The 72,089-nt window shown below is 34.8% G+C and overlaps 4 protein-coding genes across 7 annotated transcripts; 1 reads left to right on the top strand and 3 right to left on the bottom strand.

Annotated features, from left to right (window-relative positions):
- The first annotated feature begins 22,039 nt into the window (after positions 1-22,039).
- LOC120091825 (phosphoserine aminotransferase 2, chloroplastic) lies at positions 22,040-23,873 on the top strand. Its single transcript, XM_039049967.2, has one exon. The coding sequence runs from the start codon at positions 22,201-22,203 to the stop codon at positions 23,488-23,490; it is 1,290 nt and encodes a 429-aa protein (XP_038905895.1). The 5' UTR covers positions 22,040-22,200; the 3' UTR covers positions 23,491-23,873.
- A 921-nt stretch (positions 23,874-24,794) lies between these two features.
- ATGRIP (Golgi-localized GRIP domain-containing protein) lies at positions 24,795-41,700 on the bottom strand. 4 transcript variants are annotated; one of them, XM_090307108.1, is made up of 22 exons: positions 41,249-41,700; positions 40,618-41,135; positions 40,131-40,246; positions 39,085-39,254; positions 38,472-38,565; positions 31,571-31,657; positions 31,389-31,469; positions 30,925-31,050; positions 30,166-30,274; positions 30,002-30,081; positions 29,208-29,336; positions 29,030-29,130; positions 28,128-28,261; positions 27,921-28,022; positions 27,718-27,833; positions 27,588-27,612; positions 27,402-27,460; positions 26,848-26,919; positions 26,730-26,777; positions 26,424-26,529; positions 26,228-26,286; positions 24,795-25,345 (listed from the first exon to the last, which is right to left on the bottom strand). In XM_090307108.1, exons 2-22 carry the CDS (start codon positions 41,078-41,080, stop codon positions 25,238-25,240), a joined length of 2,385 nt encoding a protein of 794 aa, XP_090163234.1. In that variant the 5' UTR covers positions 41,081-41,135; positions 41,249-41,700; the 3' UTR covers positions 24,795-25,237. The 4 variants fall into 4 exon arrangements, with proteins under 4 accessions (XP_090163234.1, XP_090163236.1, XP_090163233.1 ...); XM_090307110.1 differs by having other exon boundaries at positions 40,131-40,238; positions 41,249-41,543; XM_090307107.1 differs by having other exon boundaries at positions 40,618-41,578.
- Positions 41,701-49,088: 7,388 nt separating this feature from the next.
- Positions 49,089-55,686, bottom strand: LOC120089782 (protein STRICTOSIDINE SYNTHASE-LIKE 6-like). Its single transcript, XM_039047178.2, has 4 exons — positions 55,047-55,686; positions 51,971-52,278; positions 50,837-50,969; positions 49,089-49,524 (listed from the first exon to the last, which is right to left on the bottom strand). The coding sequence occupies exons 1-4, from the start codon at positions 55,449-55,451 to the stop codon at positions 49,210-49,212; spliced, it is 1,161 nt and encodes a 386-aa protein (XP_038903106.1). The 5' UTR covers positions 55,452-55,686; the 3' UTR covers positions 49,089-49,209.
- Positions 55,687-60,995: 5,309 nt separating this feature from the next.
- Positions 60,996-62,144, bottom strand: LOC150032371 (isovalerate--CoA ligase AAE2-like). The gene is made up of 3 exons (XM_090306882.1): positions 62,045-62,144; positions 61,270-61,562; positions 60,996-61,220 (listed from the first exon to the last, which is right to left on the bottom strand). The coding sequence occupies exons 1-3, from the start codon at positions 62,142-62,144 to the stop codon at positions 60,996-60,998; spliced, it is 618 nt and encodes a 205-aa protein (XP_090163008.1).
- Between the last annotated feature and the right edge of the window lie 9,945 nt (positions 62,145-72,089).

Below are 72,089 nucleotides of genomic sequence, written 5' to 3'. Positions count from 1 at the left end.
CTGCATCGGCCAAGAAGTGATCATCTAAGAGAAAGAAGAATGATGATATGCTGATCGAGATGGGCTTCTACCCTGTGCCGACCCCACTACTTGATCTCATCAGAGTGTCATTGTAGAGCATGGGTGGGACATTTTCTATCAGTGCCCATCCATCATTGTGCCTCAAGTAGTGCGGGACTTCTATCGCAGGCGTCTGCACAGGAATAGGGATGCGATGACTTTCAAAGGAGAGACAGTACGCTTCAGCGCAAAGGACATCAATGAACTTTATCAGATGAGGGATAACTCTGATGCACCAGGGAATAATATCATTAATGATCCTTCAGAAGAACTGATGAGAGACGCGTTGCGGGTACTAGCGCAACCAGGAACAAGATGGACAGTCTCCTCTAAATGCATCCGCACTCTAGAATCTAAGTCTTTGCTACCGGGGGGAAGGCTCTGGGTTTATTTGATCAAGAAGCGGCTGATCCCAACAACGCATGATAGAACGGTATCAAGGGATCGGGTGATGGCCGCATATTGTATTACGCGTGGCATTCCTATTGATGTGGGAAGGTTGATTGAAAGGCAGATCAAAGCACTAGTGGGGCATATACGGGGGCAGTACTTCTTTCCATGGATCGTCTCAAGTTTATGCCTAAGTACGGGTGTAGGCATTGATAAGGATCTCATGCCCGAAGTCCACAGCCTCATCAACATCAAAATTCTGAGGATGCTCCTCAAGGATTCTCCTCATTGCCCGAAACTTCCAACAAAAAGACCTACGATTGATTTAAATGCGCTGCAGGAGCCCAGACCAAAAAGAAGAAAAAGAGAAGATAAAGGAAAAGAGAGGGTGCATGAGTCACCAGCGCATGATCCTAAGCCCTTAAACCCTCTTCCCTTAGTCATTAGATCTCCAAACCCTCCAAGCCCGCCAGCGCAAACTTCCTCCCCTCTTCATGAACCTATTATCAATCTTCCTCTTTTCCCCAACTCCCCAATTTAACCAGCAGCCCCATCTTCACCAACAACTTCTTCACCACTTCACCAACAACTTCTTCACCACACCTCACTACCCCACCGCCGCAAGTTGATGACCCACACGCTTTGGGTGAAGGCACATCTTCCCAACCTCAAAACAGTGCTGGCAAGACTTCGCAGGCACAACCATCCTCTACCTTCTTGGCTACTGAGTTGGCTGAAATGAGAAGCCTCTTCGCCCAACAGCAAGAACTTGTCTCTCAGCAACATACCTTCTTCAACCATCGATTTGAGGTAGCAATGGAGTGCATTGATGAGATTCAACGCAGTGCTGCAACCTCAAGGGAAGCACTCATCAATATCCAGCGCAGTATGCACAGGATTTTCCAACACCAGTGGCAAATAGCGGAGCGTAATTAAGAGTACTTCAACTTTCTTACCGCTTATCTGCATAGTCCGATGGTGCCTCCACATCTAAGGCAACACTTAATGTTCGACGATGGCTCTGCTGTACCACCTTAATATCCTCCACCAGATCCCCCTACTCCTCAACCTTAGTTTTTATTCTCTCGTCAATTTTAAGTTTTTTTTTTTATGTGGCCATTCTTTAACTGTATTCAATTCTTTTATAAATTGTAACTTCACCAAATTCTTTGACTCTTGTATAGGCATAAGAAAGTTTTGTATTGCGATCATTTGTAATATATTTGCATACTTTGTTAATATTCAATACAACCAAAGTACATGATTCACTCTACTCTTAGCCTGTGCCTCTTTCTTTATCTTCCTTTGTTAATCTTTGTTATATTTGTACTCTTGTATTTTTACGATCTTCATTGCGTTGCTATGATGTATTATATATTACACTTAGAAACATTTCCCGTACTTAGTAAATTCTGACTACCACTTTGTTAACTCTTAGTTTAGCAGTACTTTACCTTTTATCTTTCAAAGTCTTGCTCAAACCTTCTTTTTGAAATTTTCTGCTAAGTGTTTGTCTAGTCTATCCAAACAACGTAATGAGGACCTTGCTCATCTTTAAATTTGGGGGTGGGAAAGGTCTAAGCAGATGAACTCAGAAGTATGCAGTATTTTTAAAATGCGTCTACTTTCATTTACCAAAAAATAATAATAATAATAATGATAATAATAAAAAAAAAAAATTATGCAAAACTCCAATGTCAGCGCAAGGGAAAATTTCAAAGTTGTTCCCAACATGATAAGATTTTAGTTGTGAAAGGAGTCTGCTCGTAGTTGGATGTTCGTATGACACCCGTAGGAGCAAGCCAAAACGAAAGTGGGTTTCCAAGAACAACGTAGTATAAGCCAAAAAGGGAAAAAGAAGACAAGGGACAACTCCTCTGATTATCATGAGTTAAAGTTAGAACTGGCACAGTACCATACTTGGATGTTCGTATAACACCCGTGGGGATAAGCCAAAACGAAGAGCGTAACCATGACCAACTGTCTCTAAGTGAATAAATGACGCAAAGTTTTGCTCACAGCATATAGTTACATCAAGTTGTTTTGATAAAGAAGGGATAAGCATCCTACTTTGGAAACTAGAAAAGTGTCTTTGAGCAGGATTTTGTTACATAGAAGAATAAAGTAGGGCTTGCTAAGAATTAGCAAGGATAGAAGGAAAGTGCAAAGTCAGGGAATGTGCCTAAGTGTAACATTTGGAGCAACAAATCATTGCAAAAATATAGGATAGGAATGGAGAATGATTACCTTAGTGAAGATATGCTTGAGGACAAGCATATATCTAAATTTGGGGGTGTGATAACTTGTAGAAATACAAGTTATTTATGCCATCTTATCTGGATATTGCGGCCAAAAGTTAATAATTATGCGCCAATTGTATGAAAATTAACTTAGTATGACAATAATTATAAATGTTTGCAATTACACCCACTAACGCCAAAAAGAGATCAAGTCACCACTTGCGCTCAAGGCTCATGAGAAACTAATCAATGCATCTCTATCACATGTCGCCCGTCGATCAACCTTGAAGAGACAAGTACCAAAGTAACGGTGCAATGCGATAGTCAGTCCAGAGCTATGCTACGACCGCATGCAGTATTAAAAACAAACACCGCATGTGAACCTATGATCGAAATATGCAACTGAGCAACACGAGATCGAAGGATTGAGACACGTGTACAACCAACGATTGTGCAAAATTGATGGTCTGATTGCATAACAGAGGGATACTTATCCCTCCGTCTGCAGAATTACCATAACCATCAAGTGAGGACCATATGGCCGAAGTCAAAGTATCTGATCCTATAAATACCCCAACGAATTCAGAGAAAATTATGGTATTTGATACTTGGCTAAGTGCTGTAAGATTTTAGAGAGAAAAAGGCTGAGTTGAGTGCTGAAAAGAAGAAATCCGGGAAGAGAAAGAGATAAGGACGAGAGGTAAATCTCATATCTGACCAACTGTATACCCGATCGAAGCTCTGTGCAGAGACCCCTGCTACCGGTGGAGCAAGCCTGAGAGGGAAGCTCTTCCTGCCATCAAAACCATCCTATCCGACAAGCAGATCTCCATTGAATCTGTGCCAAAACATTGGCAACTGATTGTATCTGTTCTTCTCTCTTTCACTGTATTCCATGTTTTCTTTATTTCTACATTCACACATCATGTATCAAACACTTAGTAGAAATATTAAATGTTTCGATAGATTTCATTTACCATTCTCTATCTATTTTCGTTCACCCATTAGTCACTTTTTCCATGATGTTTTCTTAATCTCTTGATGAGCGATATGAATCACCAAGAACTTAATATGTATTAAAGTTTTCAAATACGTTTAGCTAAAGTATGCTAGACCACATCTTCACCTGTGAGAGCAGAAGTGAAGATGTCATTCTGATCTATCGAGAGAAGGTCAGAAGAGTGCGTTAACTAAAGCAAGTAGTACTTTCAGACATGGAAGCAACCTTGCGTTCATTACGTTAGACTCTGTTTCACCACAGACATGTGGGAACCGCGGTCGATCACTGAAAGGTGTACGCCAAGAGAAGAGCGGAACAGTATTTGTACCTTCAATTTGATTAAAAACTTGCGTTGTTTGTAATACTTATCTTTCTCTTTCTAATCTGTTCACAAGACTTGTCGTCGCATTCCACTTCTTTGCACAACCTTCACAGCCAACCTTAATCCTAGTATCTTGCACATAAACCCTGTATCTTATAACATCTAGTTTAGGTTTATTGTATTTTCATGTTTTATCGTATCCTACTGCTTTCCTTTATTTTACTGTAATTTACATACTATACACACTTTTATAAATAATTGAAAAACCTGGTCGCATATACCATGAACATACCACAAAAACCGGCACCACTTCCCCGTGTTCGACCTTGGATCACATCGAGAAACTTCGGTGGAATTATACTTGGTTCATCGTAAGGAAACATGTGACGATCAGGGCATACTACTTGAGCATCTCTAATTAACGCATAAATAGTAGTGGTATCGCATCATCATGAGCATTGAATATCATACATACAAATCACGCAACAAGTGCCCATGCGTCGGAGCCAAGCGCCTATGCATCGATGCGGCTGAGCGAACCATGGTAAGTCAATATGGCCAAGCGCCTATGCATCGTTGCAGCCGAGCGAGGCCATACATTGGTGTCGTGTGACCTTGCAATGCGTTGGAAGTTGACAATGCCTTGCACGATGGATGCGTTGGACATGGGCTATGCGATGAGCTAGGTTGGATGCATGGTGGTTGGCTCTTGCGATGGTTAAAGCTTGCGATGACTGAGTAAGTTAGGTTGTGATGGTGTTATGTTGCGATGGTGTTGTGTTGAAAACCAAGGGTTGCTATGCGTTGATTGCATACTATGCGTTGATGACCTACTATGCATTAATGGCATACTATGCGTTGAACATCCAAGGGTTTGTGGATGCACATGAAGGATGAACTCATATGGAGGACGTCATCAAACATGTGGCTTCTTGGGAAGAAACCTTAAGCCTTAAGCAAATAAGGTGGTTGCACAAGAGGACATGTAAAATTAAGCCCCATGCATTGGCTATCTAGGAGAAAGACACCTAGAGTTACATTGATCAAAAGTTGCAGTGATAGTGTGAGGAAGAAACACTTGGACATGCAGCCAAGTAGGAGGTGTCGACCTTGAAGAATTTTTTGACGCCTATAAATAAGGCCAAGGACATCAGATGATAACTCAAATTCTCTTCAAAGGACATAAAGAATAGCGTATTGGGAGGAAACTATGCGTTGGTATCAAGACCATGCCTTGGTCAAGAGGTTCCAAGAGGGGAGGATGTTGTCGGACAGAAAGGACAGGAAGTAGCATCAAATTGGGACGAGGAGTTCTCCCAGAATACTCATGTGTTTGGAGTGATTCCAAAGCCACCTGAAAGCTATTAGAGTCTAGATTTCATGGTGGGCCTTCCGAAGAAGAAGCTCCAAGGAATCAGGCTGGAGAATGAGGAAAAGACAGAAGGGTCGAGCTGTCGGATAAGATGGGCCAGTCTTGATTTTTTGATGATTCTCACCAAAACACGAAGATTTCGGAGCTAATATAGGGTAAGCTTCCTGAGACATTTTAGAACATGTTTTCAGAAGGAAGTATCTTAAAATAAGGTCTGGAACTCTGAGTAATCTAAGCTGATAATTGAATCTGGAATTTAGGGTTCAAAAGGGAACCAAGAAAACCTAAGGAACTTCGGAAAGGAAAGTTCCTAACCAACCAAGGTGAGTGGTTATTGTGTGTTGTATTGTTGATATAATTTCTATATATAGGTAAATATATATAGGGAATAATGTTAAATTGGCATGATCAGGGATATATGTTTATCTTGTTACTATATTACTTGTATGCTTGTGATGGAAACTAGAATTGTACCCGAGATATATAGTTAGCATGCTTGAAAAGGTACTTGGCGGGAAAATATAGTCGACTTCGGTCGGCAGGAAATGATAGTCGGCGACAACCGACGGGAAATATAGTCAAGTTACCTAAGCATAGCTAGCGGAAAAATAGTCGATCTGCACATTGGCAGGATAATAGGGTACAGGGAAAGTTTCCACAAGAATTATTGTTGTCTTAGTATACGTGTGAAAGTACTCGAAAAAATGTAGGATCATGCCAGGGATAACCAATGGTAAAGCTGAGGATGTTTTTATTATGCAATAACCAGCGGTCAAGTTGGGGTTGATTGTTTTAACCAGCAGTCGAGCTGGGGATTGTCCAACGGTTTAGCTAGAAAATAATATTGAACTTGTGGTAATATTCTTGTTAACTATGCATTGATTTCCAAAAAGTATATTTCTGTTGACAAAGTTATTTGTTTATCTAAAGGCACCACTCACTGGGCTTTATAACTCATGTTTTCCATGTTTTATGTTTTACCCCCCCCCCCCCCCCAGGTAGCATAAGGTGAGGAGTTCCAGAGTGCTGCTAAGGTTAAGGTCTGCCACAAGCGACAATTACACTTTCGGAGGGTTTTACAGTTATTGTTGTAAACTTTGTTATTAAGTCTTAGAGTTGTATAAACGTTACGTTGTTATAATAAAATGGGCCTACTAATCAGTTGGTTGTTGAATTTGTTCATTGGTATCAGAGTTACTTTCGCAAGAGTTAGGCAGTAAGTGTCAACAAAAGGGTTGATAGCTGCTACAGTCATGCCCTTTCTCAGGCTCAAAGGTTAGTCTGGGGTGGGGTGTGACAGGTTGAGGAGATGAGACGGGTCCCATATGCATCTGTCGGCAGTTTGATATGTGTGATGCTCTGTACTAGACCAGACATCTGCTATGTTGTGGGAATAGTCAGTAGGTATCAGTCTAATCCAAGACAGGGTCACTGAACCGCAGTCAAGAACATCCTCAAGTATCTTCAGAAACGAGGGACCACATGCTCTTGTATGGAACTAGGGATTTGTCCTTACTGGATACATAGATTCTGACTTTCAGACTGATAAGGACTCTAGGAAGTCCACTTTAGAGTCAGTTCTTACACTTAATGGAGGAGCAGTAGTGTGGCGAAGCACTAAGCAAGGGTGTATCGCTGACTTCATGATGGAGGCCGAGTACATAGCAGCTTGTGAAGCTGTTAAGGAGGCCGTTTAGCTCAGAAAGTTCCTGACGAATCTGGAAATTGTTCCAGACACCTCTATTGTGACAATAGTGGAGCTGTGGCAAACTCCAGGGAGCTTATGAGTCACAAGCGCGGCAAACATATAGAGCAGAAGTATCATCTCATCCGCAAGATAGTGCATCGAGGGGACATGATAGTCATGAAGATCGCTTCGTAGCACAACGTTGCTGACCCATTTACGAAAGCTCTCACGGCTATAGTTTTTTAGGATCACCTTCAGAGCATGGGTTTACGGGACTGCCCACGGCTAGACTAGGACAAGTGGGAGATATTTTGTACTGGGCCTTAGTGCCCTAGTTTATTGATTTGTACTAGTTTTTTGTACACCCTACTCGCTTTAGGACAAGTGGGAGATTGTTAGGGCTGATGCCCTAAACTCTCGTTGGGTCCTATAGTTTGTAAACATTGTTTTGAACAAACACTTGTGATGTAATAATATATGATATTTTTTCTTCACTATTGTCTATGGAACATTGGATGTTTTAATTGTTTTACCACAAACCAATAAACTAAGATCCTTGGTTTTCGTTGTAACTTAAGCATGTATGTGGAGACATACAGGTGGATCATGTCTTAAGTGATAACCAAAATGGTCTGTAGTATATGAATATAGGAGGGAAACCTTATCCTGGTACCGCTACGGATGCAGCCCGCTTTGTAGAATAGTTACAAGTGTTGTGACTTGCTATAGATGGTCTGATCTTGATCATTCATGTGGAGACATGCACGCGAGGGCATCTTATACAAAGGAGTTTGTATAAGACCAGACCACGAAGTATTATAGTCTCGTTATATAACACCGTTCATGACAAAGACTTCACTACACTAGGATGACCATAGGTAACATGACCTCAATCCTGAGTGAGTTGGGAACTTTTGTCTTTGAGGGCAATCCTTTGATTTGCATGGGTGTGAGTGGCCAGATCGCCAACTCAAACCTACCACTTTGGGGGTTCGTCTGATTTGGGAGCTGGGAACTCAGTTACACAAGATGGAATTCACTTCTCCTCGAAGCAGGGGTAAGTAGATAGATTGCTCCCTTAAGGGTTGATTCCGAGACTTGAACGATGTGGCACCACACACCTTCTCATGGCCCGAGAGGTGCCCACACATAGTAGAACTATATTGTATTGTTCATTAGAAGGATCAGTGGTACTTAAGGAGTTAGATGTAACTACAGGGACAAAACGGTAAATTGGCCTAGCTGTACTTGCGAGCATCTGTGAAGAGTTATCGTATTATTCATTGGTTATGTCCGATGGACACAAAAATATATATGTTGTGAGAAGAGTGCAGCTGTCGATCTTTAGTGGAATGTCTGGTAGTTAACGGATGATGGATCTCGTGGCCAAAAGAGTTTAGTCAGCTATTCACGTATAGTTGGAGCTTCGAGCCATAGATCTATAAGGTCCCCTTGGTAGCTCAATGGATTCAAGTTGATAATCAGTTTTTGGGTCAGTTTGAAGTGTTCAAATTGACAAAAGGAATTTTGATTATATATGATATAATTAAACAGGTCAATTATATATGATATAGTTGACATGATATATGAGATACATTAATTAGAGGAAAATGATATAAATATGATTTATATCTAGTGGAGGAGAAAAGGACTATGGTTCATATGTTGCATATGATGTGATATTAAACAATAGATTATAAATATAATATGATTATATTTATTTTTAATTTAAACAATTATGGGATAATTATTGCCAGTTTTTTCTCCGTAATCAAATGACATAATGGGAGCTTGCATTCAGTTTTTGTAACTGAAGGATAAAATGAAAATGGTTTTGGTTTTCATTTTGCAAGTGATTAGATACTCACTCCCCGAATTAGTACACTGCCTATCGCCTAGCAAATCAAGAGCATACACGACAGCTCAAAATTTACTAAACGATTGTGTACATGCACACTTTTCCTAAACGGTCGCATAGAATTACCTAAACGATCGTCTAGCTTTTTCTAAGCAATCGCGCACCTGAGCGTTTTACTAAAAGATCGTCTATACAATCAGCCCCAGTTTACTACACAATCGTATACCTTTACCTAAACGATCAAGCACTTGTTTATGCGATAGACTTCCGATATCTCCCACTTGCTTTGTCGTGGTAAACGGTCGTTCCTTCCTCCTTCCCTCTACCAAATCCGATAGAGCCTACACCTCATGGATTCTCACTCCGAGAATACTAAGGTTTCCGAGTGGTTGTGTCCTCCATTGTTGCCTGGTTCATGAGAAGTCCATTCGGGAGTAGACGACAGCGAGATTTTGTGGACGATTGGTTTGGCTTGCACAGCGACAGTGAGAGGTGCAGTCCTTTGACAACAGCGAGATTTAAAGCGAATAAGAGTTCTTCAACTGGTATGTATCTCGTTTCTTTTGTTGTTTAAAGTTCAAAGCATGTTGTAATTTTTTGTTAAATGCATAACTAGTATGTTTGATTGTGAATGTGCTATTTCCGTCACTATGAGTTTCGAACGATCTTGGTTCCGCTCAGAAGTACTCTTTGACAAGAGTTCCTTCAATTTCCTGGGGTCTTAGTGTTGCTAGGAAGTACTCCTTGTGGCCAGTTCTTCAGTTTGCTAGCAATTTGTCCTACTTACATCTCTAAGTTCTGGATTGACGATGTCTGACTCTTTAGTAACGCGTCATTCTAGGTTATATATTCTTTCAAGAGATTTTCAAGTGGAGATGTTGAACTTGACACCTAACCACCTCTATTGAAAGACTGAAGTTGAGATTGTTGTAGCTGCTGAAATCCAGGAGGCGGCCCTTGCCTATGTTGTTGATTCATCCCTGAGTGCTGTTGTTCTTGTTGGTGATCTCCCCAAGAAAAATTTGGATAGTTTTTCTATCTAGTGTTATATATGTTTGAGAATTGGTTTTTTTTTATATAAAACAAACAAACTGTGTGTTTTGCAGGCAGTCATTATAAGAGTGAGGTTCTCCACAGCCTACATAGCTAGCCATGGGTTGCATGAATGCATCCACATGATGCACCTTTTGGGTACGTGATACGTTTCCTAGTAAGAGAGTTTGCAATAGGTTTGTGATTGCAGTCACTTATGCAGAAAGTGTGGCTATTGCGTTTGAATCAATACTATTCACATTTTGAGAACATCTTCTACTATCTATTTTGGTATCATAGGTATCATCCACCCTTTCCATATTGTGCTTGGTGATGTAGTCTAAGATCTCCTTCGCTTCATTATATGACTTATCCATTATGTCGCCAGCTATGGCTACGTCAGCTGCCATCTGAGAAGCTCTATTCAGCCTCACCCCCCCTCCTCCCCCCTCGAATTTACAATAGGTTTGTGATTACAGTCACTTGTGCAGAAAGCGTGGCTATTGCGTTTGAATCAATATTATTCACATTCTGAGAACACCTCCTACTATCTGTTTTGGTATCATAGGTATCATCCACCCTTTCCATATTGTGCTTGGTGATGCGGTCTAAGATCTCCTTAGCTTCATTATATGACTTATCCATCATGCCGCCAGCTACAGCTACGTCGGCTGCCATCTGAGAAGCTCTATTCAGCCCCCCTACCCCCGAGAGTTTGTAATAGGTTTGTGATTGCAGTCACTTATGCAAAAAGCGTGGCTATTGCGTTTGAATCAATACTATTCACGTTCTGAGAACACCTTCTACTATCTGTTTTGGCATCATAGGTATCATCCACCTTTTCCATATTATGCTTGGTAATGCGGTTTAAGATCTCCTTAGCTTAATTATATGACTTATTCATTATGCCGCTAGTTACAGCTACGTCAACTGCTATCTAGGAAGCTCTATTCAGCCCTCTCCCCCCCCCCCCCCGAGAGTTTGCAATATGTTTGTGATTGCAGTCACTTGTGCAAAATGCGTGGCTATTGCATTTGAATCAATACTATTCACGTTCTGAGAATACCTCCTACTATCTGTTTTGGTATCATAGGTATCATCCACCCTTTCCATATTATGCTTGGTGATGCGATCTAAGATCTCCTTAGCTTCATTATATGACTTATCCATTATGCCGCAAGCTACGGCTACGTCAGCTGCCATCTGGGAAGCTTTATTCAGCCCCCCCCCCCCTAAAAAGTTTCCATTTGAACAGTCAAAGATAGTCCGTGATTAGAACAATTCTTGACCAATCCTTTGAATCGTTCCCATGCAGCTTCAAATTCTCCTTGTTCAAAGTTCATAATCTCTCTACGCCTCTTTGTGTTAGTGGTGGGAGGAAATTACTTTTGCATGAACTTTTCCACTAACTTTTCCCCCATTTTTCTCTCGCCAAGTTCTAAAGAACTTGCCCATTGCTTGGCATCATCGCGGAGAAAGTAGGGAAATAAGGATAGTCTAATGGCCTCTGGTGTGATTCTAAGAATCACAAATGAGTTGCATGTTTCCAGGAAGTGTTTCATATGGGCATGTGGATCTTCGCCGCAAACGCCTCCAAACTGACCTATTGTTTGAAGCATCTAGAGCATTATCGACTTCATTTCAAAGCTCATCCTGTCAGGCGTTGGATATATGATCTTTAGCAAAAAGTCATACAGCACAGGTGACGCATACTCTCGCATTGGACACATACTGTTATTTTCCATTAGGATTGGGTTTTCGGCAACATTGGCTAATTGTTGAGCTAAGTTCTTGTTTATCTGATCATCCGCCATTTGTTGTTGTTGTCTTAATTGTTGTTATCTTTGTTGTTGCCTTAACCTTCGATGATGATTAGACCGGTTCCTTCATCTAAAGGTCCTTTCAACTTCAGGGTTGTATAAGAGCTCAGGAGTGTTTTCCCTGCTCATAAAAAGTTTGCAATCTTAGGCTTAACTTGTAATAATCCTTCATTTGCAAGTTTTTCTACAAAAGAAACAAAAGCAAAATTCTGATTAGCTTTGTTGCTAAAATCCCTGGCAACGCACCAAAAACTTGTTTGGGCTTCATAATTTGTGTTTAAAAGTGCATATAAGTAAGGGTGAAAAGCGAGGTTAGAATGAATGAAGATGAATGATGAATCACTTCTCTAGGTGAGAAGATTAGGTGATACGCTAAGATGATGCGTTACACTTTCTATAATGTGTACAAACTTTCCTGAATCAGATCCAAGTATAATAACGTAGGTTCCTGGTAAATCTAGGGTCGAGCACAGGGATTTATGACAAACTAACACAGGCCTTACGTTGCTTCAGTTACAGAAAGATCTTAGATAAATATGGGAGAGGCTTATCTACACTAATTTCAATGCGTGTATACAAGAGGACATAAGAGTTCAAGTGAAACAGAGGGATTTATGAATGAGTGGTGCTAGATGCTTGGGATATGCGTTGATTCCAAGTAAGATGAACACGTGCGTGAAGGTGTAAGGAGAAACGAAGATGACAGGTGTAACACCCAGCACATTTTTTAGTAATAATGTAATTTTAGTAACTTTATTATTTAGAATTTCAATAATTGTTATTAGTTGGAGGGTATTTTTGGAATTTTGGACATCAAGTATAAGTGCGAGAATTTAAGTGTTGGAGTGAAAATTATTCAATTTTGAAATTCAATTTAAAAATTAATGGCAAAAATTAATTTTCTTTTAAAAAGGAAAAGAATTTCATAGTATAAAGTGGAATAAGAAAATAAATTAAAAATAATTATACAATTTCCTTTTTAGTTATTATAATAATAATAATAATAATTATTATTATTATTATTATTATTATTATTATTATTATTATTCTTTTTTAAAAAACCAAACATTTTTCCTTCTTCCTCTCGCAAAAAGGAACCCCCCCTACCCTCGTTTTTATCCCTTCCGCCGCCGCCTCCCTCGCTGCTCAAACTTCAATCGTCCGTTGCACTGTCGATTCTCCCTTCGACCACCATAGATCTCGCCGTGCAACCTCCCCCATACACTTCTTTGTCCGTCCGTCTGAATCGCACCAATCTCGCCCAACCGGAGAGTCGTTCGTCTGAGTCGCACCGATCTCGACAAGCCGGAGGAGCTGTCGTTCGCAGCCGCACGCCACTCCTCCGTCCAGCCCTACAAATCCCCGCGCCGCTGGTCCGCCGCAATAGATCTGTCCAACGGACTGCTCGAGTTTCTGTCACGAGGCCGCCATTCAACTCTAGTTTCCATCTCCGACTCTTGGTTTTGAACAGATCTTGGATTTAGGTAAGGTCAATGTTATGAAATGGATTTCTTGAAGGATTTTGACACCTATGGATTATTGGATTAAATAATCATTTAATTCATGTTTTGAAGGTTTTAAGTCGTTGTTCGTTGGAATTAGAATCTGTTAGAAGGAGATTTTGGAGTCGAGATTTTGGGAGTGGTTGTTGATCAAGTTCTTGGGGTAAGCTTTTGGGCATTTTGAATTTGAATCTGAGGTTTCACAATTATTGTTGGACTGAAATTTAATGGTTGTATTCGTATGTTAGGGTCGTTACTTCAAACCGCTGTCATCGTTTGGTTGTCTAATTTTATCTGTGGATTTTCTATTAAGGTAAGTAATCTTACTATTGGAACTACCCAGGGGCCAGATTTAGTTATATGCTAGCATGATAAAGGTATGTTATGGCAGAATGTTAGCATGATAAATTGATAGTATGATCTGAATCAAAGTATATTCTGGCACGAGATCTGAATTTTTTAAATATGCACATAGACACTTAAATGCTAGTATGAGATGGTATGTGCTTCCATATGATTGTATTTGATCTGAGGATGTTGAGGTATACAAGTATGTTGTAGAACCATGACGTTGAGGTATATGTGTATGCGATAGAGCCATAGTGTTGAGGATTATATGTATGTCATAGATTCATACGGTGATGATTTTGATGTTGAAACTATGCGAATGTCCTTACTAATTAGTTAGATGCCCACTAGATTTTGTGTTTCCTTCGAGATTCACCAGTTTATGTTTCCTTCGGGATTCACCAATTTGTGTTTCCTTCGGGATTCACCAGTTTGTGTCTCCTTCAGGTTTCCCCAGTTTATGTCTCCTTCGGGATTCACTAGTTTGTCTCCTTTGGGATTCACCAGAGGTAGTGGGCATACTTAACTATAGTAGGATAGGACTCGGTCTCCTTCTTGTTTCATGTGTATATGTACCAGATGTAGATATCTAGTGGACATAGATGCCCAGCCTGACCCCAGTAGTGGGGTTACTTACTGAGTATTTTATACTCATTCTTTCTCATGTTGTTGTTTTAGGTAAGGGTAGAGATGCACTAGTGATGGACAAGCGGAATTCGTGATCGAGCCACTGGGACTAGTTTTTACGCTTCCGCATCATGAAATTTAGAGTTCTTTTCATGTTTCTCTTAACTTTTAGTTTTGATATTTAAAACTTACTTTTAAGAATCGTTTTTCAGACATATTTTTTATCCTTTATGATTTATGGGTACCCTACTATTGTTTTAGTATTTGAATTTAATGAAAGTTTTTTGAACTTACCTTATTTAATTAGTATTTATTTCGTCATAACCGAGTGTCGTTTTGAGTTCCATGCATGCATGTATTTAGTAACAGCCTAACTTAAGTCCTAGGGGGCCGGGTCGTTACAATTGGTATCAAAGCCCATGTTTTGGGTTCTATAGACTGACTTACTATGTAAGTCTAGATTGTCCCTATGCATGAACAGATTCCTCGTCATTACCATGTACGTCTTATCAATTACAAATTTTATGATAGTTGTGCATTAAAATATTTGTTTAGCTTAATTGCACCAGCTATGTTTTAGTGCTAGGTCAATGACTCATTAGAAGTTATTATAAGAGAATTATCAAGTACGACACTACCAAAGGAGAAAAATAAAATAGAGTAAATTATGAGGTCACTTGGCGCTAGTTAATCTCATGGAAATTATGTTAGAAACGAACAAATATATACCTCAATTCAGCAATGTTAAAGGTTGATGAAACTATGTAGAGTTATGAAAATTTAGGAATGAAGGTATTTAAATGTTTAAGCCAAAAAAATAAAATTGTTGAGACAAGAATTGATCAAGGACTAGTGTTATGTTTTGTGTTGGATAGTGTAATCGGTGGTAGTATAAATACATAGGCCAGTGCTCAAGTATAAGGTTAAAAGTTATTTTATGAATAAAGAGGAAAAGAAGAAGAGTCTATAGATTTATTAAAGGTTTTGAGATATTAAAAACCCAACATTTCAAGAAGAATTTTAAAAAGGATTCATAAGTCATAATCATTTGGGTAATACTACAAATTGATGAACTAGGTAAAGTAAGTGTAATGATATAAAGAATTCTTTTGGAATATCTAGCTAGGTAGATGTCATTAAAGGAAGCTAAAATAGTTGGACATGACCTTGGACTTAAAGGGGTTAAAGTAAGGTGTTATTTGTTTAGGTTGAAGAATTATTTTAGTATACCTAGACTAACCCAGAGCCTTATTGTGTTAAGGAGATCCAAGTTAGACAAATTTGAATAAAAGTCTTTTGGAGTTTAAACGTATGCAAATTGGCAAAGAGGAATTCTACAAGATGAAAATTCTTAGTGAGAGAGATAAGATTTATGGAGTTAAGTAAAATATAATTTAGTAAAGAGATTATGTTCCACATGGAAAGTCGAAAAAAAAAAAAAAAAGAGGTGTCTTGAATTTAGTGGTTTTATCAGAGATAAGTGTGAATGAGAGAAAAGTATCTAAGAAAGTTTACTCTTTTGGAAAGAGAAAGAAATTTAATGTGTTCAAAACTCCTAGTTAAGTATGGTTTGAAGACTTGATAAAAGGGGTTACAAGGTATTTGTTTTGGTGTAAAAGAAGAATGCCTCATTATCATGTGGGACTTTAAGACAATATGTGTTAGATGGAAAGATAGCTTATGTAGGTGGTTGGTATGAAACTTTGTTTTAACCCAAGAATCTGTTACCAAAATAGAAGATTGGGAAGTGATAAGTTAAAATGGAGTTACTAGTAACAGTAGATGTTCAAGAACTATTGATATGGTATGTTAAGGCTTCATTAGTTAAGACGTAAAACATTAAGGGCATTAGTAAGGTTTAAGGGATTTTGACTTTGTGTGCAAGTGTTGGAAACATGAACTAGCAAGACCATCAATTTTATTGAGAAAAGAAAATAATCCAACTCGAGGTAGACAATAATGGTATATGCACAAAAGTAAGTAAGTTGGATCTTCCAATATAACCATTGGTATAAGGGATAGACTTTGCAATAAAGTTGAGTTGATAGTAAGAAGTTACTAAAAGTGGGTTTTGAGCATTACAAGATAGTATGTATTCTCTTGCATGGGCAATGAGTTAACTAGCGTTAGGGAGTACGAGTAATTCAAGCTATGACTTATGAGTCAAGAAGGTTTTATCGTTAAAAAAAACAAACTTCAGGGATCAATTTTGGTTATTACGAGGATATGGAAATGTGTTATCAATTGACTGACGCTTTAGCATCTAAGGACTTCAAAACCTCATTTTCAGAGGGAATTTTAGACTCATCCACAACAGAGTCTAACTAATAATATGTGATTGTTTTAAGGCTAAAGAATAATATGAGGATTGGCTCAAGCAAGTTTTATAGTCCACGACAGCATAGAGCCTCATGATGAGTTTCTCATGAATGTAAGCCTTAATTGGATAAAGTTATTCTCAGACATGTAGACCCTAGGAAAGACATCACAGTTGACACTTCTAGAGTAGAAGCAGTTTTCAGTTGACTAGATTTGTTCTGGTACGTATCTTCAGATTACGCATTATATAATATGACCAGTTTCTTCACTGCACATATGAAATTTTCCCTGTGACATGGTAGGCTCGGATATATGTTTTTAGTATATAAGACTTTCTTAACTTCATGACCGTTTTCACAGTTCTCAGCTCGGACGTGTAGAAGTGTTGCTGATTTTCAACATCTTAAGTTTCATAGTCATTTATGGTAGGGGTTGTTACACCTCTTTTGGTACTAGTTTTAGCCATGTCAAACGATGACCCTTGTTTTGCATCTAGTTTTTTTTAAAAGTCTCCAGTTAGCATTGGGTACTCGATTGGATTTTGGTACAATTTTTCACCCATAAACTGATGGTTAAAATAGAACGTCTAAACCAGATATTGGAAGATATGTTGTGCGCTTGTGCATTAGGGTTTTCAGGGAGTTGGGACTTTCACCTGCATTTAGTGGAATTCACATATAATAATAGCTATCAGACTACCACTGGCACATTGCCATTTGAGGCCCTATATGGAAAGAGTTGCAAGTCTCCAGTATGCTGGGGTGAAGTTGGTGAGAGGAAGTTGCTAAGTCCTGAGCTAGTGCAGACCATGAATGAGGCAATACAGAATATCAGAGCTCGTATGCAACCAGCTCAGAGCAGATAGAAGAGCTACGCCGATGTAAGACATAAGGACTTGGAATTTGAGACTGGTGTGAAAGTGTTCTTAAAAGTGGCACCCATGAAAGGTATTTTGAGGTTTGGTAGGAAGGGAAAGTTGAGTCTAAGATTCATTAAACTTTTCGAGGTCCTGGAACGAGTTGGTCTCGTAGCTTACCATTTGGCATTACCCCCAGCACTGTCTTCAGTTCATAATGTCTTCCATGTTTCGATGCTAAGGAAGTATGTGACAGCCCCGTCCCATGTAGTTAACTACGAGCCCTTACAGTTGAATAACAACTTGAGCTACGAGGAGAAGCCTATAGAGATCCTCGTCAGAGAGGTAAAAACATTGCGCCGCCGGGAAATTGCTTTTGTGAAAGTCCTATGGCAAAATCACCAGTTTAAGGGGGCCACTTGGGAGCGAGAGGATGAGATAAAGGCCCATTACCCGGAGCTTTTTCAAGAATGAACTTTTAAGGACGAAAATCCTTTGAGGAGGGAAGAATGTAACACCTCCGGAGTTTTTTTTTCAAGAATGAACTTTCAAGGACGAAAGTTCTTTGAGGAGGGAAGAATGTAACACCCAACACATTTTTTAGTAATAATGTAATTTCAGTAACTTTATTATTTAGAATTTCATTAATTGTTATTAGTTGGAGGGCATTTTTAGAATTTTGGACTTCAAGTATAAGTGCAAGAATTTAAGTGTTGGCATGAAAATTATTCAATTTTGAAATTATCATCCAGCCCTACAAACCCTCGCGCCACTGGTCTGCCGCCATAGATCTATCTAACGGGCTGCTCGAGTTTCTATCACGGGGCCGCCATTCAACTCTAGTTTCCGCTGCCGACTCTTGGTTTTGAACAGATCTTGGATTTAGGTAAGGTCAATGTTATGAGATAGATTTCTTGAAGGATTTTGACACCCATGAATTATTGGATTAAATAATCATTTAATTCATGTTTTGAAGATTCTAAGTCGTCATTCGTTGGAATTAGAATCTGTTAGGAGGAGATTTTGGAGTCGAGATTTTGGGAATGGTTGTTGATCAAGTTCTTAGGGTAAGCTTTTGGGTATTTTGAATTTGAATCTAAGGTTTCTCAATTATTGTTGGACTGAAATTTAATGGTTGTATTCGTATGTTAGGGACGTTACTTCAAATCGTTGTCATCGTTTGGTTGTCTGATTTTATCTGTGGATTTTCTATTAAGGTAAGTAATCTTACTACTGGAACTGTCCAGAAGCCAGGCTTTAGTTGTATGCTAGCATGATAAATGTATGTTATGGTAGAATGTTAGCATGATAAATTGATAGTATGATCTGAATTAAAGTATGTTCTAGCACGAGATCTGAATTTTTTAAATATGCACATAGACACTTGAATGCTAGTATGAGATGGTATGTGCTTCCATATGATTGTATTTGATCTGAGGATGTTGAGGTATACAAGTATGTTGTAAAACCATGACGTTGAGGTATATGTGTATACGATAGAGCCATGGTATTGAGGATTATATGTATGTCATAGATTCGTATGGTGATGATTTTGATGTTGAGACTGTGCAAATGTCCTTACTAATTAGTTAGATGCCCACTAGATTTTGTGTTTCCTTCAGGATTCACCAGTTTGTGTTTCCTTCGGGATTCACCAGAGGTAGTGGGCATACTTAACTACAGTAGGATAGGACTCAGTCTCCTTCTTGTTTCATGTGTATATGTGTCAGAGGTGGATATCTAGAGGACATAGATGCCCAACCTGACCCCAGTAATGGGGTTACTTACTGAGTATTTTACACTCATTCTTTCTCATGTTGTTGTTTTAGGTAAGGGTAGAGATGCACCAACGATGGACAAGCGGAATTCGTGATCAAGCCACTGGGACTAGTTTTTACGCTTCCGCATCATGAGATTTAGAGTTCTTTTCATGTTTCTCTTAACTTTTAGTTTTGATGTTTAAAACTTACTTTTAAGAATCGTTTTTCAAACTTATTTATTATCCTTTATGATTTATGGGTACCCTACTATTGTTTTAGTATTTGAATTTAATGAAAGTCTTTTGAACTTACCTTATTTAATTAGCATTTATTTCATCATAACCGAGTGTCGTTTTGAGTTCCATGTATGCATGTATTTAGTAACGACTTACTTAAGCCCTAGGGGGTCGAGTCGTTACAACAGGGAATGCTCGTTTACAAACCAAATGTATGTAGATGCGTTAGGTTTCTGATCATATTATTCAACATTTCTCGATGCGAATGCCACATATGTTTCTATCTCTAGGGTGCATGCGTTGGTTACATAAAGTAATAAAGCACAAGTCTTTTTATCTCTAAATATACTATGCATTCTGACTCAATGTGTTCTCTAGCTATCTTATTCTCAAATAGTGTAACTGATTTATAACTTCAACCAAGTGATCAAGATGATTAAAGCTTGGAAATTAAGCATGCAACAAGTCAGGAATGCGTCAATCACAATGGAATATAAACAGAGAAAGTGGATGGATCAAATGTAAGATTTAATTTTGAAGGTTGAAACTGTCTTTACAATAATCACACTTAATTGCATGAAATGGAAAACGGAAATGAAATGAAAGAAAGGGAAGGAGTCAAGTCGCAGAGTTTAATCTCTTGTCCTCTTTGGCTTGATTCAAATGCATGTGCAATCAACTTGGTGAAGAAATGATGAAGAATTTTCTCTCGAGCTTGGTCTTCAACAATGACAATGGTTCTTTTCCTCCTATCTCCTTCTTGTAACAGCAGAGCAACTATGATCTAAATTCTATGGTTTCTCTAAGAATGGTATCCTCCTTCTTTGGCTGCAAGTCTTCTTATTTATAGGCGTTTTTCTCAGCAACTTGTGATAGGACAACATTAATTTCTATGCCCTGGTCAGCAGTCTACCAGTTCAGATGTTTTTCAGACGCCGACAATCAAATGTCTATACTTGCAAGTGTTGATTTGATAGGAACAACGCGAACCAATGCCCTTGTGATAAGACAACATTAATTTACATGCCCTTGCGTTAGCTTGGCTTGCAACACTTAGTGAATTTTCTTGAAATCCTGTAATAAGATGCAATAGTGAAGCAGTTTTACCAAGAAGTACACTTTTGCAAGAGTTAGTGGTGTTTGAAGAATTCTATGCGTTTTCTCTTAAGATAGATGTGTTTTTATCATTAAAAATTCTAATTGTTCTAACTTTTAAGAGACAATAACTTATATTTCTACAAGTTATCAAAGATAAAACAGATAAGAAAGACATCAACATTTCACCAGAGAACGTAAACGATGATTGATATATTTTGAAAATAGTGTATCTTGAAAGTTAATACGTGTGTTTAGAGAACGTAAACGATGATTGATATATTTTGAAAATAGTGTATCTTGAAAGTTAATACGTGTGTTTAATTAATTAATCCTATGCCAAAGTTTAGGAGTCATTAAAAATGTTCATTTCTAATAAGTTTGACTTAGCTTTCACTTTAATTTTTCTCTTTATTTTTTAAATTCAATTCTTTTGTTCATGAGATTCCAAAAACTATACCTTTTGTCCTCAGCTTTTCGCGGTTGTTTGCAGCTAAAAAGGCTGATTTTCTTTTTATCTGATTTGTTTTTTAAGCTGACATGTCAACAATTTATTCATTTATTGATACTAAATTAAATGGCAAAATACATGAATTTCATATTATTTTTAACATTACATTATTTATATATGGAGCTCTTTTGGTACAAGAATAAACAGGTTGTGAATATGTATCTAATACACAGAAAAAAAATTAGAAAAATTAATAATAAACCAGAATTAGGTCTAAATAATTTATTGATAATATAAAAACTAAAATTAAATAAACTATTTTAAAAATCAAGTATAAGAACCAAAAATGTGGAACTATCTTTTTAATTCCCGAGTTCTAAAGAATGTGTGTGTTTGGTTCACAAGTTTTCAAAACAAATCTATTTAGTCTCTGAGTTTTTTAGATTAGGTACATTTGAACCATAAATTTTAAAAATATATCTTTTTAGTTCTCAAATGTTTGAGTTTAAAATATTCATGAACTAATTTTTATTTTCATTTTATCTAATTACAAAAAATTTTGAATGACAAAAATATGTTTAAAATGAGAATAGGTAAAAAAAAAATTTAAAAACATATCCTAATTTAAAATAATAAAAATAAATTATTGCATGCGCCTTTTGGCTTTTAAATCTCTTTTTTAAAATTTAAGACTAAAAAAGAGACTCCCAAGTCTATCCGCTACTATTGTTGATAGACTCCCAAGTCTATCCACTACAGACTTCTACCGCAGTGATATGGTCTATCAAGATTCCTATCAATAATATGGTCAGACTATTTAAATTTGATCATATTTATAATTTTTTTATATTATATTATATCTGCTAGGGTCTAATCTATATTTGCAATTGTTCGAAAAAATTTAAATATGAAATAAACTGGTATTAGAAAAATTGAGGACTAAAATGTTATGTTTTCCAAACACGTATTTTTTCAAAACTTAGATTAAAAAGGTAATTTTTTAAAAAATTGAAAAAAACAAAAAACAAAAAACAAAATGAAAGAGTGAAACAGAGCGAAAAACCCTCCCCTCCTCCTATAAATGGCTTGAAAGAAGCCATTATTCCGTCCACCAAAAACCCCTTTCCCCCGTCTTTTCCTCCAACAAAAACCAGACTCGGTTCTTCATTTCTTCTTCTTCCAAATCTCCAAAATCTTTCTTCCTTTCTCTCAAATCTCTACATCCATGGCCGCCACAGCTTCCCCACACTCCCTTCTTCTTCAGAATCCTCATCGCCACCATCTCAAAACCTCCATTTCCACCCCTCATTTCAATGCCTTCCCTCTCCCTTCTCCCTCTCCCTCTCCCCACCGCTTCTCAATCTCCTGCTCAGCAGCTTCCACCACCTCCCCTCTCGAGCTTCAGAATCCCCCGTCTTCCCACAATTCTTCCGACGATCGTGTCTTCAACTTCGCCGCCGGCCCCGCCACCTTGCCGGAGTCCGTCCTGAAAAGGGCTCAGTCCGAGCTCATCAACTGGCGCGGATCTGGCATGAGCGTAATGGAAATGAGTCATAGAGGTAAAGATTTCACATCCATAATCCAAAAGGCCGAATCAGATCTCAGAAGCCTTCTGGATATTCCCTCCGATTACGCTGTTTTGTTCTTGCAGGGCGGCGCCACCACTCAATTCGCCGCCATCCCTTTGAATCTGTGCAGACCCGACGACACCGTCGATTATGTCGTCACTGGCTCCTGGGGCGACAAGGCCTTCAAAGAGGCTCAGAAGTATTGTAAACCTAAGGTTATTTGGTCGGGCAAAGCTGAAAAATACACCAAAATCCCAGCATTCGAGGATCTGGAACAAAGCCCTAATGCCAAATATTTGCATATTTGTGCGAACGAAACCATCCATGGAGTTGAATTCAAGAACTATCCAAATCCGAAAACCCTCTTGGTGGCTGATATGTCCTCCAATTTCTGCTCAAAACCTGTGGACATATCTAAATTTGGGATAATTTATGCTGGAGCTCAGAAGAACGTTGGGCCATCTGGGGTCACCATTGTTATAATCAGGAAGGATCTGATCGGTGGAGCACAAGAAATCACTCCCGTGATGTTGGATTTCAAGATCCACCATGAAAACAATTCGCTCTACAACACCCCACCTTGCTATGGCATCTACATGTGTGGATTGGTGTTTGAGGATCTGCTGGAACAGGGGGGGCTGAAGGAGGTGGAGAAAAAGAACAAGAAGAAGGCCGACATCCTATACGAGGCAATCGATCAAAGCAACGGATTCTACCGATGCCCAGTCGAGCGTTCGGTGAGATCATTGATGAATGTACCATTCACTTTGGAGAAGCCAGAGCTGGAAAGTGAGTTTGTGAAGGACGCAGCTAAAGAGAAGATGGTTCAGCTGAAGGGGCATAGATCCGTGGGAGGAATGAGAGCTTCAATATACAATGCAATGCCATTGGCTGGAGTGGAGAAATTGGTTGCTTTCATGAAGGATTTCCAGGCAAGGCATGCTTGATTTGATCATAGTATGATTATTTAAGTCTAATTTGCAGCTACAGTATTTTCAGCTCTCAAGTGAAAAATCAAGGCAGTGCATCATCATCATCATATTATGTTGTATCGTTTTGGGATTTTTTTTTTTTTTTTTTTTTTTTTTTTTTTGGCAATCTTTGCTGGATCTTTGATTTGTGCAATGTGGGGATGGGGAGTTTGTGTCTTTTCTAATGGGGTTTTTGAGCAAAATTTCACATGAGGATTTTGATCTTCTGCAGAAAAATGAGTAGTTTAGTTTTTTACGGGGAGGGGTGATTATAAATGTTTGAAGCTTTCGAGTCAATAACCTCTAAATGCAGCCATGTTTAGATAATGCTATGCATGTATTAGTAGTTCTACTTCTAATCTCTCTCTCTTTCCCGTAAGATTGAAATAATATATGTGGATTAATCAATATTTTTAATAATAAGGTTTACAACAATTTGGAAGTAAAAACAACCTAATTATTCATTTAAATCAAGTTTTATAACTTTATTTGAAATTAGAAAGAAACTAACTATTTGTTTAAATCATTTTTACAACTTTCTTTAATGTCTGTAAACAATGCATCAACATCACACCAACTTTTTACACCCACTTTTTTTCTCTTTATCAATACTAAAGTTTTCCTCAACTTAATATAACTTTTACGAAAACCAGACTTTCATGAAACAAATGAATGATATACAAATGGCATAGAAAAAAAAAAATACCTAAACGAAAAGTTTCTGGTATTGAAAATTTCCCATACTATCCAGCATTTTGGGATTATAAGGATTTACAAAATAAATTAATAATAAATTAATAATAAATTAATAAATCATTTAATAACATATCAAATAATGAACGAAATATTAAGTACTATTTTTTCTTTCTATGGCCTGGAAGTATCAAACTTTGTTTGCAACCAGTTTTTTTTCCTCCCTTTTAGAAAAAGGGTATTATATTTCTATACATGTACATTTATTAATGTCGGTTGGTTCAACATTTTCATTCTATCACAACAAAACATAAAAGAGAATAACACAAATGTGAATATAATATTATTGACCATCGAACTGAATCGAACCATTTTTACCCTTAAAATATATAAATAATATTAATAATATTTCCTAATTATTTTTAAATGAACATAAACGGAGAGAGAGAAAAATTATTAATTCAACTTTCTTAGTTCCAAACAAAGGTAAACGTACCAATCAAATTCAGAATCAGAATGCGATGGTCACCAACCCAACTGCAAAACGATGGATTACCAATTCATTTATAACTTAGCAACAAACAAGCTTACCAGAAAAACAATTTTCTTTTCTCGATTCCAAATATAAGGTAAAAGAAAATAATATCCCTCAAAGTCAAAGGTACAAATGCAGCGGCAAACTATTACAAAAATAAAATATCATTGTATTGTGTGTATAAAGTAAAGAACATTTTCATGGAAAATACAACACTTCCGCCTCCTCCCAGAAGAACAAGATCAAAATTCCTCCCTCCTCTTTCATGTTCTATGTATATTTTAATCTATAAAAGTAACGCTTCTCTGTAGATTCTCATTTTGGCATGAAAGAATAATTGTTTCTTAAAAGAAAGAAACAGTTTCGAAATTCTTACAGTTGTGGCCTACTCTGCTTCTCTGCCGGTACTGAAAAAGAACATTTGTTCAACCACAGTAGCAGACGTTTTAAATTTTATGCTGAGAAACTTTCCGGAGGCTTCCTTCCTCTCATCTGTCACGTAAATGAAAATCTTGAGAAAAGAGAGCGAGCAGATCCTGAATCGCCAGCAGGGCTTGGAGGAACATCCGTCGTGCTGTGATATGCTTGTTGACATTTTTGCATCTGTATAAGCAAATCAACCAAAACTACTCACCGTAAGTTGAGCCTATTAAAATTCATAAGAGTACTTTACATCTCAAAACAGGGTTTTCGGTTTCCAGTTTCTCAAAGACATCGATCTTCACTTTTAAGGTTTCGTGCGATAACGTGGTAACAGGTAACAGTATAATGTTTTTATTACATTAGAAGCAATACTTATATTAAACTTTTTACCACATAAATTTAATAGTGGATGAATCAAATATAATCTTACAAGTTATAAATTTATCACATTAAACTGCAAACTTTGTTATTATCAAGGCAATAGAGAGTATTGGATGTTTTTTAATTGGGTTTGAACATTTTAGTGCTAAGTTTGAGCATTTTTCTACCACCTGCCTTCCTTGCTTGATTCTGGATGTTTTGGTGGTTAAATTTTGTGACTTAATAGTCTTATAGAATAGTTGACAGGTAATTTTCTAATTTGATTTTAAAGAGAGAATAATGTCACCACATACTCCAGTTCCTTTTGATTCATTGAGATAAATCTGAACAAATGTTTTTCCCCCCTTTTTGGGAGGGCTAAAGTATTACTATTTTCTTATATTTATTTTTCATTCCCATCAATTTCTTTTAGGAGAATAAATTGATAACTATTTGACACTATGAGACTGTAAACCATAGTAATGCAAGTCCAGTAACCATAATTGCGAGCATGTCGATAATTCTCAAACATAATTCTATTCCTATGATTTACGTGATGCTTATAAGGCCTAACAATGGTCATCCTTTAACTTCCATGGGTTCTTTTGACTTCTCTAGATGTTTGGCCACAATTAAGTAAGAAAAACACAATATATTCCAATCATTCACAGGATAGAGAATAGTTGAAAGTGCATATACAACCTCTTCTGGACTAAACTGGAGAAGCATGGCAACCACAGGTAGCAGAGCTTCTACTTCACCTAATTAAAAATAAAAATTGAGGATAAGGAAATGTTAAAGAGGGTGTCAAATAAATCAACCTTTAAACCCATAAATTGGAGCGGGGACATTAATTTGTAAAAATTGCCATTATCAAAGCAGAATAAAACTCCTATACCGGTTTCAAGGAGCTTCAAGATGACATTCTTCAGATATGTCATGTCAATACCCTCCCTTTTCTGTGATCTTTCCATATCACGAAGCTCAGCCTTTAACATTGCTTCCTGCACCCATGAGATGATATTTAAATTTCACACTAAAAATGCTAGTAGTTGTTATACTATGGCATGACTTTCACATATATCAGACACAGAACATTGCTTTCTTAAATAAATTAATTAATTAATTTTTTAAAAAAAAAAGGATAAAAAACTGAAAAGCTTTTAACGTCTTAGAGATTGGCTCGATTTGAACTTAATTATACCTGCTGGCTATGCAGACGATTCTCACGTTCAAGCTCCTCAATCTCTTCCTATAAAATGCAGAATTGTTAGACTCTGCATCTAGAACGTGAAATACATACCTCTATCAGTGAATCATACTTGAAGGGCTAAGATATGGCGCTGTGATTGGGCTAGTTGCTCTTCTCTCTGAGCCTGCTGCCTTGCTAAAAGCTGAATAAAAATGAAAATAGGAAACTATCACACATCCATGACGTTTTAGACCAAGATACCTCCACTCCATGTGAAAAAGGCGACAAGATGTTATTTTTCGTATCTATCATTGTGGTTAACATGTCTTTATAAAAAGGCGACAAGATTCAATAATCAAACATGAAAACTAATTCTTTTTCTACTTCCACATTTGGGAGTGAAAATTCAAACCTTCTTTCTAATCGAAGATACATACCTCTATCAGTTAAGCTATACATATGCTCACACACTAATTTTAAAATCATACCATAAAATTCTGTAATTAATGCATGAATGGCAGTTACCATAAGCAACCATCTTTGATAGAAGAGAAACTGATAACGTAATTTCAATTTGACAATATATATTAATTAACAAAACTTCTTCCACTACAAAAAAGATGTTAAAATCAAGTATAAGTTGCAACTGCAACAAGTTTTTATGAGAAAGAATGCTGTACATACCAGAATCTGTTGTTCTGCAATAGAGGCGCTCAAATTTGAAGAGTCCTGTTTTTGAGTGACTGATACCAATTGGAGAAAAAGAACGTTAAGACGTCAATGGTCAGTTCTAGTCTATTGTCCAAATTTGTTCAGTTCTGATCAAACATGAGCAGTAAATGAATAGGGAAACAAAAAAAGTTTTCCTACCTGCAATATTATCAATTTGATCTGCCTGAGATGATTACAGAAGATAAGGGTCAGAAATGAGTACAGAAAACACTTAAGTATCAAAATCTATTAAAGAATTGTAATCAAAAGGATTAGATAATAAACATACGGGAGGCTTTGATTCCAAAGATTGTCGAAGATTCTTGTTATCATCTAAAAGCCTAGAAATTTCTGTATCCTTTTCCTCAATCATTCTATCAGCAAGATCTCGGAATGAATTGTGCTCTTCCTACAGATGACACAACGAAGTAAAAACTTGAGGATAAAATTATTTTAGCACAAGTCACAAAACAAGAGAAAAAGTTATTATACTTGCCTTTAATCTTTTATACCCTCGTTTCAGCTCTTCAAATTCCTTTTCTACATCTTGCCTAGAGGATTCTTCAAACTGAGATTTCAGAGCTTCACATCTTACTGCAGATAAAATATTACAGAAAATAATCTTCTTTACAACAACTTATTTATCACTCTGTAAATAAAAACCAAGAATCGCTATTTCATTCAAACTACTGATATTACTTCGCCATGATTCCTCCAAGTTTTGGAGGCTCTGTTCCCAAGCTTCCTTTTCTGAATGAAGGTGCAAATTAGCAGATTCAAGCCTCTTTTCTAGGCTCTTAATATTTTGCTCAGCGTCGTTGAGGGCTGAATCTCTGTCACAAGTGGAAATAAGAAGTTATCTTAAGTTCATCAAAAGAATGCTGTCAATTTGTAGAACTCTAGGAGGAATATTCTGACGGAAATTAAAGAAAGCCACCATTTGAAACAGCCATCCACTTTGGCTACTAAACCTTGAGGGTTAAATCAAAGAGATCAAGAGAAACATAAAACTTAATGACCATTAAATCTAAACTAAATGTAATGAAACGATTTGGCCATCATGAGAAAACATTGTTTGCTAGCCTAGGAATCTTTTTCACCTAAAATTACCACGGGATGTTCATGCAAAAACCAAACTTTCATTGAGAAAAACATGGAAGAAATAGGCTCACACTTCGCACTCAATGACATTCGCATGTTCCATTTAACTAATCTATCATTCTAGGATTTCACAAACAAATAGGATCGGAAGAGAATTCTTCTCTCTCCCTCCAGGTAAGTGGGTTCATCGCAAACACAATGAAGAGACGGCAGATTGCATTTTTAACAATTCCCCTGTTTTTTCATCAGTAATAACAGGATTTCCATTGTTCCCATATTCCCATTCCCGTGTTTTTTAATACTTGAGGTATCAATTGGTCTGTCCCACGATTGATGCGTATGCAATTAACATTAATAATTCCTGAAACGACTTTAAATGAACCAAATATTCAAATCAACTGCCGGATGTATAACTACTACTAAAGTTGCAGCTTAGATTTGTGATAACCCTTCTGGAGAAGATGGAAAATTGAAATCACAAATCTCAAGCATATGACCACCTTTCTTTGAGTTCTTTATCATGATTTTCCAACGCATTTTGAAGATCTAGCTGAACCCGTTCCTTTTCAGCATATGCCAACGTGATTTCCTTTTCAGCCTCCTATAATGCAAAGTTTGATAACCAAAGTGAGCTCGGGAATCAACATGGTTATTCACTTTACATTTAGATGTGTTCACCTTCAGCACTTCCTCAAGAGCTTTAATTTGGTCAGAGTCCACAGCAGCCGCTAGCTCTGCTTCCTTCTTCTGTAGAAGTGCATGAGCACGAACCTTGTATGAAGAAAATTCACTTTCCAGGCGATTCATCTGCAAGAATAAAAAAAATTGCATCAAGCCAATTATGATTTTAAGTAGGTGTTGAAGAGACTAAAAGATCACTTAAAAACGAATTTAGGGCTGATAAAATAAAAAAGAGAATTTATTTCTATGGCAGCCTCTGAAAAATTTGGTAAAAACATGGTTCCAGGTTCGTTAGATACCATGAACAGTCACATTGCTGATAGATTGAGTCACATCAAATCAGATGAAGAATAAATATAAAAAAGATGTGTACTTTAGGGGATGATCTTCTATACCTATCCCTATACTCACACATCATCTCCAACTATCTACTGAAACCTTCCCTACCAAAACAACTGCCAGCCTCATCATCCAATCCCATAACACCATCTTCAACAGCTCTAATTTTTTAGTATAACAACTCCAGGAATGGGGGGATCAAACCTTCGGCCTTTAGGGAAAAAAGTCATATCAATTACCACTAAGCTAAGCTCATTTTAGCTCTTCAAAGGCTCCAATTAGGTACCACATTAGTCAAATCATAGTACTGACCAACAAAATGTTGCTTGCTACCACTCCACTTCTCCCGGTTATAAATTATTGTTTACATTTTTTCCCAACAAGGAAGAGAATAAATAGATAAGAAAATTGGAATGAGTAAAATGATCACAGTTTCTGGTGGTTGATAATACCTCCTCTTTGACAGTCAGTAGTTCAGCATCTCTTGCACTCAACATCCGGGCTTTTGCAGAAACTTCCAATTCCAGCTGACCTGTCCAACACCAACGAAATATTTGTCTGTTTCTTTTCCTATATTAGAGCCATCAACAAAAGTCAACAAGAATTCTTCTTATACTCCTCATTTTAGCAGCTTCAATTTCAGCACGTATGCAATTGCTCTCAGCAATCTCTAACTTCATTTTAAGTGCCTCTGAAGCAGCTTGCCATGTCACCTTTTCTTTCTCCTGTAGCATTATACAACTATGATCCTATGATTACAAACCTGAAATTTGGACTCAAACTGAACCTAAGAAAACTAATTACATAATTTCAAAAGAAATACGCTGGAGATGAGAATGGATGCATAGTTAGATCAACATGTATTCTCTAACATAAAGTAAAATATCATAAGCAAGAAGTGTGTTGATAGCAGCAATCTTATCCACAACATAAAATAAGGAGGTGCTTGGTTCATTTCATGGATATATATATTTTCCTTTATTTTGTACCTATGGATTCTCAAGAACATCTTTACCTCAAAGATAACAGTTCAAATCAGGATGAGTTCATTCATTACTGGAAATTCCCAGCAACAAACTAATGTTCATTTAGTCATTTCTGCTGTTATATTTAAGTGCTCAAATTCTTGCTTTTAGAAATAAATTATGATATATTCTACTGAAGAAGAACTTGTCGATCAAGCCCATAACCTTGATTGAGAATTTTAGGACCTATAGAACTAAGTTTTCTGAATAAGGTACTTGCAAAAGAACATTAAAACAAAGTTAAAATGGTATGAAATGTGCAAAAAAGTTCTCTAGATATAATGCCTTCGTTCATTTGTAGAAGAGAATAATTTTGACACATTTATAAGAGTTCAAACCAAAGAGCCTACATGTTCATTTCTGAGGTGAGCAAGCTCTCCTTTTACAGTTTCCACAGCAGCTTTAAGTCTTGCAGCCTCACCACTTGATGCTGCATCCATCTCAGCAATCTTTGATTCTTTCTCTGCAACTAATTCCTGGAAAATGTGTTAAAAAAATCTTCATTAACAGCCAAATATACAAATATATGTGTGTATATATAATAACTATCACACAATCAGTTGACAAATCTATAATAGTATAAGAAAAAGGAGAATTATATTGCAACCAGAAATCAACTCTTCTACTCTCGCATTAAAAGTATACTTGATAATAATTGTAATAGTGGCAACGAAACTTTATGTAAATCTATTAGTTGATAGTACACTTAGTTAGCCTCTTCAGAAGCCTTCTCCAGGTCCAATTTAAGAAATCAATAGGTGGGGTGGGAAGCATAAAAGTCGAAAGATAAACTACAAATCAAATTAACTCTTACCTGTAGAGAAGAAATAGTCTCTGTAGCTTTATTTCTATCAGATAAAGCATCAGAAAGTTGCATTTGGAAGCTCTCCAAGCTCTGGATGGAGGAAGAAAGAAAAAGGAAAAACAAACAGATGATTATTGGAAGATAATAGGAGGTACAGAAAGCATGCCATTCATTCAACAAGCATGCCTCACCTTCTGATGTTTTGCAGAAAGCTCAGCTAGTGAAGCTTGCCTTTTCTCCTCAGCAGCTTGAAGCATATTCTTCATGTCTTCCAGCATCTGAAGCACACAGAGTGAAAGACATCATGGTCAAAATAAATATTTCATTAGGCCCTCCAGCTATATCAAAGTAAAGGTAGAAATGACACTCCGGCATTTGATGAATTCAAAAGACAGAAAATGAAGTAGAATAATAATAAAGAAAAACAGTAATGAAGAATTTTCAATAAAACACTTGGTATTTTCTTTTTGATGGGATGCATGAGTTTTAATCACCTTTTCATCTACTTTGATTTCACTTTTAAATCATGAGTTGTCCCTTTGGGGAGAGACAGGAACATCCGATACTATTGGAATTTGGAAATTTTAAATTATGAGCTAAACTATTATGCAAACTAAATGTTTTTTTAAACAAGGCACGACAAAACAAAAAGAGACTAATGCTTTTTTCTAAAAAAATGGAAACAAGACAATTTCATTAATAGAATGAAAAGAGACTAATGCTAAAGGAGCAAAAAGTAACCAAACAAAAGAATACAACCATTGCAAACCATGTTTGTTAGGTAACTTCAAAGGATGTGCATTTACTATTTAGTTGGGACAGTTTTGGTGGCATTCCAAGAAAAAGGCTGCATTTATCTTGGAGATGTGTCCTTTTTGCAATTTGTTGAGCCATTTAGTTAGAAAGGAGTGGGCATATATGGTACAGGAAGTGCTCGGATGAAGTTTCATTATTTACTTTTTGTAAGGTGTCTCCTTACTTTCTATTGATATAAAAGAAGAAAAACCATAGGGCAACACAAATACCCAGCCAATTTGAGAGAGCTAGTGAGTCTCTTTCCTCTAAAGATTACTATACTCATCAAGAGCATAAAAACAACTCGATACCCTAATACAACTGTTGAAATTAGGGTTTTGTACTCTAGGGGCATTTTTATCTTTTTCATTGTACCCTTGAGTTTCCCTTTTCTCTATTTAAGCTGGTGGTCTGTTGTATTTCTTAGTATCAATTTTCTAATAAGAATCCCTTTATCCCGTGGTTTTTCTCCCTGGTTAGGGTTTTCCACGTAAAATATTAGTGTGCTATTTTTCTTTCTCTACTCTGTTTTTCACCATGGTATCAGAGCATGGAGATGAAACCCTGGCCACCATTGAGGAAAATCCAACAGGAGAATCTCAAACCAATAATCCATATATAACCAGTATTATCCAAAAAGCCATTGACAGATACTTCCAATCTCTTCTTCCCCACTTTCGTGAAGATCAGCCGCCGCCGCCCTACCACCCGCCGGCCGACTCCTTCGTAGATGGAACGACCAGTCGCCAGACCCAGCGACCCAATAGAAACCCATCTGGTTCGGTCGCGCTCAGATGAAGGCAAACGAACAAACGCGACCGGCGACCGGCGACCAGCGACCAACCGAACGACGCCACGATCTGTCCGGTCACTCTCAGACACAGCCAAACGACGCCGACCAGTCCAGATCTGCGATGCCTAGTGCTCCTCCATGCGAGATCGGCGCCGCCCAGTCAAGATCGACCGTGCCCAGTAGTTCCCACTTGTTGCTATTGCAGCCGGTCTTCTCCTCTCAGCCACTGCCGCACCAAATGACAGATGGACAAAGTGTGGGTGTTTTTCAGCCGAATATGAGCAATCGAATGGGGCAATTTTCGCAGATCATGGGTGAGTTTAGAGGGGGAGATTCTTCATACCACCAGGACCAAGGAAGTATAATCCAAGATCAAGTTACCCAGTTGCAATTGCAGATTAAACGACAGAACGAGATGTTTCAGCAGCATCTAGCTGCTATTGGGGAAGCCCTGGGATCGACATCCAAGATCCAACCAGATCTAAACCCACATCCTAAAAATTTGGTAACTTCGTTCCCTACTTACCCTTCAAATTTATGTTCTGGAGCTATAGGCAATTCTTCTAGCTTTATTATAGGAGAAAAGTTGAATGGTGAAAATTACTTTTCTTGGTCCTAATCTATTAAAATGGCCTTTGAGGGCCGTCACAAATTTAGATACCTAATAGATGAAATACCAAAACCAAGGATCGGTGATTCCCAAGAGCGAATGTGGAAAGGAGAGGATTCTTTGTTGAGATCGATTTTGATTGGAAGTATAGAACCTCAGGTTGGAAAACCATTATTGTATGCAACTACAGCTCGTGATATTTGGGAGGCAGCCCAAAAACTCTACTCCAGGAGACAGAATACCTCTCGTTTATATACCCTACGTAAGCAGGTCCATGAATGCAAACAGGGAACAATGGACGTTACTGCTTACTTTAACAAGCTCTCTCTCTTATGGCAAGAGATGGATTTGTGCTGTGAAATGATTTTGAACTGTCCTTGTGGAGGAGTGTTACATTATCAGTCTGAAGAAATGGACCGCGTGTATGACTTTCTTGCAGGACTCAACTCTAAATTTGATACAGTGTGAAGTCGTATATTGGGGACCATACCTATACCATCCCTAATGGAAGTTTGTTCTAAAGTTCGCCTGGAGGAATATAGGTCGAAGGCCATGAATAGTACACCTGTAACGCCAACAGATTCCGCTGCTTTCAAAACATCTGGCCCTGTACAAGATAAACAGAGCAGTAAGCCACCCCCAGTGTGTGAACATTGCAAGAAACCCTGGCACACGAAAGATCAATGTTGGAGACTTCACGGCCGACCGCCAAATGGTAAGAAACGACAGTCAAGCCGGGCTTTTGTTGGTGAATCTGTTACTGGAGATACTCAGCCTCAGAATCAGGACACCACTCGGAGCACTACTACTACAATTGGAGTAAGTGCCATCGCTCGTGAGTATAGCTGGTAATAAACCATGGATATTAGATTCAGGAGCCACAGACCATTTAACTGGTTCCTCTGATCAATTTTTGTCTTATCAACCTGATGCTGTTGTTTTTCAGGATCTAAACTCGGGGATGACGATTGGCACTACCCGGCATGACAGGGAACTCTATTTCCTCACTGAAGAAGCCTCCTTTAGGATATGTGATAGGACTAGTTTGTTTTCTTCCTATTTTTTTGTTTCTGAAACTGATTATATGTTATGGCATTATCGTCTAGGCCATCCTAATTTCCAGTACATGAATTATTTGTTTCCTCCTCTTTTTCACAATATTAATATTTCTAAGTTGAAATGCGATGTGTGTGTCCAAGCCAAACAGCCTCGTGTTTCTTTCTCTTCTCAGCCTTATAAGCCTTCTAAACCATTTACTCTGTTCCATAGCGATGTTTGGGGTCCGTCACCAATTACTACCATAACTAGGAAGCATTGGTTTGTAACCTTTATTGACGATCATACTAGACTAACCTGGGTCTTCCTTCTGACAGATAAATCAGAAGTTACTTCAGTTTTCCAACAATTTTACAATTCTATAAAAACCTAGTTCAACGCCAAAATCGCTATTCTCCAGAGTGATAATGGTCGAGAGTACCTTAATAACGCCTTACGAGAATTCCTAGTCTCAAAAGGTATTGTCCATCAGAGTTCCTGGGCGTACACCCCTCAACAAAATGGAGTGGCCGAACGGAAAAATCGTCACCTAGTTGAAGTTGCCCGATCACTTATGTTGTCAACTTCCCTTCCTTCAATTGTGGGGTGACGCTATCTTGACAGCAGCCCATCTAATAAACCACATGCCATCCCGGGTCCTAAAATTCCAAACCCCCTTAGATTTCTTCAAAGAGTCTTACCCAAACACCAGACTTCTCTCTGATGTACCCCTTCGTGTCTTTGGCTGTGTGGTGTTCGTCCATCACAAGGACCTAACCGTACCAAGTTTACCCCTCGGGCACAAAAATGCGTTTTTGTGGGGTATCCTCTACATCAGCGTGGGTACAAGTTTTATCATCCCTCTTCCAGAAAATACTTTGTCTCTATGGATGTGACATTCTTTGAAGATCATCCATTCTTTCCCAATGGTTCTCTTCAGGGGGAGCATACTAGTGAAGAAACCAATTGGGGTCCCAGCCTTTCTGCCTTACTTGAACCTGAACCCATCCTTGATGTCAGTATCAGTACCAATGCACCTATCCTCCCGACCAAACAAGTCCCTTGGATCACATACTATAGGAAGAATCTCAGAAAGGAAATAGCGTCGCCTGTTATCTCTCTGGCTCCAGTCCATGAGTCTAAATAAAGATCAGTTTCAGGTACTAGTAGTCCTATCCCTGATCATGATAATAAATGTGATAAAACCGATGCTTGTGTTGAAAACGTTGAGAGCAAAAACAGCAAAAATAGGTCGATGATGGTGCAGAGACAGATGATTGTGTGACTCTTGAGAACATGGTAGAATCTGGAAAAGAAGCGTCTCTTATTCCCGCTGGAAAAAATGTTGAGAGTGGGAAAATAACAGAACCGGAGGATGAGTGCAATATGTCAGAAGAAAGTAAAGACAGAGATGAATCCCTTGATCTTCCGATTTCCCTAAGGAAAGGTACTAGATCTTGTACTAAATATCCGTTGCAGAGTTACTTGTCCTACAGTAATTTGTCTCCTGAGTTCAAGGCCCTCACTACAAACCTAGACACAGTAGTGATACCAAACAGTATACACACAGTTTTAGAAAGTCCTAAATGGAAAGCCACAGTTATGGAAGAAATTAGAGCTCTCGAGAAAAATCATACGTGGGATCAAGTCAATCTTCCAAGTGGTCATAAAGCAGTCAGATGTAAATGGATGTTCACAATAAAGTATAGGCCCGATGGAACAGTTGACAGATACAAAGCTAGATTAGTTACCAGGGGTTTTACTCAGACTTTCGATATTGATTATTCCGAGACTTTTTCGTCGGTTGCAAAGCTAAATACAGTTCGGGTCCTCCTTTCTGTTGCAGTTAATAAGGATTGGCCCCTTTACCAGCTTGATGTGAAAAATGTCTTTCTTAATGGAGAGTTAGAGGAAGAAGTCTATATGAGTCCTCCCCCAAGATTTGTGAAACAGTTTAATCACCGAGTTTGCATATTAAGAAAGTCCTTATATGGGCTAAAACAGTCACCAAGGGCTTGGTTTGGCAGGTTTACTATGTTTGGGAAAATTGTAGTTTTGATTGTTTATGCTGATGACATTATTATTTCAGGCGATGATACCTCAGAGATTGACCGATTGAAGACAAAGGTGGCTAAGGAATTCAAAATCAAGGACCTTGGAAAACTAAGATACTTCCTTGGAATGGAAGTAGCTCGATCGAAAGAAGGAATTTCAGTTTTCCAACGGAAGTATACTCTAGACTTGCTTAAGGAAACAGGTATGACGGGTTGCAAACCAGTTGATACCCCTATAGAAGCAAATGCAAAGTTAAGTAATATGAGTAAAGGTGTTCCAGTGAGCAAAGAAAGATATCAGCGACTTGTTGGGAAATTAATCTCTCTCTCTCATACTAGACCCGACATCTCTTATGCAGTAAGTATGGTAATTCAGTTCATGTAGTCTCTATACGAAGAGCACATGAGGGCAGTGGAGCGCATTTTGAGATATCCAAAAACCTCTCCAGAGAAAGGCTTGATGTTCAGGAAAACTGAAAGGCGATGCATCGAAGCTTACACCGATGCTGATTGGGCAGGATCTGTAGTAGACAGAAAATCAACATCAGGGTATTGTACCTTTGTGTGGGGCAACTTTGTTACATAAAGAAGCAAAAAGCAAGGTGTTGTTACTAGAAGTAGTGCCGAGGCAGAATACAGGGCCATGAGTCTGGGACTCTGTGAAGAGATTTGGCTTGAAAAAGTTTTGAAAGACCTTGATCAAGAGCATACCGGTCCAATAAAACTCTACTGTGATAATAAAACAGCTATAAGCATAGCAAATAACCCTGTTCAACATGACAGAACAAAGCATGTGGAGATTGATTGGCATTTTATCAAGAAAAGACTTGATAGTGGCAACATTTGTGTTCCTTATATTCCTTCCAATCAACATATTGCAGATGTCCTAACAGAGGGACTACCCAGACAGATGTTTGACGCATGTGTGAGCAAGTTGGGTCTTATTGACATCTATGCCCCAACTTGAGGGGGAGTATTGAAATTAGGATTTTGTACTCTATGGGCATTTTTATCTTTTTCATTGTACTCTTGGGTTTCCCTTTTCTCTATTTAAGCTAGTGGTCTGTTGTATTTCTTAGTATCAGTTTTCTAATAAGAATCCCTTTATCCCGTGGTTTTTCTTCCTGATTAGGGTTTTCCACGTAAAATATTGGTGTGCTATTTTTCTTTCTCTACTCTGGTTTTCATCAACAACCAACATAACCCACCGCTTACATCGCATTGCTTTGTTCTTCTCCATCAATGGTCTCCTCCCATGTTCATAAACAAACCTCTCCAACAATCCTAACTAACTACCCCCTGTGAAATACCCTTCTTGCCCTTTCTGCTATATTGACGGATGATAGGGAGCCTAACACTTCTCTATGTTCAAATGACGTGAATGGTAAAGTATTTAGATTTTAGCATAACCATTGCCTTTATATGTATCATTAATAATTGCCCGATGCAAAGTTATTTTAATCTATATGTTACATCAAACAATATAACTTGTGAATGAATCTAGGTGACAATGATAATAAAAATGTTGTTACTGGGTTTGGAAAAAATCAATTTATTTTTTCAATCATCAGTATTGCCCTAATCCTAAATCCTAATTTAGCTTTCTGAAATACGTTCTTTTTCCAAACACTTGAAGGGTTTCATTTACCCCGGGGCATAAAATTAGTACACCACTGACCGTCATTCAGTTCTTATTATAAGAAATACACAAGATAATGATAACAAGTATTAAGAAGATTTACTATCTTTCTTATACAGCACGAATGATGTCAGAAAGCTTCCCAATATAAAGCATAATTTAATACCTGGTCCTTCTCTGCAAGGGACTGCTGCAATGCGTCAATTGCAATTTCTTTAGGCAGCAACGAGTGTCTCAATTCTTCTATGTTGTCTCGAAGCCTGTTCATTAGTGATATTGTGAGTTTTCCCATACATGGAAAAGAATTAAGAAAGCATAATACAATTAACTACAAAAAATTACTGTACTACTATAATCGGCTCAACAGATTAAGTCAATGACACCTGCTCTATCAAAAATTGTTGGCGCCTAATCTAGAAAATTTCCAGGTTAATCGCCCACACTAGCTTTGTGACAATATCATGCTAAATTTAGAAATTCTAGCTTTTCTGCCAATATGGAATATGAAGGATTCGAGCGTGTTTTCACAGTTGAAATTCAAATTTATTACTCATCTTTGGCCAAAAAAAAATTAAAAGAAAACACTGCTTTTATTGAGGGGGAAAAAAAGAATACAAGGCATACAAACCACGTCCCGAAAAATCCCTCTACAAGAAAATATTACAATAATAAGGATTTGTCATGCAAACACACTCAGGCCATGACCAGAGAAAGACATTATTTAACATGGTAGTTTCTAAATTCAATTTACAAAAGAAGAAAATTTATGGAGATTTTACTTATTGTTTGCACTTCTTAATTGTTGTCTCTCTGCATCTATTGCTTTCAATGCTTCATTGGCCTGTTGCCGAGTGCGTTCTATTTCTTGTTGCAGTGCAGTCTGCTGGGACGTTGCATGCTCTGCTCGTTCATTAACATCACGAAATCGAGCCTCGAGGTCATCTTTTTCCTGCAATGTTCCAGCATACCATCAAAACAAACAAGGTGATCTCTCTCAAAGTTCATGTACACGCATGTGTGTGATACAAATACACCTTCCCTTTCCCCTCCAACCTAAAGAAGAAGGAAGAAGATGGGATGCTGCATTACTAAGAAACATTTGTAAGTACCATTTCCTTTACACTCAAAGTTTCAGTTTACCATTGACACATAACAGCAACATAGTGAAGTTATTCTTCAGTATAAAAAAAATGAAATGAGACATATATAATGACCTCTTGTGACAAAGTTATAAGATAATTTAAGAATACTACACTTCAGTTTAAACAGATTCTGGCCAAACATAAAAGCATAATAATTTTCAGCAAAACAGATGCGTCAATTGATTTCTTCGAGAAGAAAATTATAGAATATAAATCATGATTTCTACTAATCCATTAATCAGATTCCAGAGTTTGTGAAACTTACAAAAAAAAATTCCACATTCTATCACAAATCCACTAGATCTATAATATGCTTTATCCTTGTTACATTATTCCCTTCTAGCTAATAGGAGATACAATGCATAATACATGTATCAATGTGTTTAAATCCTGGCTTCGGGAACCTAATTTTGTAGATTCCTACACATTGAGTATAATTGACTGAATAAGACATAAAAAGTCAAGGCAATCCCACATTTTACAGACCTGGTATTCTTAACAGTCTGGTTTGGGAAACAGAAACAATATTTTGAAGAAGAAACTGGCCAATTTGAGGATTTGATCACATCATTGGAGATTGATGTGAAAGATCTGTCAATGGAGTGTGTTTTGGTTTGGAAAACAACATGGATGGCAGATACAACAAGGTACGATTAAATAAGCACAAGGAATACAACAAACACCTTCTGAATATCTTGAATACGTTGTTTAGCTCGTTTGTGTAGCCTGCTAAATTTTGAGTCCAGGTCAGAATATTTCTCATCACGTTCTTTTATTTCTTGCTCCAACTTCTGTTGAGCTACATAAAGAAACATTTCTCTGTTATAAATTTAATGCAAAATAAGAAGAAAAAAGTTCCCTTTTTGAAAACCATAAAGCAAAACAAGCAATTACAATTGACAACCTTCCATTTGACCTTTTTTTCCCTTCCAAACAGTATATAATTCTCAAAGATTGAACTGGTCCTCGAAATAGATATAGCCTTCCTTTTACGAGGATTCAAAAGCAAAAATGACTCAGAAGACAAACAATTTTTTTCAGAAGACAAACTAGTGTGGTCAAAGCACAATTTTTTTTTAACGATACATCACTTCAACAAACAAACCAAATCCTTCTAATCACAAGTTAACAACAAAAGATATAGAACACCGCAAACCAAAAAGATCTGACCTTCAATGAGCTTTGCAGAAAGTTCATGAACTTTTGCATCTGCTTCTGAGTGGGCTTCTCGGAGATGCTGCAAAGCTTGCTCTGCTGCACCTCGTGTCTGCTTTTCCTCCGAAAGTTCTTTACTCAAAGACTCAATTCTTTCTTGAAGTTCTTTCAAATCAACGGATTCTCCATCTCTGGAACCAATTTCTTCTTCTCGTTCAGGCACATTCTCCACATTTTGCAGATTTTTCATGCTTTCCAACTGAGACTTTAAGTATTCATTTTGGGATTTCATATCGATAACCAATTGTACAAGCTCATCATGATCATCAGAGCAATTTTGGCTATCAGAAACCCTGTCTTCCACGACAACATGGCCATTGCCCTCATGTTTCACGCCGGATTCTAGCTCCTCGGACATTGTCCCCTCTTCCACTCGACTTTCGGGAGTTTCATTGACATCACCTTCCTCCAAAGACATTGTTCCACTACTTAATTCCAGCGCTCAGACCACATAAGAAATCACTCCGTAAGACCTGAATCGAAGGTCAATTAATTCAATTGAAACGCTTTGCACAATTATTCACTTCAGCAGTTTCATGGTTTCGTATCTGAATCACTGAAATCTTTAACAAAACTCAGATCCTACCTCGTTGACACACTCGGCAGGCTTCCAAAAGACAAGGCCAGGCAGAGATCTTTGAATCACAGCGCGTAAATGGAGAATCGATATCTAAACAAATAGCTGTACCTTGAATCGAGAAAGAAAAAAATGGCAGCCAAAGATCTACACGGTGGATACAGAAAGAGAATATTGAGATCGGCGGCGATGATATTGCTAGAGGTCAGTAGAAAAATTCAGTTGATCGCCACAATTTCATCGGAAACATCCGACGGGCGTCACCTGAAACGGAATTCTATCGGTAACTATGCCTCCTGAAATCGACTTCGCCTTCACTACATTTCCATTTATATTCACGTGCATTTCACGTGATAACTTTCTGATTTAAGGTTCTAATTTCAATTTTGATTTTTTTTAATAATACATGAGGTTGGAGAATCATATTGATAATTTTGATGTTGCTAAAGATGATATAATATAAGTTTTACGTGGATTGAACCATGTTATTTAAACTATTTTAGCATGCTTGATTTCATATTCACTATCATTCTTTTTTTTTCTTCTCTAAAATATCACATTATATTTCTTCTTTTAATTTTAAATGTTAATATATAGATTTATACATCAGATCTTAATCAATTCTAGATTAATATATAAATATATCAGTTATCATTTATAAGATCTATGATTCAATATTCACCTAATCGTTGAAATTAAACTAAAAAAATGAAACCATTCTCAAATCCTAATGGAAGAATTTGAAGACTTCTTGGTTAAAAAGTATGTACTAACTGTTGAATTATAGTCTTAAAAACAATAAAAATCTTTTGAGAGAAAAATAATAGATATATTTACCATTAGGCATTAACATATGAAGATAATTATTTACATATTATCCAATTTTGTAGGGGAAAAAAGTTAGATCCTAACACCTCATCAACTTACTTTTTTTTACTCGGAGCTTTTTATATTGATCATGTTCTGAAATTGAGTAGCAAAATGAAGCATCACAAGAGAATGAATATCATAAAATTATAATAATAATAGATAAATAAATAACTAAATAAATGTAATAAAAGAGAATTAGAAAATCAAAGTGGAAATTTATGAAATTATAAAAAGTGGAATATCTAACCTTTTTTTTTCTCAAATCACAATCTATTTAAAACCCACCAAATGCCACTATTTATAGACAATTTGGAATGTAGGAGAAAGCTTATTTAGACACTAATAATGTGTAATTACAAGACACGTGGATAAAATGCACTAAGACATATGAACAATGAGAATGAAACATTTGTTCTTTTTATGACACATGGACACTATCAATTATAATATCTCTATATATATATACACAATAGATTACAAGAAAAGTATTTTTCATAAAAGTCATTTTTATTAAAACGCTGTCGATAAAACCTATTTAAAAAATACTTCGAAAGTGTTTTAAAAGTTATTTTGAGTGTTTGTCAAATACTTTTTTTTTCTTTCAAAATTAAGCATTTGCAAAGTTAAATCAAACACGCCCTAAATGAAGTTAAGATGCTATGAAAATTATTTTAAAGAGAAAAAAAAAACCCACACATTTTATCTTATTTAATAATTATTTTCGTTCCACTTAATTTTAAAATATGCCCCTAAATTAAAAATAATACATTACTTGGAATTATATTTATTAATTTACCCCTCAAATTAAACATGTTTGAAATTTCAAATTGAAATATCAAATAAGACGCTTTTCCTAGTGATAGAAATTAGAAAAATTGTTTTAAATGTCAAACTAATGAAAATATTTTAAAATATAGTAAAATATCACAATTTATTAGTATTTATCAGTGATAGATGATATTATTCTATCAATATCTATCAGTATAGATAGTAATATTTTGATATATTTATAAATATTTGAGTTGATTTTTCTATATTTGAAAATCATCTTTAGAAAATATAATTATATACATCCAAATAAATTTTAAATGTACATCGATGATATTTTATTATTATTATTGAGGAAATATATCCAGGATCATTTAAAAGATAAATAAATACGTTGATAATTTGTAATTACTTTCATGCGGTCTTGAATCCCATAGGCCTAAAATGATGATATTAAATAAGAAAGAACACATTTGAATTTGACAGCCATGAAAAGGTTAATTCTGTACTTTCATACAGTCCCAAACTCCTATGGGCCGAAGCCCAATGTTGCAGGCTCGGCCCATTTCTACATACCACTCAACCCCAGTCTACTCACATTAAGCCAGCCCACTACCTGTCTCACCAATTTTTGTTTTTTGAGATTTTAATTGAAAAAATCATTCGGACACCATATATTTCATAAATGTCTTGAATTATGTCGTTAAGAAAGTGTAGCTTTATCGTATACCAATTTAACCCTTTCACCATTCTTTCAAAAAATTTTAAATATTTAGATCTTGTTTGATGTTTAATAACTATTTAGTTTTTTGGCTTTTTGTTTTTTAAGATTAATTTAATAGACACTATTTCCACTTTCAAATTTCTTTAATTGTTATCTATTTTTTTTTTCTAATGATTTAAAAAATCAAACCAAATTTTGAAGACTAAAAAAATAGCTTTTAAAATTTTGTTATTGTTTTTTAGATTTGGCTAAGAATTCAACGATTGTACCTAAAAAATATGCAAATTATGGTAAGAAATGCGAAGTAAATAGACTTAATTTTCAAAAATAAAAAATAAAAAATAAAATGGTTACTAAATAGGACCTTAATTATTTTTTCATTATCATCATTTTTTAAGTTGACTTCATTTTTGTTATTTAATAATTGTGGTTAATAGCCATTCAATGCATGATATTTCAACTCGATTTTTCTTTCATTTTAGGAGATTTTGTCTATTTTATTTTAAATTCCTAGCTGAAAATCGATCATCTCTCCATTTAGATCTAAAGTATATGTTGAATACACATGTTTACTAAAAAAAAATATAAATATATATTGCATATACCATGGTCTTTTTTTTTTCATATACTTACAAATATACTAGAAGATATAAATATACATCATATATATTTCGGTATATAAGACGATATATTGTACAAATTGTCTTATTCATGTACTGATCAAATATATCATTATTTACTTCTAGAACATTCAGATATATATTGAATATATTGTGCTATATATGTCAAATATACCTTTGTAATATTCAAAGTTTCTTGTTGATTATTAGTTTCGTTTCTGAGGGTTTTTTGGATGGTTTGGAGAAACTTATCCGATCTAATTAATGGATTTTGAATTGATGAGTTGGATGGAAAAAGGATTTTGATAACACGTAAGGCCTGTTTGAGGACCTGTAATGAGATGGGTTGAGTTATAATTAAGTTACAAGCCCACGTTTGGATACTCGTAATGGGTTAGATTACGAAACTCATTATCATCCTAGAGTATCGAACCATTCCCCCGTGGATTATGGTCCTCCACTCTAGACACTCCTATGTCTTCTCTCTACCTCACCATCGTCCCTTCGATGATCACCTCCGACCACTGCCACCGACCAACTCCAGTGACCATCTCTAGCCATTATCCACTAGTGACCACCTCCGACAACGACCACCACCAATTCCTGTGGTGATCACCTCATACAACCAACTATGGTGACCATTAGTATAAATTATTAGTTCATAGTACTAAAAAACAACACTATGATTTTTCACTTCTTAGTTGGTGTAAAGCCACATGTAGAAGGTGTATGGTTATTTACTTGTATACTTTTTTTTAGAAATAAATAGAGTAGTTTGGGTGTGGAAATTAACTTTTGTTTTGTTTCATCTTCTAAATTTAAATTTTACGATTCAATTTGAGATGAGTATTGATTAAATTGAGGTATAAAACCACAGTAGTTACATAACAAATTTAAAGTGGTCAAATTAAACTTAGTTTAATGGTAGTTAACGTGCACTCCTTTATTTGGAGTTAGAAGATCAATAATCTATTCTTATTATCGTAGTCAAAGAAAAAACATGTTTGATATACGTTGTTTATCATATATATGTGTGTTATGTGTTATGTGTTATGTGTGTATATATTAAGTTACTTGAATAAAACAACACGTTTATTATATAAAAAAATAGATGTATTTTCTAAAACAACATAAAATTAAAAAGTTTCAACTTATTTTTTTAATAAACAAAACCAACTAAATCCATGGTGTATGGAATTAATTTCCTTTGGCATAAATTTTTATGTAGAAGGTAGTTAAAGTTTATGAAATTAGACTTTCTATAATATCACAAGCTTATGATGTAGAAAACATATATAAAAAAGTCAAAATAACAATAATTAAGAAGGAAAAAAAAACAGCCAAACCAAGCCCAAGCTCAATCCTACATCAAATATAATAATAAAAAATATAGCAAATTCAACCTTGCACTAACAATATATCTATATTACTAGTAATCTAGATTTCATAGCAAACTCCACCGTAATTAACTTTATAGTAATTCTGATCATATTCTAACCTCGTAAAAAATTCTTTGGGTATACATGAAAGATTTTCTATTCTCTGTTTGAAATTTTACAAATATACCATAATTAACTTTATAGTGTCAATCTTACCTTTTTTCCTCGTAAACAATTCTTTGGGTATACATGAAAAATTTTCTATTCTCTGTTTGAAATTTTACAAATATACCTTGTGTCAGTATTACCTTTTTTCGTTGCTTCCAAAAAAATAAATAAATAAATTACCCTTTCACAATTCCAAATGAAACCTTCACCGATGTTTCATTTCCTTTATTGTCATTTTTAAATGGTATAATTATGGATTTCTTAATGTAAAAATAACAATGTATACCACTAAAGAATAGAAGTTGTATCAATTTAAATATCAAACTTTTGTAAGTGTATCAATTTATATAATACATTACGTTTTATATAAAATAGCTTATGTGAACATATAATAGTACCAATTAAATCCTAATTTTTATAAAATGAAAAATTTTAGATTTCTAGTCCTAATTTTCTTGAAAATTGATCATGCATTTACTCTAATCATCCCTTTTGTAAAATCGAGATCTGAAGAAGTCTGCACTTGTTTGATAATTAATGTAGATGATTTTGACAAAAAGAACATAACTCAATTGACATTAAGTATGTTATATCAACCTCAATGTTAGATGTATATAGATGGTTTTCTAAGGTAGTAGTAATGCATGATCAACAATGATTGCTTTATGGAAATGTAAGAGTTTAATTGACTCAAATTATAAATTTCACACTATATTAATCGAATGAAATTTGAAGGAAGATCAATTATAAGTTGGTTTTAATTGATACAAACCTAAACGTTTAGTAGTATGAATTGATTTTTATCTTTTGTTTATTATTATTTTGTTGGAATGTGCAATTAAAAGAGTTATGATGAAAAGTGGATAGTTTTTATTTATATTATTTTATGAATTCCATGCGTTAAAAGTTAAGGTCCCATTTGATTTTTTATTTTTGTTTTTTAAAATTAAACTTATATTTTCCACATTTCTAATATTTCTTAAATACAATGGTTGATTTCTTAGTCAAATTCAAAAAGCAAAACAACTTTTTGAAAATTACTTTTTTTTAGCTCTCAAAATTTGATTTGATTTTTCAAATCATTGATGAAAAGTAGATGACAAATGAAAAAAAAATAGAGATGGAAGTAATGTTCATAAATTTAATTTTAAAAATAAAAAATAAAATGATTATCAAATGAGATCTAAATAAGTACGTTTTTATGGTTTTCCCCCTTTTTTCTAGCGTCATTTTTCTAGTAAATATTTGGAAGTTATTGGTAAAGCATAATGTATTAATTATTCTTCGCCAAAGCAAGAGTGACATATGAATTGTTGATCTATTCGCTATAAATATATATATAGGTTAGTTGGAGTTACCTATAAATAATTGTTTCCTCCCCCCTCCATTAAAGCCCCATATAATTGATTTATGATTCTCGTCAATCAATGTCCTATTTTTAGGAAAATTTGATGGAAATATTGGTCAATTTTCGATTTTGATAGATGTTTTGAAAAAAAATTATAAAAACAAAAAATTCAAAAAATAAATTGAAATTAATAATAAAAATTTTATGATTTTTAAATAATTTAATATACTTATTATTTATATTATATTTACATTACTGATATTTGCTTAATTATCATGTTTCATAAACTTTTCAACGATATAATAGAAATATCGATTCACCTCCATGTTGAATTTTGGAACCATCCATGGAAATATTGATATTTTGACGAAAATTTAATACAATGATTATATATAGTATATCTTTTTTTTTTTTTGCTATTCTTTAAATGACTTCTATCTGGAAAATTGTAGCTAAATATCGTATTGGTTTATGTGCTCTAGGTTTCCTTTTATTTTAGTGTCTATACTCTCAGTAGTCTAAATATAGTTCATATACTTCTAATTAAATTTTAATAACTTTAATTAAATGATAACAATAATTGTCATACTCGAAAATATATTCAAAATATATTATATGAATATATTTTCAAAATTTATAAAGAAAGTACCACTAGAGACTCGTTTTTAAACAACTAACTGAATGTAGAGACTATTTTTAAAATTTATTGATTATGTAAGGACTAAAATTAATACTTAAAAGTATACTTACCAAAATAAAATGAAACTCATAGTATAAGGAACAAAATGATATTTTTAACAAATAAATTATTCAATGATAGCTATACACTGTGGTTGTTTTACAATAATAATTGGACTTCGATTAAAAAGTCTATATGTCCTCTAATTAAGTCTCATGTGTTAGTCTTATACGTCTTTTTCTTTTTTAAATAAATAATATTTATTTTCTCACCATTTATTTACCGTGATTTTGAGAATTTAACTAAGAATATAAATGTCTAGTTAGGAAAAAGATGAAAATAGTGATTAAGAAATTATAATAAAATAAACATACATATAAATCAAATAATGTCTAAATATTTGAGATATTGTATAACAATTCAATAGTGAAAAGGAAAACTATAGTAAAGAAATTCTCTCATACATCCAATTAAGAAAGTTATCAACATACTGTGTCATGTTTTTTTCCCCTCTAAATTAATGGTTGAATATATCTTCTGGCTTTAATTTTTTTTAATTAAAGTCATTAATTATGGCTCACCATCTAATTTTTTGTTTCCAAATTAAAAAATAATAATAATCTAACACTACTTTCAAGTCAACTCCTTCAATTCATTATCTAATACGTCATTAAATGATTTATTATTTATTTATTTCATTGATCCTACATATTAAATGCTATTATCATGACAAGAAATGATTGAAGATAGAATGATTTTTTTTTTCAAACTATCGTTGTACTAAAAATTTTCATTATCCAAATTCATAATATTAGTTTTGAACTTAAATTCGTATTATTGATGTGAAGTGCGTCAATAATCTACCAAACTTAAATGTGTTGATGTTGTAATTCATTTTCGAAGTTAAATAGTCAAATCTTCATTCATATACGTAAATTAAAATAAAATTAATTTACGTTTTTTTAGAAAAAAAACATACTTTTTGTATTTTATATAAATATACATCAATAATATTTAAAATATCGATATCAATAGAAATATTGAAGTCTTAATTAGATTGAAATTTTGATAAAAGTATCGATAAAATGTATAAATATTTCTGAAAAAATTGTAAAAAAATTTAAAAATTAATTAGTAAATAAAAATTTTCTCATTTTTATACTATAGTTATACTAGTAACATCTGTGCTTATTTATTATTATAATATTAATATTATTTTATGTTTCTTGATTTTTTTTACAATATCGATTTACTTTTTCATGATGATGTCAATTCTATGAAAACATGAAAATCTAGATGGAAATCGACATGTTGTTGAAAATTCAATTCTAGAGTATAATTAAGTAGCGACAGATTTTATTCAATTAAAAGGAAAAAAACATATTATATGAATTTCCCAGCAGGTAGAATTTAATCAGAGGTCGTCGGGTTTGGACCACGGGCAACCAGCGGTGGTTGCAGGATATCGGTCCAAATCGAGGCGAACAATGCCGGGAAGCGCCAAAGAGCCGGAGTAGAGACTATTTCCGATCTTGATTCCGGTGGTTACCAATGACCATCCATAATCATAATACCAAGCAACTGGTTTGCCTTGAAGATTTACAGCCACCACTCCGCCGTTCTTCTCCAAGTTTGGCCGCCGGCAGTACTTCTCCATTATCGCCATTATCTTCCTTAACACTGGATATTTCAGTGCAAGGTACCAAGAAGAAGAAGAACCCGTCATCTCCTGCAAATATATCCATTATTTTTATTTTTATTTTTTTAAAAAAACCAAGTCAAAATTTTTAAAAACAAAAAAAAAAGTTGTAAAATTTTATTCTTCTTAGGTAAGAATATAAATATTTAGTCGGAAAAGAAAAAAAAAATTGTAAAGAAGGCATAAGAAAGCAAAAACAATTTTCGGAAATGAAAAACTAACTTCCTGTTTTGTAATTTAGTAATAGCCTCTATAGTAAAATAGTTGAATTTTTAGTTATTTTTTAAAAATAAAATTTATTTTTTTAAGTTTTAAAAAATTGTCTTGATTTTTTTAAAACATTGATAAGAAATAGATAACAAAACGAGAAATTTAAAAGTGCAAGAAGTGTTTATAGACTTTATTTTCAAAAAGTAAAAATAAAAAAACTAGGGCCCTATTTTGTAACCATTTCGTTTTTTGTTTTTGAAAATTAAGCTTATTTTCTTTCATTTTTTTTCAATGGTTTTCATCTTTTAAAAAAATTGAATTTGTAGTCCGATTCTAAAAACAAAAAACTATTTTTTTCCTAGTTTTCAAAACTTGATTTCATTTTTTGAATAATTGGTAAGAAGTAAATAATGCAAAACAAGAAATTCAGAGGTATAAGAAGTGTTTAATTTATAGGCTTAATTTTCAAAATCTAAAAACAAAAAACAAAAATCCAAGGATAATTTTTTTTTTTTAAAATTAAGTCTATTTATGGTTTGCATCTTTTTTTTAGGACAAAAGTTGAATTCTAAACCAAATTTCAAATACAAAACAAGTTTTTTAAACTACTTTTTAGGCCCCATTTGGTAACCATTTTGTTTTTTGTTGTTTGTTTTTTAAAATTAAATTTATAGACATTACTTCCACTCCCAAATTTATTATTTGTTATCTATTTTTTATCAATGGTTTAAAAAGCAAGCCATTTTTTTTTATAAAAAAATTGCTTTTAAAATTTTGTTTTTGTTTTTGCAATTTAGCTAATAATTCAACTATCCTATTTAAAAAAAATGCGAACTACTGTAAGGAATATGAAGAAAATAGGCTTAATTTTCAAAATTCAAAACCCAAAAACGAAATGTTACCAAACGAGACCTTGTTTTCAAATTTTAACTTGGTTTTTTAAATATTAGTAAAAAATAATTAAAAAAAATTTAGAGATGAAGAGGCGTTTATAAGCTTAATTTTTAAAAAATGTAAATAAAAAATTAAATAATTAAAATATAGACGTTATCAAATCAGACCTAAATAACATTAGGATAAAAAATTATTATCTAAGGAATTAATTTGGTTAAATAATTCCAGATGGATTTACTAAAGAGAGTGCGATCCAATAATGGCCATGTCCATCGTATCTGATATTATCGGGCGTTCCTGGCAAGTTATCTACAAATTTCTCAACACTTCCTTTGCGATCTCCGGTGATGTAATATTTTTTGCATCTTCTCCTACAATAATCCCAACATTCAAAGCCACAAAATTAGAAGCTAGAGATAAGTTTGATGATTTCATTTCTATTAAATTTTAAATTAGAAACGGTTAGATTATATGATATCGTCCTCACCATCAATTTAAGTTTTTTAGTTAATTTTAAGAGCATTTGAGATACGAAACTGATTATTATAGTTCTATATTATTATAATTGAGTTACAATAACTTCTATATAGAATGTAGATTATTTAATTGGGGTTACTATTTTAGTTTGAGAATGAAAAATAAAAATGATGAATGTAAAATAGTAAAAACTGTAGCAAATAGTAAATCTTGTGACAAATGATGGTTTTGAAATGATGTTGACTGCACCTAAGCGTTTTGGAATATTATTTACTGTGGTTATTATAGTTTTAGGATAGTTTTTGCTTCAAACACCTCCTTAGAAAGTCAATCCAAACGACCCAAATCTTTATTTAAAATATCATTTTAGTCTACTTTGAACTTTGTTCAACTTTATTTTTAATAAACCCTAAATTTAGTCCTCAATGATAGCTTATTCTTGTTTTCTTTTTTTTAAAAAATTATTATCTATTAGTACCTTTACCATAAATTTTGAAAATATATTCACATATTCTATTTTCATACATGAAAATTATTATTTAATGAATCTTTGTAATATTCAATTTTGAGGAACTAAATTTAAGATTTATTAAAAATACATGAACTAAAATTGGACAATTAAAAATATAAAAATTAGGTTTCATTAAGTAACCATTTTATTTTTTAAAATTAAGCTTATGGACACTACTTCCAACTCCAAATTTTTCTTTTGTTATCTATTTTTCACCAATAGTTTAAAAAATCAAGTTAATTTTGAGAACTATAAAAAGTTATTTTCAAAAAGTTATTTTTGTTTTTAGAATTTGATTAAGAATTAAACTATTATATTTAAGAAATATACGAAAAAAATATAAGTGAAAAAGACGTATTTAAAGAAAAGAAAAGAAATACTTACAGGGGAGTTTCGCAAAAGACGACGAAATCTTGGGTGGGAGCAACTGCAACGCCATTAGCAAAATATAGGTCTCCAACAAGAAGTTTAGTGGTTTTAGTAATTGGATTGTAGCTCAAGAATCGTCCAAACGGCCGACCCTCGAAAAGATCGAAGATGAAATTATGAAACCCATATTTATACGAAGCATCTGTGAAGTAAACGGTGCCGTCTTCCGCCACATCAACGCCGTCTGTCAGCCCGAATCTCACGCCGTCGGCCTCTGCCGTCAATGCCTCCACCACTCCCTCTTTACTCACCTTTAACAACCCCTATATATCATACCCAAATTTTATTTATCACAATTTTTTTTAATTTTTTAAATCGTTAAATAAACCCTTCTAAACTTCATAAAACTATTTAATCAAATTATATTTATGGAACATAATTGAATTTATGTTTAATTACGCAATTTTCACACTTAATCTAATTATAATTGAAGTTGTTTGCTTTGTATTGTCTTCCTACCGTTACTTTTACCTTTACAGTTTAGAATTAATGGATAAAGATAAAAGCATAATAACTTAAAGATTATAATTCTATATTGAACATTGACTTATCTATAATGATAATAATAACGATAATGACATTAGGACAAAAATTGAAAAATCCTTAAACAAGTATATAAAAAAAGCTTGTTGGTTCATCTTGATTATAAATTTGAAAATAGCACTTATATTTAGTTATGAATTTATTACTTTTCACCTTAAATAAACATGACTAATCTAACACTTACATTAGAATGTCTTTAAAAAAAAAATCGCTCCATTTGTATTTCGTGATTTAGGTTCATGTTATGTTTTAATAATGAGAAAAGCTCGGGTGGTTCGTTCGATGCTCTTGATGTATCCAAGTATAGTCCAATAAAATTTTACTATGTGGTAGTTTTATTTTTGTTTTTAAATCAATTTTTTTTCTAATCCCTTTTTTATATGATAAAGAAATATATAATATAGAAATACCCAGAAAATATCATATTCGTAAAACAGAAAACTGTTTGATAACAATGAACGGATGATACAAAATAACAAAAGCATGTTCGGTATACTACTTGAAGATAATTTCTATTTTTTAATATATAAAATAGCTTTTTTATCTTCAGAAATAATGTTTTTTTGAATAAAAAAAAATTGTTCTTACATCAAATGAAATAAGAAATTGGTCTTATATGGGGGAATCCGTTTTCAAATTTTGTTTGTATGGGATAGAAGAGGAAACAAATTATAAGGGTGTTTAGCTCACCAACATGAGATGAGTTGAGTTGAGTTGGTATAATATACCAACTCAATGTTTAGCCCACGAACTTTAAATGTTGGTAGAGTTGTCCAATTCACCAAACTCTTCTTTTTTTCAATGTTGTCAATGGCTCCACCCATCGGCCACTGTCGGTGACTATCGCTATCATATCCTGGGAACTGACTTCGGGTTTTGATAACCATTTCCAATGACAACTCCAACGAACAACTTCGAACTCCGACAACCACCTCTGATGAAAACTCCGTTGAAAAACTTTGTGCTCCAACATCTACCTTTGATGACAACTTTAACGACCAATTCTAGGCTCAAACAACCACCTCCGATGACAACTCCGACGATCAACTTTGAGCTCCAACAACCACATTCGATGACAAGTCTGATGACTAATCCTAGTCTCCGCACAACCTTCACGCGATCAACTCTGACAACCACCTCCAATGACAACCCAGGTGGCCCAACTCCAACGACCACTTTTGCACTATCAACTATGACGACTAATTTCAGGCTTCGACAACCACCTCCGACAAAAAACTCTGATGACCAACTCCGACAACCACCTTCATAGGCTCCAACAACCACCTTCGACTACAAATTTCAATGAAAATCACCTTCGATGAACACCTTCGAGCGAGTAACTCTGGCGATCAACTCTTCGATAACTACTTTTGACGACAAACTCAGGCAACCAACTCTAATACCACATTCATGCAAACAATTTCAGGCTCCAACAACCATCTTTGATTACAAATTCCGATGAAAATCATGTTCGATAATCAACTTTAACAACCACTTTTGTGCGACCAACTTTGAGCTTCAAAAGCCACCTCCAACAACAAACTACGACGACCAACTCCAATACCACCTTCATGCGACCAACTTCAAGCTCTAACAACCACCTCCAACTACAAACTCCAACAAAAATCATCTTCGATAATCAACTTTGACAACCACTTACGACTATTATAGGACCGATGACTATTAAAATATGTTGTAGGGTTGTTAATTATAAAAATAATAGTATTTTGTTCACATTAACTGCAATATTATACATAAAAAATTGTAAAATATATTTTTATTTAATTGAATTCACATATCAAAAGAGTGTTTAAAATATTTAGACGAAAAGTATATATGTAATTGAAAAATAGGTAACAAATAACAAAAAAAAAATAATCATAAAATGGTTTTTTTTTTCTGGAACATTTTCTAGCAATAATTAGTGAAAAATAGAGATTTGTTCTCTGATAATCCTCCAAATTTGGAGGAACTGAAAGTGAAATTATTAAAAAATGTATTGACATTCCATTGACTACTAAGACGATGGAGGATAATTAAAAAAATTGATGACAATAAAAATACATAGCAACAACATGAATAAGAAGAAAAAGAAGAAAAAGATAATGAAATTCATTTTTTTTATTTCTCTTTTATTTAACCATATTTCTTCAAGAAAGTTGACGGGTTAATGGTTGTTTATTACAAAAAAAAGAAAGAAAAAAAAGAAAGAAAAACTTTAAAAATTAAAAAAAAAAATTGCAATTCATATTTTATTCAAATAAAGAGGGATAAAATTATTAAACAAAAAAATTTCAAAATAAAATAGTAATTATAAAGTTTAAAAAAGAGTACAAAATATCTAGATATATCAATTCAACACTACATTCAAACACAAACGTATAAACTCAAATTAAGACGAAATAACTTTAGACCACATACACATGAAGTCCACGTTGATATGAATTCAGACATGATCTCCTTAAAGACTGATTTTACAGTGCCATACCTGATAAGCGTCAGCGACAAAAACTTCGCTGTCTGGTCCCAAAGCGACTCCGAGAGGCCGGCCGCCGGTGAAGACCCAATTTTCGATCGCCGAGTCATTCAATCTAACTCGCTTCAACCACCCATCCGCATCCCCCGTGTAAACGATTCCCAACTCCGAGTCATAAGCTAAGTCCTCCGCCGCTGCCAGCTCCCCCACCCCGATTCTCTCCGCCCCCTGCAGTACCCTGCCGCTACACTCCGCCACCGCCGCTGGCGCCCCACTCAGTTCCTCCGCCGGAATCACCGCCGGGTCGAATGGGTCGAGTTTGTATACAACGACGGCTGCGGTCAAGAGAGCCAACGCCGTGATTTTGAGAGCCAACGACGGGCCGAGGGACAGCGACTGGTTGTTTGACTCGGGCATTGACTCAGTGAGTATTAAAGAGGCGGTGGTATTTTATGGGTAAAGACTAAAGAGACGATTTGGAGATTAGAAACTAGAGCGTCTGGTTGGTTTTGTCGAACTCCATTTATTGTGGAAAATAGTTACGTGTGGATCTCGCCAAATTAACAACTCAATACAAATTCTTCATTTTTTTTATTGCATAATGATATTGGGATATGAAAAAAAGAAAAAAAGAAAAAGAGAAAAAGAAAAAGAAAAAGAAAGATGCACCAAGTACTGTTCTTTATTGGGCAATTCAATAGAGAAAAAATTTGGTCTAATTTAGGTTGCACATATGCTCAATAAAAATCTATTATGTGATAAAGATTTTTTCTTTTAAATTGAATAATTTTTCTTCTTTTACTATCCAAGTAAAATCGGATGCATCACTCAGTCATCGACATCATTTTAAATGTTTTCTTTAGTACAATGCCTTTGGGTTAGTGCTTTAATAAAATAGTTTTTGTTTTACTCAAATAATAATAATAATAAAAAAATAAAATAGTATTCTTTTTGGTTTTTTTTTCAATGGATGATATTGACGTGATATTATATTTTTATTAAAAATTTTAAAAATATATATTTTTAGTTAATGAAATTTCATTTAAGTTACATTTGGGTGTCTACACTAAATGTCCAATAATGAGTTATTACATAGAAAATTCTTTTTTTTTTTTTATTAAAGATACATTTTAGAAATATTTTTTCCCTTTGTAATCGAAGAAAATACACAAAAATTGGTGCAACTTGAACTTTTGGCAAATCGAGAAAGGAAGGACAACTAAACTAACTTTTGGGGACATTGTATCAATTTAAACTATAAATTTTTAGTTTCATAAATGTAGATGTTATAATTTTTACCTCTAATTTTCTCTATTTTTCCACTAATTTTAAGGTGAAATTACAAGTTCAATCCCTGAATTTTGAAGTTTCGTCGATTTGATCTATGATCTCTTAACAATGCCTAATAGGTACATTAATTTTTAATTTTGAATTATAGGTCCTAGACAATTTTTAAATTTTAAAAAATTAATTGATGTTCTGTGTCAATACTTCAATTTTATATTTATAATATGGAACCATAAAATTTTAATTTTGCGTGTTAATAGATTTTGTGATTTTTAAAAAATAAAAGTTCAAAGATCAAGTCACTCTTTGGATAACCATTTGATTTTTTACTTTTTACTTTTTCAAAATTAAGCTCATTAATATTAATTTTACCAATTAGTTCATATGTTTAGCTACCCACTTATTATTATTATTATTATTTTAATTTTGTGTTTCAAAATTTAAGTAGGAATGCAAATATTTTTGTTGTCGAACAAGATATTAGAAGGTGAACAGAAAGTACATCGGGACATCTTAACTAATTTGACACATTTTTAATATCTATATTATATCTGAATTAAAATATTTATTTTGCAAAGATAAAGACCCTGATTGAAAAATTAGAAATAAACAAGCATAAATTTCCAAAAAACTGAATCGTTTGCAAACCAACGCCTAAATTATAGTAAGTTTGATAACGATATAATGAAAAAAGTGTAAGAATTTCCTAAATTTACAAATTTTTATCAAAATAAAAATTTGTATAAAAAATAAAAATGATCAAAGGAAAATTAACCAATGTATAACTTTGCCACACATAATTTTCACCATAAAAGTTTAAACTTTTTTTTTTTCTCTTTTCAAAAAAAAAAAAAAACCCATAAAATTCAACTAAAAAGTTATTTTTAAACGAAGAAAAATGAGACAATTTATTTATCAAATATAATAAAATTTTATTATCTATCAGTGTTAGTTATCGTGGGCTATCAGTGTCAATGATAGATTTCTATCGCAGTCTATCACGGATAGAAAATGACATTTTACTATTTTTAAAAATAGTTTCAACAGTTTTATCATTTAAAACAATTACTTTTAACTTAATGCCTATTTTCACTTAGGGAGTGTTTGGGTAAGAATTATCCTAGGACTATAATAACCACCTCTTGCTACAATAAATACATTTTGTAGTCCCAATTAGTTACAGTCAACATTATTTAAAAACTCTCATTTGTTAAAATATTTATTATTTGCTACAGTTTTTACTGTTTTACATTCTATATTTTTTTTATTATTTTCTATAGTGTTTACTATTTCATTCTCAAATTAAAATATTTTACACCTTAAATACATATTATTATAATTCAAATTAAAATAATCTATACAAAAATACAAATTATTATAACTCAACTATAATAACGTAAGACTATAATAATTAATTCATTGTCTCAAACATAAATTATTTATCAACGTCACTCTGTATAATTTGTAAGAATGAAAATTGATATAAGTTGATAAGTTTACCTATTAAAATTAATTTATTTTCTTTTCCAATTTAATAGTATAAAGGTTTGTGAAAATATACTTAACGCCGTAAAATAATAAACACAAATTTCATTTTTTTAAATCGAATAATCATACATGGTCATACTAAATCCACACAATTTCAGTTTTTGTTTGCTAGCTAGATAATTCAGTTTCCATTTATTTTTTTCTTTTTGTTTTTGTCTTTTTGTCTTTTGTTATTTTGTTATTTTTATTTTTTGAAAGAGTCCCCATTGGCTTTATCAATTATTGACAAATTAAGAAACATACGTCACATTATATATATTATATACGTGTACATATATGGTTTATTCACGAGTACATTGTCATCATAATTTGTCATTTATATATACGCATACTTATTACTTAAGAAATTTTTACTTTATTAATCTAGTCCACAACTAATATTTCATAAATGTTCGGATATTTATAAAATTTTCATATCTAAATTTTATAAACAATATTTTTAACGTTTAAACCTTTTGATTCATCATCTAGATTTTTTATACAATATTTTTAACGTTTTAACTTTTTGATCCGGTATCTCTCATCAATCAATTTAGTTTTTATACATATATATATATATATATATATTCATTTTATTATAAAATACTATCAATATAATTATGGTTGAACTATTTAATTATATCAAATTTTCTTTATTTAATAATAGTTGGTATACTTCCTAAAATTTAGGAAAAAGATTATCTTCTTTTTTTCCCTTCCTCTCAGTTCATCCGTTTTTCTTTTCCTTTCTTACCTTTCGATTTCTTAGTTCCTTCATTATTGGAATATCAATTTTCTATTCAAAAAGCCAAATTTTCTTATTGAAATAAATCATGGTTTGTTTGTTTTTTTTTTCCTATAAATATATCGAAAAATATAAATATATACATCTCATATATTGTTTGATATATAAGATGATATATTGTACCAACAGTCTTGTTCATACACTAAAGAAATATACCGTGGTTTATTACTAAAAAATATAAATATATATCGAATATATTATGTTTTATATTTTATTATGTAAATATAATGTGTGGTGTTTCAATCGATTTTTTCTTTTATTTATGAGAGGAACTTTCCTTAACGGTTTAGGTTTTAAAATTGCGATTGTTTTGGGAACTATATCATTTACAGTCATGTGGAATAACTACCCTTATGTGTTTTTTTTTTGATATTTTTCTTCTTCTTCTTCTTATTATTATATAAATTGAACTATAAGAGAAATAAAATAGTAAATTGGGCCAGACTTTTGTTTTAAATAATAATCCATTAAGTTATAAAAAAATAGGAAAGTTGGGATAATTATATAATTAAACGTATTTATTTAGGCTATATGTTGGCAGAAAGTCGATTCCTCTTCCTTAATCATTCTAAACATTGACCGACCTAACCTAATGCACTATTTAGGCTTGGATCAAGTTGACCGAACTTTCAATATCAAAGTCCATGACCCTACTCTTGAGCTTGGTTAATTAGATCAAAGTTTGGGTTGAGTTTAGGCCGACTCATTAGATTAGTCCAATAAATATCAATTCTTTAATTCTTTAAAAATATATATGTCTATTTTATGTTTTTTTTAATGAATATTATTAAAATTATATTGTATTTTTAATTATTTTTCTAGATAAAATTATTGATGCGATAAAATTTTATCAAATATTTAATTTTCTTAAAAAAAAAAAATTAGTTTTTAAACTTTTAAAAATATTTATGTTAGACTAGAAACTATAATAAATCAAAATGTACTTTAAAAAATCATATAAAAAAATGTATACTTTTTGATATATAAAATATAATATATATGAAGGACAACCTATATATACATATTTGCTTGCCCATATCATATAAATTTACTAGACTCGGACTGATCCAAACATGCTCCAAATGAGCTAACCCATTAGTCAATCATTAGTCGAGCTTGAATCGAGCTTAGACTCAACTTTGACCTAAAATCCCATTGAGGAGATTAATTGATCATTAAACCTGTCCGATTTTACTTTGAAAAAAAAAATCAACTCAGATACTAAAATTAAAATTAACAATAAAGAAATTGTCTTTTCTTCATTACACTTGGGGGCATTATTGCCATTTTGTTTTTTTCTCAAATTTGACCACTTATTTATTAAAAAGGAAATCATCTCTCTTCTTTTTATCCATTTTTAGAATTGATAATGGAGCGGGGCCGGGGATGCACTCCCCATCTCCATCCCTCGTGGGGATTTTTAATCTCCATCCCCACCCCATTCCCCGTTTTGGGAGTCGGGGTCGGGGAATCCCCGTCCAGGGATCGAGTCCCTGTAGGGAAAAATTCTTCGTCTTCTATTTTTTTTAAAATTTTTTATTTATATTAAAATTGTAAATATTTAAGGTAATAAGCCAGTATTATTATTGTTTTATTTATTTAAATTAATAATAATTTTTTTAGTATTTCTTTATTTTAAATTTAATAAAAAAATTAAAGTTAATTAAATTATGAAATAAAAGTAAAAAGAAAAAGAAAAAGAAACAGTAGCTAAAAAAAATATGAAATAAAATTTGAAAAAAGTAAAAAAAATTAAAAAATAAAAGAACTAGCTACTGTTTGAAAAAAAAAACATACATATATAAACAGTATGAATTAAAATTAAAAAAATAAAAGAAATAAAAGAAATAGTAGCTAAAGCTACTGTTTGAAAAAAACACACACACACACACACATATATATATATATAATAATGATATTCGAGGCGGGGTCGAGGTTGAGGTTGGGTAGGAGTGGGGATATCTCTCCCCGTCCCCGATTCGGGGACTAATTTTGTGTTCGGTTTGACCCCATCCTTGGTCAAATCAGGGATTCTCCACAGAGATTTTTGCCAACTCTACCCATTTTATATTTCTCTCTTGTAATGGTCAAAATCATAATAAAGTAATGGAATGGGGTACCTTCTTGCTAGTCAAAAGTAATGTATTAATAGCTCATTTATATTGTATTGTTGGCATTCAATGCCTTTGCCTTTTCCCTTACAACAAATTTTTGTACCTTCCCTGTGGAATTCATTGGCAAATCTCCAAATACAATCCACTTAGGTACCATAAACTCTAGCAAATGCATTTGACAAAACTTAACAATCTCATCACCGTTCTCTCTACCTTCGTCATTCATTTTCAAAAACCCACACAACATCCTCTCCTAACCACCGTTGCCTCCGCAACATTTGGGTGGCTCATCAGCATGCCCTCGATCTCCACCGTGCTCATCATGCCCTCTCCATTGACCCTTACTACAATATGCTTAGCTATATCCTTCATCTCAATTCTACCATTCTTATGTCTAACCCCACTATCACCAATCATATACCAATTATCCCCACTAAAAGCCTCATGAGCTGCCTTCAAATTCTTGTCATAGCAACATCAAAGTGTTGCCTCTCAACATTACTTCTCCCAAGGTTTCACCATCTCCCAAAACACTCTTCAATAATATTGGATCTTTCACATCAATCTCTAATGATGTGATCAAATCCTTAAATTGGACGGCCTCTTCTTCAAAATTGGGCTTCCAAGGCCTAATTATGGCAGGGCTCATTGCTTCAATCATACAATAACCATAACTTATATTGAAACCTAATTCATTAACTTTGGTCAAAATCTCCTTGATTGGTAATGCACCAACGACTATAAGATCCATACGTTTTGAAAGACGACGTGACATATAATGATTGGACAACGATTCTGAAATCATTTTCAAAAGAGTAGATGCATGCACTCAATGATTGACCTCATTCAAATGTTTTTTTTAGTACAATGCCTTTAGATTAGTGCTTTAATAAAATAGTATTCTTTTTGTGTAAACCTTGTAATCCATTTTCCCTACTTAAGTGTATAATGGGCATGCTAAGCAAAGATTAGGGATATGTTAAAGTAAAAGTGTGAAGGGAAGTAAAGAAAGTAAGAAGATGGAGGAAGGAAATTCTAAGTGTTGGAAATACTTAGTCTTAGGTGTGAAGGAACTCTTATACAAGAGTACCTATGAGCGAAAGCGGATCTTTCCAATTCATTGTGACAAAATTTCCACATATACATTCACACAAATAGATATACATTAACAACACTAAATTACTGGCATGCTTAAAGGATAAATGAATAAGAGACCGAGAGAACATGCCAGTTGAAGACTATTCTTCACTTGAAATCTCGTTCTCTCCACGAACGACCTCTCGCTCTCTCTAGACCAGCAAGTAATCGTTCAGCAACTCTCCAATCGTCTACCACAAACAGCTTTGCACGAACAACAGGAAACGGGGATGACACCATCACTCGGAGCCCTCAGTATTCTCGGAATGAGAATCCAAAGGGTGGACTTTGATGGAATTGGTAGAGGTGCGGAGAAAAGGCTATCGTGTAGAAAATATCAAGTAAGTGGGAGAATGGACAAACTATCGTATAGTCGGGTGCTTGATCGTTTAGGCAAGGTACACCATCGTGTAGTAAAAATTAGGCGATCATCTACACGATCGTTTAGTTCAGCTCAAGCGCTAAGTGATCGTCTAGGAATCAACCCTTAAACGATTGTCTAGCTTCTCATGTTCATCGGATATAACCAATCATGAGTACGATAACCATTCATAGATGCTCGTAAGTACAACTGGGCCAATTTACCATTTTGCCCCTATAGTTACCTCTCACTCCTTAAGCTGATCCCTCTAATGAACAATACAACATAGTCCTACTATGTGTGAACACCTCTCGGGCCATGAGAAGGTGTGTGGCACCACATCGTTCAAGCACTAGAATCAGCCCTTAAGGGAGCTATCTATCTATTTGCCCTTGCTTTGGGGAAGGAGTGAATTCCATCTTGTGTAGCTAAGTTCCTAGCTCCCAAATCAGACGAATCCCTAAAGTGATAGGTTTGAGTTGGTGGCTTGACCACTCGCACCCATGTAAATTAAAGGACTGCCCTCAATAGCGGGAGTTCCCAACTCACTAAGGATTAAGGTCATATTACCTATGGTCATCCTAGTGAAGTGAAGTCTCTGTCATGAACGATGTTATATAATGAGATGTTAACACTTCGTGGTCAGGTCTTATACAAACTCTTGATATAGGACACCCCCGCTCGAATGTCCTCTACACGAATGATCAGGATCAGACCATCTGTGACAAGTCACAACACTTGTAACTATTCCATAAAGCGAGCCGCATCTGTAGCGTTACCAGGATAAGGTTTCCTTCTATATCCATATACTACAGACCATTTTGGTTATCACTTAAGACATGATCCACTTGTATGTCACCACATACATGCTTAAGTTACATAAAGACAACCAGGGATTTTAGTTTATTGGTTTGTGGTAAAGCAAATAAAACATCCAAAAGCACAAAGTTAAGAAGTGAAGTAAATATCATATATTATACATCACAAGCTTTCGTACAAATTATTTACAAACTACAGGACACGAGATTTTAGGGCATCATCGCCAACAATCTTCCACTTGTCCTAAAGCGAAGTGGGGTGTACAAAAACTAGTACAAAACAATAAACTAGGGCATAAAAGTCTAGTACAATAAAATCTCCCACTTGCCCTAGTCCAGCGCGGGCGGTCTTGTAGACCCATGCTCTGAAGATGACCCTCAAACACTGTAGCCATGAGAGCCTTCGTAAACGGGTCAGCAACATTGTGCTCCGAAGCGATCTTCATGGCGATCACGTCCCCTCGATGCACTATCTCGCGGATCAGGTGATACTTCCGCTCTATGTGTTTGTCGTGCCTGTGACTCCTAGGCTCCTTGAAGTTCACCATAGCCCTTGTGACATCACAATAGAGGGTGATTGGCCTAGACATATCTGGAACAACTTCTAGTTCTATCAATAACATCCTGAGCCAGACGACCTCCTTAGTAGCTTCGCAAGCCGCTACGTATTCCACCTCCACCGTGGAGTCAGCGATGCACCCCTGCTTAGTGCTTCACCATACTACAGCTCCTTCGTTAAGAGTAAAAGCTGACCCTGAAGTGGACTTGCGAGAGTCCTTACTAGTCTGAAAGTCAAAATCCGTGTAACCAGTAAGGATCAAATCCCTAGATCTATACACGAGCATGTAGTCTCTCGTTCTCTAAAGATACTTGAGGATGTTCTTCACTGCGGTCCAGTGACCTTGTCCTGGGTTGTTCCGAATCCTATATTACAACCTTTCATGAGGATAGCCATCGCTAAACGACTAGCAATAGACCATTTAAAGCTATATGGAGGAGACCGTAGGATATATTGACACATATATGGAGGAGACAGTAGGATATATTGACACATATCCTTCACCCACTTACTATGAACTACTTCCTCCGCTTACCTAATGAGGAGACCGTAGGATATATTGACACATATCCTTCACCCACTTACTATGAACTACTTCCTCCGCTTACCTTGATATTGACTCATACAAAACACTTTCTGTAGGGAGGTCACTCCTAGGGTGACACGAAGCGTCATTTGAATCTTACGGTGTAAACTATATGGAGACGTGGCAGTTGAAATCTATTTATTGTATAATAGACTTATATTTGAACAACTTCCTCTTATTCACCGAAATCTAGATTTAAGCTAAAAAAATACTCTCCATAGGGAGGTCACTCCCAGGGTGACACGAAGTACTGCTTAAATCTGGATTGTGAACTCTTAGAGACGTGAGAGCTAAAAATAACATATCGTATATGTTATTAATCTCCTACTGAAGTTTTCTAATAACTCTATCATATAAAAGTTATTAAACTCCCACTGAAGTGTTCTATTGGGTAGATTTATACTTAGGTTCTTTTCGGCTAATAAAACAACCCTAAGTCTATGTGGTTTATCCAAGTATAACTCTTATAATTGCGTGATAAACCATTTTATTACCACACATCACTCACGTATGCTCATAAAATCGGTTACCAACGCTCAATAATTCGGCCATAATCCCCAGGTAGGAGGTGTTCCGTAACCCGTCAACTTAAGTACCCCCAACCTTAGACAGGATTATATACCGGTTGAGTTTGTAACCAAGTTTTATAAGTTTTAACAATTAAAACAGGTGGTCAACCTACATGAGCATGCAGCTGTTGTTTATGGATTTTAAATGTCTAACCCAATTTTATAACAATTTATAAAACTTTAGACATGCTAAACATCCATAACATACATGAGGCATTCAACATTTAATATAACATTTATATTAAATACAAGAAACCCTAACATGCATACTATAAATTATAACAATTATAACATACTTTCAATGTATGTAACATGCTTTCTATGGTGGAATTTTAAATCTAAATGGCATACTATATGCATATACAAGATTATTTAATTATAACATACATAACATACATAAATAATTAAACATAGACGAATATGGTTTTAGTTTTGGCAAAAATAAGCAAATAGAAGCCTGACTATTACAATAAGCTTCAAAACCGTCTTTAAACCGCTCGAACCGCCACAAATCGAACCCAAGCACCTTGAACCGGACCAGCCAAAAACACTTTGAGGCTGAACCGGATTGAACCTTGAGAAAATCGGTCGAACCGGCTGCTCACGGTTCAACCTCAAAGTCTTGCAAAGGCCGATCGTGTAGCGCTGAAGGCAATCGTCTAGCTCTATCGCCTTGTGTTGTGAAAGGGTACACGATCGCTTAGTGTTTGCCTTAACTAAATGATCGTTTAGCTTTATCGCATAAAACTACACGATCGCTTAGTGACTGCCGAAGCGAAACGATCGCTTAGTTCTATTGTATAGAATTGCACGATCACTCAACTCCATCGCTTAGCCATCGCACAACCATCGCACAACTACCGCTTAGTTCTATCATATAGAACTAAATGATCTCTTAACACCATCATCTAGCGCTTCATGTCATCTTTAGTATGCACCGTAGCTAAACGATCATTTAGCTCCATCGTATAGAAGATCATCGCGTCGCTTAGCATTTTGTAGGTAGGCGATCGTTTAGTTCCATCGCATAGAAACTTCAACGCATCACTTAGCTATCCATCTACACGATCGCTTAGCTCCGCATCTAAACGATCGCTCAATTCTATCGCGTAGCACTTCATCGCATTGCTTAGCGCGCATCGTAGCTAAACGATCATGTAGTACCATCTTATAGTAAATTCAACGTATCGTTTAGTTCCCATGCCAAAACTAAACGATCGCTTAGTGCTATCGCATACCAAATTGAACACATCGTTTAGCTCCTGCGGGTACACGATCATCTAGCGTTCAACATCACAATGACCAGTGCCCATTGCTATATGATAGCTTTTCTTCACATCGTGTAGTGCCTGGAGCTAGACGATCGCTTAGCAACTGAACCTCAACAACGATTTTGAGCAGAAGCTGAAAAGATTGGAACAACAGCTTGGCCTCTTTCACTTGTTTCTTCAATTACATCTTAATTTTGATGTTAATGACTCCAAATAAATTACAGACTCTTGCTAACAAAAAAGCTCATCAAGCAAGAGTCAATTACAAATTTAAATGAGAAATTAAAGAGAATTAAATAGCCAAAACTCAGAAAACCATATCAGTGCACCAGTTTCATATTTCTCATATAAAACACCCACCAAACCAAAATTAAATCAAATTGAATTCTTATTTGATGCTCTGATACTAATTATAAGATTGTATCAGCAACAACGGAAGCACAAGGATCATCTAAGCACTCAAATTCACTAATTTTGGCAAAATATAAAGCATGCTCTTGCAGAAAACAAGTAAGTTTCCAGACATAACTCTTGTAGAACTTCTTCAAAGCTCTTTCTCCAGCTGTTATCTTCTTTAAATCTTGTTGCAGACCACCTCAAGATCTCCCCCACTATTCTCTTGGTACTCTATATTAAGTTGTGGGACTCAAAATAAGCTTCAATCAAGGGATGAAGGAGAAATGCTCACTACTGCAATCTTGTTGAAGAACCCTTTCTTCAACCCGAATTTTCTCTAAAATTCTCTATAGATTGCATGCCTGATTTTCACTCTAATCTTTTCATTATATTGTAGATCAGCATGCAAAGGAGAGACTTGCATGAGTTGCAACTCATGTTTGGAGAAGACAAGGCAAAGAAAATGCTTCATGTATGAACAAGTTGAAAGATGGATAATGGAAAAACCAATTTTTCCATTTGTGTGTTTTGTTTTCTCTTTTTGAATTTTATCTCAAAAATCAAAATTTGAATTTATAAAATCTATTTTGATTTAAAAAATGAAAAAATTAATTAATTTCATAAATTAATTATTAAATAAAACTTAATTATTTTAATGTCAAATATTAAATTAATTTTAACACATATCCATCTTTATATATTTAAATCATATTTAAATATATAAATTATCCCATTTCGTTTAATTCTTAAATCAAACATGTAATTATATCTCATATAATTACTAATTTTCTTAATTTTGATTTGAACGATTCAAATTAACTTATCACGCTATTCTAGAGCTAGTAGGGGGACTTCGCGGATCTACAGATCATGGGCTCTAACTATCCGAGATTAATTGGCTAAACTCATTAGACCAAATTAATCTCCATTCATTAACTAATGGGTCACTCCACTAAAGCCCATAGTTGCACTCCCCTCACTGTAGATATATTATGTCCACATGATTTAACCATAATCAGCAAGTCGACCTTTCACCGGTTATTCGTAATAGCGACTGGGTCAAATATCTGTTTTACCCTCGAGATTACGTCTTATTCCTCAAGTCCCTACTGATCCTCTAATGAACAACTAATTTGTGATCCAATCACTAAAACAAACTTTCTCAACCCAATGAGAGGGTAGGGCCCCTTGTTCAAGACTTGGATTCAGTACTTGAGAGAACAACCTTTCTTCTATCCCTAAATCGGGTAGGCGCGAACTCCATCTTGCACTTTATGTCCCCAACTATCTATCCAGTATTACCCTTAAAATAGAAGTCTTATTGAGCCGGCGCTATTGAGCCAACCCTCAACTATGCAAATCTAAAGGCAATCCCGAATAAACAGGAGTTCATAGTTAGCTCAGGATTAAGATCGAGTTACCTAGGTCATCTAGGTGAAAGAGTCAGTCTTAAACAGTAAACAACATTATAAAGTAAGAGTGACTTATTTCTTGGTCCTGATCTTATGTAAACTCATTGCATAGGACGCCTCCCTTCCTCATGTCATAACATGTACGAATCAGGATCACATCGTATGTAGCACTTTACAACTCTTTGTAACAACTACAGAGTAGGCCACATCTAATGGTGTTACTAGAATAAGGTACCCAACCTTGTTCATGAACCATAGATCATTTTGACTATTTACTCAAACCTGATCCACTATTATGTCTCCACATAAAATTCAAGTACTCATACAATAGTCATAAGTCTTAGTTTATTGGACTTAGACTTTCATACAATTTATGAAATCAATAATAAGTATATTGATTATAGAAAATGCTTATCATTTTACAAACTGCGAGTTTTTAGGACATAAAACCCAACAATACTCCCACTTGGACTAAAACTCCAGTGAATCAATATATACAAATATATACAATATTGAGTACAGATACAATAAACTAGGGCATTAAAATACGCACAAATTCTCCCACTTGCCTAAGTGATACAAAACTTGTAGACCTAGTCCTACTAGGTGACCCTTGAACAGTTTAGTCAAGAGGGCCTTCATAAATGGATCAGCTAAGTTGTCTTGGGAAGCAATCTGGGTGACGATAACATCTCCTCGGTGTACAATCTCCCTGATAAGATGGTACTTCCATTCGATATGCTTTCCCCTTTTATGGCTTCGTGGTTCCTTTGAATTTTCAACGGCTCCACTGTTGTCACAATAAAGAGTGACAGGTAGGTGCAGATTAGGAACTACTTCCAAATCTGTCAGGAACTTTCTGAGCCATACTGCTTCTTTTGCTACTTCACTTGCAGCAACATAGCCAGCTTCCATTGTGGAGTCTGAAATACAACTCTACTTGATGCTCTTCCACATCACTGCTCATCCGTTCAGAGTAAATACTGACCCCAAAGTTGATTTCCTTGAATCAATATCGGTCTGAAAGTCAGAATCAGTGCATCCAGTAAGGACCAGATCCTTAGCACCATCTACGAGCATATAATCTCTCATTCTCCACGGATACTTGAGAATGTTTTTAACAGCAGTCTAATGGTCATGACCAGGATTGGACTGAAATCTGCTGACAATTCCTACGACATAGCATATATCGGGACAAGTACACAACATTACATACATCAAACTCCCAACTGTAGATGCATATGGAATTCAATTCATCTCCTCAACCTCTTGAGGTATCTTAGGACTCTGTTCCTTAGACAAGTGAATTCCATGCCTGAAAGGTAAAGATCCTTTCTTGGAATTTTGCATATTATACCTAGACAACATCTTGTCTATATAAGATGCTTGAGATAATGCCGAGGTTCTGTTCTTGGAATTCCAAAATATTTGGATTCCAAGAATATACTGTGCTTCTCCCAAATCTTTCATTTGGAATTATGAAGCCAACCATCTCTTAATTTCAGCTAGATATTCTATCTCATTCCCAATGAGTAGAATATCATCAACATACAACACCAGAAAAGTGACAGTTTTTGTTGACGATTTTCTTGTATACACAGGGTTTGTCAACATTTTGTTCAAAGCCATAAGATTTGATCGCAGCGTCAAATCTCATATTCCAGGATCTAGAAGCTTGTTTTAATCCATAATTGGATCGATTAAGCTTGCAAACCTTTTGCTCTTGACCCTGCTGTATAAACCCTTCTGGTTGAGACATATAGATACTCTCTTCAAGATAGCCATTCAGAAAAGCTGTCTTGACATCCATTTGCCATATTTTCATAATCATAAAATGTGGCTATGGACAAGAGTATTCTAATAGACTTTATCATGGCAACTGGAGAGATGGTTTCTTCAAAATCTAACCCCTCTCTTTGGGTAAACACTTTTGCCACTAGTCTAGCTTTGTAGGTCTGTACCTTACCAGCTTGGTCTCGTTTTCTCATGTAGATCCACTTGCAACCGATGGGTTTTACCCCCTCTGGTTGATTTACAAGATCTCAGATAGAATTGAAATACATAGATTCCATTTCAAGGTCCATGGCTTTAATCCATTGGTCTTTATCCACATTATTCATTGCTTGGTTAAAAGATAATGGATTCTCTAAACCATCATCTGGCATGATGAGTTGAGTTTCAGTTAAACCCATGTACTGGTCAGGCTGTTGCACAACCCTCCCACTACGACGAGGCATTCTCAACTCTTGAGAATGATGTGGAGTATCAGTTTCATCAATAACTCTTGTTGACAGACCTGCTCTATCAACAACTCTTGTTGAAGGACCTGCTCTATTAACAACTCTTGTTGAAGGACCTACTCTATCAAATAGGCACACTTTTGAATGGTGTTCCAAACTTTTAAGATTTTGCACCAACACATGTGCTGGATAACTTCAAATCCTGAAGTAATTTAGATTTCCTCTACGTCCTCTCCAGAGCTCGTAAGGTGTTTTATAAACACTTTTCGAGGGAACCATGTTCAAAATATACACCGCAGTCTCAACTGCATGTCCTCAAAAAGAATTTGGTAACTGAGCGTAACTCATCATGGAACGAACCATATCCAACAAAGTTCTATTTCTCCTTTCTGCCACACCGTTCTGTTGAGGTGTGCCAGGGGCTGTGAGTTGAAACTGAATTCCATGTTCTATCAAATAGTTCTGGAATTCTATGTCCATATACTCACCACCTCGATCCGATTGAAGTGTTTTAATCTTTTTACCTAATTGGCTCTCAACCTTAGCCTTATACTCTTTGGACTTTTCAAAAGTTTCAAACTTTTGGTGCATTAGGTAAACATGCCCATACCTTGAATAATCATCTATAAAATTGATGAAATATTCATACCTTCCTCTCGCTCTAACATTTAGAGGCCCACAAAGTTCTGAGTGAATCAGCTCGAAGGTTTCTTTGGCTCTAAGACCTTTTCCATAGAAAGATCATTTTGTCATTTTACCCACGAGACAGGACTCACAAGGTGGTAATGAACTGTCTTCCAACTTATTTAGATGACCGTTCTTAACCAATCTCTCAATCCTGTTGAGATTTATATGACCCAGTCTCAAGTGCCAAAGATAGGCATTTGGAGAAATCTTCCTTTTCTTATGAGTCCCAGTAGTTTTAAACATCTCTATGTTCAACACAGCTTTGACCTCAGTTGGTTTTAACATGTAAAAGTTATTTTCTAATTTTACAGAGCAAATCTGTTTATTTCCCATATTGATGAACACTTCACCATTTTCGAAATAAACTTTATAATTTTGTTCTAGCAAACAAGAGATAGATATTAGATTCCTTTTCATAGAAGGATTATAATATACATTTTTCAAATAAATGTACTTATCTCCCATTGCTTTGGCTGAAACAATCTCTTCGGTCCCTACCTTAAAGACTGTTTCACCTTCGGTCAATTGTCTCTAGGAACTTGTTTCCTGAGAGATAGTACATACATGATTAGCGGCACCTGAATCAATTATCTAGATCTTATCATTTTCCACTAAACATGCTTCGATAACACGTAAATCATATTTATCTTATTGTTTGAATTTAACACTCTCATCTATATAATTCATAATTTCATATGAGTTTGGAAATAGAGGACAATCCTCTGTTAAAACTCTTTTGGTGTAATCAACCGCTAGTAATTTGTTTGTTGATTGATTTTACTGTTATGTACATCGAAAGCGAGTATTATAGCATTCGACATGTTGATAAAATTCAAACAAATTCTAATTAGCAAATTGTAACTAAATCCAAGATCAAGTTTTAGCAAAAAGGAATAATGTACCCATAACCATTATTTATTTGCAACAATACTTTAGTGAGTCAGAATATGTGCTACCGTGGGTTAGTTAGATACCCCTTCACTGAAGCAAACAAATTTGATCAAACACTATCTCTAGAATAACTCTTATTCCTATTGTCGTTTAGTTATCGTTTTTGGTCAAGATCTTTACTAACAACTTAATAATTCTTGTAATTGCGACCCGCCATTTTCAGATCCTATAGGACGGTATGAATTTGCCTCCAAAATAGAAGACAACATCTAAGACTGAACTATAAAACCCTATTCATTTTACTGAAGCCTGGGTTGTTCCGAATCCTATATTACAACCCTTCATGATGATAACCATCGCTAAACGACTAGCAATAGATCGTTTAAAACTAACCA

Source organism: Benincasa hispida, chromosome 11 (genome assembly GCF_027475165.1).
Source record: "Benincasa hispida cultivar pf3 chromosome 11, pf3_genome.v1.1, whole genome shotgun sequence".
Taxonomy (NCBI): Eukaryota; Viridiplantae; Streptophyta; class Magnoliopsida; order Cucurbitales; family Cucurbitaceae; genus Benincasa; species Benincasa hispida.
The sequence above is the reverse complement of the archived record's forward strand: the minus strand, read 5'-3'. Positions and strand labels throughout refer to the sequence as shown.

What these genes read in the sequence shown, in the direction of transcription:
- LOC120091825 (XM_039049967.2), top strand. Translation starts at nt 22,201, where the DNA reads ATGGCCGCCACAGCTTCCCCACACTCCCTTCTTCTTCAGAATCCTCAT.
- ATGRIP (XM_090307108.1), bottom strand. Translation starts at nt 41,080, where the DNA reads ATGTCTTTGGAGGAAGGTGATGTCAATGAAACTCCCGAAAGTCGAGTG. An exon ending in GTATTCAAGATATTCAGAAG is followed by an intron (nt 39,255 to 40,130) that starts GTGTTTGTTGTA and finishes GGAACATTGCAG; the next exon opens with GAAAAAGATGACCTCGAGGC. An exon ending in TGAAGCTGCTAAAATGAGGA is followed by an intron (nt 30,082 to 30,165) that starts GTATAAGAAGAA and finishes GGTGTTGGACAG; the next exon opens with GTCAGCTGGAATTGGAAGTT.
- LOC120089782 (XM_039047178.2), bottom strand. Translation starts at nt 55,451, where the DNA reads ATGCCCGAGTCAAACAACCAGTCGCTGTCCCTCGGCCCGTCGTTGGCT. An exon ending in TTGTCGCTGACGCTTATCAG is followed by an intron (nt 52,279 to 55,046) that starts GTATGGCACTGT and finishes TATGATATATAG; the next exon opens with GGGTTGTTAAAGGTGAGTAA. An exon ending in ATTGGATCGCACTCTCTTTA is followed by an intron (nt 49,525 to 50,836) that starts GTAAATCCATCT and finishes ATATATTTGCAG; the next exon opens with GAGATGACGGGTTCTTCTTC.
- LOC150032371 (XM_090306882.1), bottom strand. Translation starts at nt 62,144, where the DNA reads ATGGTGTCATCCCCGTTTCCTGTTGTTCGTGCAAAGCTGTTTGTGGTA. An exon ending in TGGTCTAGAGAGAGCGAGAG is followed by an intron (nt 61,563 to 62,044) that starts GTCGTTCGTGGA and finishes AAATGATTTCAG; the next exon opens with AATCGTTGTCCAATCATTAT. An exon ending in ATGGTGAAACCTTGGGAGAA is followed by an intron (nt 61,221 to 61,269) that starts GTAATGTTGAGA and finishes AAGAATTTGAAG; the next exon opens with GCAGCTCATGAGGCTTTTAG.